Below are 69,423 nucleotides of genomic sequence, written 5' to 3'. Positions count from 1 at the left end.
TGACTTGTCCCTCCACACCCAGCATTGCCTGTGCAGAGGTGCATTCAGGGGGTGTTATTTACATACCGGCAAAGGCTCAAAGTTGGCATCCACCAGGTGATAGGTCCCTGCCCCGAAGAAAACCTGTCTCATTACCACATCAATCCCCTGCCTGGCTGAAAGTCCAAGTTTGTCCAACCACCTGCCAAAAAATGAGGCAAATATCACACATATGAAAGTGCTGACCTCAACAGTACTATGTTGCCCCTCTCAAACCAGATCAGGAAGCAGAAGTGCAAAACTTAATGAGTGATGCTGACTTCCTTAAAAGCACACAACTAATTTCAAGTCTTGCTTTGATTACATTAAAAAAATTTTCAGTCCACTTCTCGAAGTCCAAGTTGGTGGGAACAGTTGGTCCATTCCCCTGTTTCTAGGTGGTGGAAACAAGGAGTGACAGCAGATTCTCCTGAACTGGCCAAGGGTCTGAAGGCTGAGAGAAATAATCACACCAACAAGGTTGCCTGTCATTATCAGACTTTGACTTGCTGGCCCACCAGGCCATCATAAAAAGTCATCATGTCTTATAGGATGGAAAAGAACTGCCTGCACTCCCCAGGAAGCCTGAGAAAGCCACATTCCTTCTGTGGGGCAGCCTTGTTCAGCTGTCAAAATACATTATTTTCCCCACACTTGGGACACAGTACTCACATAAAACCAGCAACATAAGTGTTAGATAATCTGGGAGCTCCTCCTCCATAGGCAGAGCTCGTCTCTCCCAGCCACACCTTCTTGTCCGGCACAGTCCGACCAACAATCTGGCCAGTGTGGCATTAGGAAAGAAGAGAAAGAGACAACGGTTAATTTTTTGGCTACTGAAATAAACAAAATTTTGTGTTTTAGCCAAAGGTTTACTTAGGATGTTTACATTTAAGGGATAACACTCTGAGATGGGATGTCATAGAAATTTGGATCAAAAGAACTAGAAGTAGATTTACATCCCCCCCTGAAAAAACCCAAACTTGCCACCCATGTAAAACAGGGCAAACATCACTAAAATCCAGGTCCCATAATTCTTCTTGTGCTGAGTAGTGCTATATTCTAAGTTAAAATACTGTCAGGATCTCAAAATAAAAACAAAACTAAACAAACCAAAAAAGTATTGGGGGGATGGGATAACCATAAATTACATCCCTGAGTAATTACTATATCAATAAATGAGAATGCTGTAGGTGTGTGATGCACCTGGCATCATGTTTGCTGCATAGCAAACTGTTGGAGCTCATTTATTGTTAGTATCAATTATTTTAATTTTATTTTTTTAATATACAATGTCAGCAGAACTCAAGCTTTGAGTATCCCTCTCTACTGCTAGTAAGAAGTAGTGGATTATTTTGGATTCTCTGTTATCCCCCTGGAAACTGAACATGGGAATGATTGAACAGGACAAGGCACCTCCAGGACTTCATATATGGCTGTGGCAAAGGTGTCCAAAACTTCAGGGCTCAAGAAATCCCCCCTTGTTGCACTCTGTCCATTCACATAGTAGCTAAAAATCAGGGAAAAAACATAGACAAAATTAGGGAGTAATACCACCAGTGGTACAAAACACCACTGAAAGTATTCAGTTGATTGGTACATTTATCCACAGCATGATTTTTCTGTCCAGGGCTTTTTAATTTTTCCAAATGTGTAGGTCTGTCACTTGTATTTAAGGGACTTTAAGATATCATTACCTCAGTGGAGTCAGGGTATCACAGAAAATTCCACCAGCAGAAGTAATAGGTTTGTTTGCATCTATTTATTAAGAATAAGGAAAAGATCACCAAGAGCCAGCTTCTGTAAGTCTTCTCCTTTTGATGAGTCCGACATTCCTATGTGTCGGACTCTATCAAGCTATATATTAAAAATATCAGCTCACAGCATCTGTCCATCTGCTGGAATATTCTGGCCACTTGAAAAGAGCTGAAATAAGGGCATCCCTATGGCATGAAGGTTGCCCTCCACCATGAGCAGAAGAGCTTTTAAGTCTTGTTTGTCCAAATAAATTGGAATGGTTATTTTTGCATTTCATCCTATTATCACTCAGTCTGACCAAAAACAGCTGAAGCCTTCCAGCCACAAGAGGAAGCTAAAACCTGATAATCCTAAATGAGTAAACAACAGCCCAGGAAGGGGAAAGGACATGTTTCATGCCTTTCTAGCAGCTCAAAATACATAGAAAATTGATGTATGTATACATATATATAAAAAATGAGTATGTACAGCTTTTCTCACTGTTGTCTGACTGCTGCATGTCATGTCCTGCTTTTGACTCTGGAAAGAAAACTGCCCTCACATGGAAATGACTTTCAAACAGATGGAGTTCATGGCCCTGGGGCCAGTTTACCCCATGAGTACTTTAAACCTACCCATGTCCCCATGAGTACTTTAAACCTACCAATCAAAGTCACTGCACAGGAGCAAAAGGCCAGGTGCCAGTGCTTTTTGCACTGCGTGTGGGATCTGAGGGTGAGTTACCCACACAGGACCTGAAATGACTCAGAGAACAAAGTCTGGGGAGCAGGAGGAGCAGCTGGTAATTCTCCATGGACAGGGGTCAGCCAGACCTACAGGGCTTTTTCTTTATATCAACTAGACATAAATAGAGCAAACAAAATTATCATCTTGCACATGTTGCATTCCCTGTGACAAACCCCCACCGCTTTTGGGTCTCTGCACCAAGTAGACCCTTTGGAGGCTTCAGCATTTCTGTAATGTGCTCCCTCAATTCATCTCTTATTCTGAACACAGAAGTCTGTGGAGAGGCCCCTGAGAAACAGTCAAAAGGGGCATTTCACCCCCCTCTTTTCTGTTGAGATTGATAATTCTGTTCAAATTGACATTCTTTAAAGCAAATGACGCAGCAATCAGAGTGACAGTGGTATCCAAGTGGTACTTACTGGTGCCACGTGACAGAGTCGATCACCTTCCCTCCTGATTTCAGGAAGCTGCAACCAGAGGGAATGGTGGAGGACAGGGTTTAACAGTACCAGTCATGGCCCTCCCACTAGTGTAATGCCATGCACAGCCCACCCTTCTCCCCACAGCTGGCAGTACTGATGGTGAATGCTTGGGGGCCAGGCTTGCCATGGCTTTTAAGCAGGCTTTGGGCAGCCTGGCTTCCTCAGAAGGTTGCTGAGGGAGGATGAATTGACCTTTGTATAACATGTATGTGTTTTTTGGGCTAAAAGCCCTTGTTAGCACAACCCTAGAGCCAGTACTCAACGGGAAAATGTGTGGACCACTGGTGTACTTCCAGCAGCTGAGTTTTACCTGGCTGAGTATTCAGGCCTTGAACTCAAGCATGCAGGTAAGATTATGATTGTCATCTGTCAAGGTAAAAAAAATTGTTCGACCCCTGCCTTAAAGCCTCTTCATGCCTCCTACATATAGGGGCAGACAAATCACAATTCTCCACACCTGCCTCACCCCAGGGAGTGCTGCTGGAACCTCACACCCCTACCTTCTCAGCAGTCTCTGCGTGTGCTTTCGGGGCTGCCCAACATCAGGGCCGTAGAGCTTGGCGTGCTGATAGAGGGCATAGTTATTCAGCAGTTGGCGTAAGTGAATAAAATCTTGCCCCAGCTGGAAGCCATCAATGTGGATGCCAGATTTTTTCCTGAAGCTGTTGGGCTCTGGGGAAGATACATGTACATCAACACTCCACTCTGTTTTTAGGGCACAAAATAGGGCAGTTCCATTTACATGGGAAGCACCAGTTCCCTAAGGCTTCACCTGATATGGCATAGTGTGGGTGAGATATTTGAAGGTGAGCATCAAAAACTTGGGGGATACAGTGTGCTGCTCTCCAGGACTCTGTCCCAGCCACAGGTGACATCCTGCACCTTGTGGGGCATCGTTCACCTCATCTCAAAGCCCTTATAGGAGCAGCAAAATCCTCTCAATTTGCTCATTCATTTTGTCTTTTTGTAAAATCCCTCTGCAAATTAAGACCTTAATGTCTCTTTATAAAACATCACCTTGCCTTGATGTACCATCATCAAAAATATCCAAAGTTACTAACCCATACCCTCTGGTGGTACTTTTCTAGGTGATGGCAGCTATGGCCAACAAGCACTTACCATTCCCAAGTTCCCAGGAGATGTTGTACCTCTGGGAAGCACAGTAGTCCAGCAGTGCCTGGGCATTCGAGCTGTCCCACTGCAAGCCACCTTTCCGCAGCAAGGCGTTGAGTGCAAAGATCAGGTGAAACCCTGAGCAGTTTGCAAAGCTGTAGAGAATATCCAGTGTATTTTCTGCACAGAGGAGAAAGGAGGGGTGTTTATCTCAAGGTTAGAGCATGCTAGTTGAGCTCTGGCCAAGCAACAGTCTTTACTGCCTGTATTTATTTAGCCTGATGCTGCAGATGTGCCAAACTTTCCCAGCCAGACAGAAGAGGTCAGGGCTCACTACACATCTTGCAAGCTTTGAGAACCTCCCAACCCCTGCAGCTGAATAATATTAAATGTGGGATGGCAAACAGTAGAAAAAGAGTTCTCTGAATATTTTTCAAAGTGGGTGAAATATTTCTTTTTCAGTGGTTTCAGCTCCTAATAGCCTATGGCCCTTTTACTGTGGGGCAGAGAATTGCATCCCCCTGTTTAAGTCTTACTTGTAATGGTGGTGTTTTTGTGCTTTTTCTGGTTCTGTTCGGCAAGGATCAGCTTTTCCTGGCTGGGCCACTGGGCCAGCAGCACCTTCTCAACAGCAGCAAATGCAGGCCTTGAGCCACAAGCCTCTGTAGGGCAGAAAAAAGTTGATGGGAGTTAACTCCTCACCAGCAAACCCTTGTTCCAGTGAGCTGACAAAGCATAGGCTGCGATGCTTGAGGAGCAGATAAGCCAACCTGGCATGCAGTGGTGTGGCAGGAATCATGACCCACCTTGCTGAAGGCAGGAAAAGGGTAATGCTTCCTGCACTGGCCATCTCATGCAGGGGAAAGTGCTGACTTCCCCACACGGCTCACTGGCAGGAGTCATAAGACACATTTCCTTCAAAGCTTATGTTTTTTCTTAGCATGCAAACCAGGAACAGGCCATAACCAGAGAAGAAGGCATGAGCCAGAGTCACAGGAAGTGGCTGCTTAGCAAAGTGCTATGAGGGGAAAAGTACCACTTGACTTCAAAACTCAGCATTACTGGTCGTACAGTAATGTAGGATTTCACAATTGTGCTATGCGCCACAGGAATATACAGGGTTGGTTTTTTTTTTTCTTCATCTGAAACATCTCTTGACACTTTTGCTAAGTTCAAAGAGAAAATACCAAGCTCAAGCGGTTGACAGGAGTCCATCAGGTTTGCACTTGCCCTGTCAAAGCAGCAGGAAGGCAAGGCTGCACCCCCAGCCAAGCTCTCTGGCTTTGGGAGAGAGATTGAGCACTCTATTCTCCTCAGGTTATTTCTTCCATCTGTTTCTCAATTTTCATAATGAAGCCACAGCTTCTGAGCTGAAGTTGACCATCTCCCAGACAGTGAGGGAACTCTCAAGATTGCCACAGGAAGCAGAGGGCAGCAAAGGGAGAGTCTCAGCAGATGCCAGGGAGGATATAAGTTCCCCTACACCCTTTCTCAATTTCCCACAGCTGGCAGAGCTCTTCCCACAAACCATGGAAGTGGAAGTCCACAGACCTCCTCTCCATGGATGATAGCCATACTGAGACTGTGGAGGGCCCCCAGTGCTGCTGCTGTGCCCTTGCAGCATCCTCAGCCTGCATCAAAGACCCTCCAAAACCTAAGATGGTTTCAAGTCTAACAAGTTGGTGCCCACTTTACCTTGCTGTGCCTGAAATTCCCAGAGGATTTTTTCTTCTGAAGTTGAATCCTTGTTGGGATCAAAGATAAGAAAGTCTGTCTCAGTGCCACCAAACCTCAGGAAACCTGGGGACAGGGCCGTTGCCAGGGCACGCAGTTTGGAATTGCTGAGGAGGGAATGCCAAGAAATAGAAAACCACTATATTTATGCAGACTGTGTAGAGCATAAACATGGCAAGCACTTCGAGGAACATGCTGCAGTAGGTGACCTGAGGCTACCCAGTAGTCTCAAGGAATTCCCGATGGCTTACTGGGATCTGCATCCCAGTCCTCTGCACTGTACAAGAGGGATGCTGATGGCCAAATGAGCCAGGAGAGGGTCTAATAGGCAACAAGGGGAGAACATACGTGGGGGAACATCAGCAGGGAACCAAATCCTGGGGGCAAAGTAAGGCAAAAACTTTAAAACAATCTTGGTTTTTTTCATCCTAAACATCCTCCTTCTCTAGATTTTTTTTGGGTTTGTTAGTGCAACACTAACATAAATGTCCTGTGAGAATTTAGGCGCCAAACTGACTTTACTTCATCAGCCCCAACTTCCATCACAACTGCCAAAGCAATTGCCTTTGTACGCAAGGGAGATTAGGAGTCCCTGCTGGGACAGGTGTTAATTCTATCAAAGCAGGTGTACAAAAGAGCATAACTGTGACTTGCACACATCCCATGCAGGATGTGCAGCACTGACAACCAGCCTTCTCTGAGGGTAGCCACAAGGCTTTTGAGGGCACTGGGCATGTTAGGCACTATCTGCTCTGTGGTGACAACCAGCAGATTAGAGGCCACCATGAACTTCCTACTCCTCATGGTGGCAGGGCTGGCCTCAGGCTGAACCTCAAGGTGAGAAGGTGGGGCTGGATGTTGGAGACCTGAGCACTTTCCAGTAAAGCTGGTGACACCTTTCTCACCAGCTCAGTGAGGACAAAAATGTGCAACTAGTGGGAAAGCAGGACTGGAGGATCCACACGTTTTTTGAACACTTTCATGGATGGTGATCCCACCATCTGCTTCCCTGCGCAGCCTGTTCCAATGCATGATTAGCCTCTCGGTGAAGAAATTTTTCTTAATATCCAATCTAAAGCCCCCCTGGTACAACTTGAGGACGTTTCCTCTCGTCCAGTCAGTTGTTAGCTGGAAGAAACTGACCCACACCTCACTGCAGCCTCCTTTCCGGTACTTGCGGAGGGCGATAAGGACACCCTGAAGCCTCCATTTCTCGAGGGCAAACAACAGCAATTCCCTCCGTTTCCTTATCCTATTTTTTTTTTTTTCTGCAAGCAAAGCAGCTCCTCTAGCAGGCTTATTCCCGAGCTAAGCTTTCCCTGCATCCCCTCATGCCAGCCGCTCCTTCCCCGAGCACAAACGGGTCGGCGCGGCTCGCACCTGGGGAAGGTACCGCCTTCTGCCCTGGGAGGACGGAATTAGTGAACCCCGAAGCAGACGGGATCCAGCAGCCTCTCCCCGACCCCATTTCTAGGAGTGGGGAACTCCTCGTTCCCCTAGCTCGCTCCTCAGCGCGTTTGCCGGGATGTCCCGCCCCTCCCCTCGAAGACCCTTTCTCCTTTGCCCAGTTGGGCGAGAGGCGGCTCACCTGAGCAAGACGACATAGCGCGGGTCCCGGGCGAGGCTGGCATCCAGGGTGAGGGAGAGGAAAGCCGGGCTCACCTCCCGTCGGGGGCTGCCTCGGAGCCCCAGCCGCAGCACCGCCGCCTGGTGCCCCTCGGCCAGCGCCGGCAGCAGCGGCAGCAGGAGAGGCAGCAGCGGCAGCAGCATCCTCCGCTCCCGGCCCGCCGCGCCGACGCCGCCGGCACCACCCCCGAGGAGGGCGGGCCCGGGGCTGCAGCGCTCCGCTCAACCGTACTGGCGTGAGCAGGACCTTGCTCACCCTCTGGAAGAGCTGCAACAGCATCTTCGAGCCTCAAATCAGCAGCAAGACACCCGACGCCCGGCTTTACACAAACGCCTCAACCATTGCAAAATGAACCTGTGTTTACAGCTGGTTCCTTTCCTGCTCACACCTGCGCAGCCTTTCAGCCGCCTCCTCCAAGATCCCGCCCTGCCCGACCGGCCCTGGGCATTTCCGTGTACAAGCAGCGGGCTGGAAAATGGCTACAGAGCTGAACGCTGCCTCTGCAGGGCTGGGATGTCAGCCTGGAGCCCCGTCTGCGGCCTTCCCTGCGGGAAACCGACTCCCAGCAGCACGCAGCCCTGTCAGGCTGAAACCTGGCTGTTGCAACAGTCCATGCTGTTGGAACAAGTGTTTGTCCTAATTGCAGAGGTATGAAACTTGGAATTACTGCTACAAAAAGGTTTCAGGCAGGCTCTAGGTCTGCCCCCTAGGTGCTCCCTGCAGAATCCAGTCTGTACCGAAACTCCTTCTTTGGCTGCAGCTGGCCTTGCTAGGGAGGCCTGTCAAGAACGAGCCAGCTGCAGCCACAGAGCAGGTATGGCTTAGTGTCATGGAATGGCTTGACTTATTCCAAACCCTACACCATGGCCAGGGATGCCTCCCGTTAGACCAGGTTGCTCAAAGCCCCAGGAATGAGGTGTACACAGCTTCTTTGGGCAACCTTTGCCAGTGCATCACATCCCTCACAGTAAAGAATTTCTTCGTTACATCGAGTCTGAACTGTCCCTTGTTCAGCTTAAGGCCATTTCTCTCTTGTCCTAGCAGCCCATGCCCTTGTAAAAAGTCCTTCTCCAGCTCTCTTGTCATCCCTTCAGGTACTGGAAATTGCTCTAAGGTCACTCTGTAGCCATCTCCTCTCCAGGCTGAACAACCCCAGCTCTCTCAGCTTCTCTTCAAAGGAGAGTTGTCCCAGCCCCCAATCACCTTTGTGGCCTCCTAACAGGTCCAAATTCTTCTTGTTTTGGGGAGCCCAGGGCTGGATCCAGTACCAGAGATGGACTTGGAGTAGAGGGGGACAGTCACCTCCCCTGACCTACTGCCCACTCTCCCTTTGATGCAACCCAGAATGCAATTTGCTTCCTGGGCTGCAAGAACGTTTCTACGTTTCTATGCACACTACTGAAACATTTGCAGAGTTTTTAAACAACTACATTTTACACCACCATTATATTTCCCACCTGCACCAATCAATCCTGAAGCATCCATATTTCTTAGGAAGATTGTTTTGAAAATAGCTGTCTGCTGGAAGAGGCTGTGATCTGTTACTTTATTCAGATACAGCACTTCCCACACGCACTGAAGTTGGGGCATTAATCTGTGGCTCAAGTGCTTGCCTGCCAGGCCCTTCCTGTTCCTGCTTGCTCTACATTTTTGTACAATTACGTAACTCTCCATTGGCACTAGAAGAACTTGACCAAATTAACTCTGGTCTCGATAAGCACATCCATGGCCTTGCCAAAAAGGAAACATCAGTGACACTTCTGACTGTCTCAGTATCTTAGTCAGGGTAATGCTTCCAATCTTGTGTTGCAGCACCAATTATATGCCTATACCCCAGGAAGGGCTGGGGTGACTGTCTGCCAGAGGAATAACTCATCTATCAGCTGATGACTGGAGCACCAAACAAACTACCCAGCCCCATGGGTAAACTAAGGATATAAGAATGTAGTTCAGTGTGTGAAAAAATCATTGCTGCAAATCTAGGTAACGTTGTTACCACAGGTGCAGGAGGAAAGGTCAGGAGCTGTCAGGCAAGGTGCAGCCTGTGCACAATTTCTTTCTGTTGGAATTCCCTACTTCTGCCTTTATTTCCTCCATGTTCTTCTCTGAGAGGACGCATTTTGAGTGACTTGCTACTGTGCGGTATTTCTCACAGCAAAGGCACAAAGTGTGTATTTCAAATGGTCAAGGCTATGTTTTGGGACCAGTTGCTGTGTACAGATACCTGTACGTGAGGTCTGGCATGTGTTGTGTTTTCAGCAGCCTGCGAAACCTTGTAGCTGGAAAACAATGTATTTCAGCATTAGCTTAAGGTACTAAATGAGAAGTAGCAGCATTTGCCTGGGCATTTTTCACATGGTTTTATACACATTTTTAAATATTGCAGACTAGAGGAGCTCAGTATAGATGTATTTGGACTAATGGAAATTAGAGCTGAATTTGAGTGATGCCCTGTGAACTAGAAGGGAAGAACATAAGAACTAGGACTAGGCTTAAGGCCATTTGAGTGTTACTTGAAGCCAGCTCCAAACACGCATCCCATCCCTCTTCGTCACTTCACACAAAACCTATCCCCTACCTTGTAGACATTCAAATGCTTTGGTCTTGCAGCTCCTATCAGACAGTTCTGCTTCTCCCTGTAATGCCATTAGACACCTTGTGATGACTAGGTTTTTATAACTAGAAAGAACTAAAAATAAAACCTTCCAGTAATTTCAACTGCCTAACAGCAGCAGCAATGTGCTATTGCTAGCAGGGGCACCTCTGCTGTTCCTGGGCAAGCACCAATAACTGATATATTTATACCTGTATCTATATATATGTCTGTGCTTTACCTTGTGTATATTAAGGGAATTCAAAGGGAAGAGCTGCCTTTGCAAAAGACTAACAATTCTTGTGACACAGATGTTTGGGGAGATGAACAAAGCTGACCTGTGTCAGGATACTGCTCTGTTTCTATATAAGAAGCCTCGGGAAGATGAAATTAAGGATAAGCTGATGCCAAGAAAGCATGGAAACTGTAAAAACAGAGATGCCTATCAGAGTGGTTTTGTGAGCTATCCTTCCTCCCTGCCCCAAGCCTGCAGCCAGACCTTGTCCTGACACAGCACACAGCTCTCCCTGCTGGTTTTATTTCTGAATCCAGATGGTTATGGGAGTCTGAGATGGCACACCCTGTTTATTCAGAGATGGAAATGACGCCTCGGGTCTAGATTTTAGCAGTTTTCTTTGATATGCACACAGAGATGAAATGAAGCTTTAAAAGGAAGGACAAACTGAGACCTAGGCAGGACTAACTCCAGAACATAGGAACGCAATATGTCTCATTCACACAATGAAAATTAACAGCTAAACCTTATCCTAAGCCTGACTCTCTTATTAGTCCTTCCAGGGAGACAGTTTTCAGTAAGTTATGTGCAGGAGTTCACGGAATCATGACTCAGAGGAAGAAAGGGAATCACACAAACGCAAGAACTGGTGTATGTGGGCAAGCTGGAAACTGGAGTGAATAGAAAAAAAGACTAAGAAATATGCTCTGAGGTTTTAGGTCAGAACATTTATCTGCACCTGAACAGACTTGCATACACGATAGCTCTCATCCAATTTACTGTGTGTTATGAAGACATTGGCAGGAACATCTGACAGAGCATATTTTTATGACCTACTTAGCTTTGAAGCATCTACCATTACACGTGAGAAATATTTGCTTTCCAAAATGTCTCGAATCCATCCTCAGCATAAGTTTTCCCATAGCACATTTACCCATAACAGACATTTACCAAACTAATGCATATCCACTCCAACACCTGCATTTTATATATATATATATATATATAATCATCCCACTGAAGCACCGAGCATCATCTGGCAGTACAAAAATACCATGAGCAGCATCTGTTGTATTACCTTTTTTCTCTTCTCCCATCTCCACCCAGGGGAAAAGCCCAGATAAGAAAGCTTTATATGAAAAGTATTTAATCACACATTAATAGAAGTGGTATGAAATACAGGTACTGCTTTGCCTGATAAGCTTGATTTCAGGAAAATAAGACAAGCTACATATAGCAAAGTTTCAGTGCAAATTAGTGCAGCTTCATTTAATTTCTGATCCTCTCTAAGGTCACAGAGAAAGCCTTAAGGGAATTGCACTCATCCATTGAGGCAGAGCACAGTCTGTGTGAAGGGAACAGCAGAGACAATAATTCCCAACCTTGTTTTCTTTCCAGACCAGCTTTATGCAGATTTAAAACCACTCTCTTGTTTCAAACCAGCTTTTCCTACCATTTTCACAGGAGCTCTGGCATTTCTAGGGAATACTTGACTTTTTTCCTAAATGTGTATCTTATCAAAACCTGATCTTGCAGCAGTGCTGGGTGCTACGGTCATGTATAGTGTGAGGGTGCATTTAGCAAGTGGCAGGAATGATATTTTCCTGCTGTTCCCCTCTGCTATATAAATACATAAAATGTACACTTTAATTAGCACACAAGTACAAATATGCAAAGAATTGTGACAGATGTTACAGGCTCATTAACTATTCTGTAATAAATGCAGCAACTAATGGATTATTTCCAAACATCTGTTATTGCAGTAACTCAGTACCCAGAGTGAATAATTTTATAGTAACTTCCTGGGGTTCTTTTCCCCCATCAAATCCACACAAAACTGTACCAAACTTTGGAAAAGCACCATCAAGTACCAATAAACCTCTACGGCAGCTGTGTTTTTTATGTGGGTACTACATCTCCTGCTTAGATATGTATTCACTGTTATGCTGGAGTGAGTATCATCTGCCTTTTGAATGTAACACAAACCAATAGAGAATTTAATGTTATCTATCATTTGGTCAAAAATAGATCTTAAAAGGGCAAGGCATTAAGAGATAGACTTACATATAGCCTCAAGTCATGGCAAATATTGCTTCTGCCCTTGAGGACCAACTTCACATTTTTTCATGTTTCCAAATCCAATTCCGCCTCAGGCACTTCAATAACAGTAACAAGATTCCTCTGTGGGTACTCAGTGTACCAGTGGAAATGAATCACATTGCCTCTAAAAAGTGCTGGTTTTAAATTCCTGACCTGGTTTAATACTGAATGCAGTCAAATATTGCATTTATCCAAACCATGTAAGCCACTATGAAATATCACAAGTATGGGTTTAGAGGCATGTTTATGCCAAATAAAGATTTATAAAGAATTTATTCAATTGCTACCTATGATTTCTCTAATGCATCTCAGTTTTTCACCATAACCACTTTCTATCAAGCATTCAACATCTAACATCCTCACTGAATTTAAAAACCTGTTTATTTCTAGAACCGCAACATAATTAACCTATCAAGTCCCCAGTTTAGCTAAGGTTTATCTTACTTTTCCTTTACTGAGAAGAGACCAAATTTTACACAGAAATGCCATGTTTAGGTGTGCTGCTATACTGGCTACCATAATTCAAGACTACTTTCATGCCCTCATGAGATCCCACCTGGAACACTGCATCCGGATCTGGGGTTCTTAGCACAAGAAAGCCATGGACACTGTTGGAGCAGGTTCAGAGGTGGCCATGGAGATGCTCAGAGGGGTGGAGCACCTCTCCTATGAACATAGGCTGAGAGAGCTGGGGGTGTTCAGCACAGAGAAGGCTCCAGGTGTTACAACAAATGAGGAAGAGAGACTTTTTAGATAGTAGATAGGACAAGACTGAATGGCTTTAAACTATAAGAGATATTTAGACTGAATATTAGGAAGAAATTCCTAACTGTGAGGGTGATGAAGCACTGACTCCGGGTGCCCAAGGAAGCTGTGGATGCCCCATGCCTGGTGTTCAAGGCCAGGCTTGGTGAGGCTTTCAACAACCTCATCTAGTGGAAGTGTCCCTGCCCATGGCAGAGGGTTTGGAATGAGATGATCTTTAATGTTCCTTCCAACCCAAATCAGTCTATGGTTCTGTAATTTAACACATCAGGCTGCCCCAGCTTTCAAGTCTGTCTTAATGTGCAGGCCATTGTGAAGTACTACACATCAGCTTAGAAGTTTACCGTGTCACAACTGAGGTAGGTTCAGGCTACTGCAGGTTGTAAAATAGGTTCAAAACTACTTTAATGAAGCTTAACTTTTTGCTGGAGCAAATCAGGTTCAGATGCCTTTAAAAATCCTGACTAGGGTGACTGACACATGCCCATGGACTCTCAGAACTTGACAGGGCTTCTCAAATGTCAGGTCTTTTAGACTTGATCTTTATTTAGTCTTCACATTTAAGCAAGAAATTAAAAAAACATTTAAAAAAAGTAAACCTTCTGTTTGGAAGACTGCTTCAAAGGCATCCTGAAAGAATTATCTCAGGGAACTGCCAGAGGCTGAATATGAATTTGATATCTGCATTTTTCAAAAAGGCTTAGACTAGGCATCATTTACAATCTCTTGCACAGCTCTGGGACAACTTCTTTGTTATGAATTGCAGCTCCTTCCATTAGCTACACTTAAGAGTACAGAGAATCCTGCAAGCAGGCATTTCTGGGTAGCTCACTCAAGCGCAGGTGTCCTAAAGGGAATATCCAAAGAATATTATTTAAGTCAGCTGTGAGCATAAGCTCTCAGCACAAGTGCACACAAAGCAGTCAGTCCAATCCCCAAAGCACTCCTAGGGCTATGTGTAAAATCAGGAATGAAGATGATTCTGTCCTATTGATCAAGAAGTTCATAATCCTAACCTTCAAATGAAGTCAACTGTGGCATTCTCCGAAAAAATTCCTTCGCTCAGGGTTTTTCTCCTAGGAAGTTGAAAGGCAGCGAGAGACGCCTCAGAGAAAAGGAAAACGATTCTTATCTCATTTGCTTCTCCTGTGTTGTGCTCTTGTGGAATGTGTTTGGAGATTGTTTACCCAAAGGTGATTGCCTGATTGGACTCCAGTGTGAGTTGTTTTGACTCATTGGCCAGTTAGGGCCAAGCTGTGTCAGGACTCTGGAAAGAGTCGCGAGTTTTTACTGTTATCTTTTTGGCATTCAGTAAGTATCCTTTCTGTATTCTTTAGTATCATATAGTAGTCTTTAATATAATATAGTATCATAAAGTAATAAATTAATATCTTATCCTCTGATAAGATGGAGTCAGACGCATCATTCCTGCCTTTGTCAGGGCACCTTGTTTACAATAGTCAACTTCTGAATTCAGAACTCACTCAAAGTTGTGGTATAAAAAATACATTAAATATTTATTAAATTACAGTGGCTTTAAACAGGACAGTTAAAAACTTTAAAATATCTGAATTTTGGATTCATGACTTTTTTCCATGACAATCAGTGGGTCCCTGGGATATCCGTTGGCACTTTTAAGAGCTCTTCGACTTCTTCCTGTAAAGCCTCAGCTTTTTCACTCAGCAGCATCTACAGCAAGAAAACACAAAGAAACAAAAATCAGAAAACAAAGACAAGTATTAGCTAAAACTCTTAGACAGATTAAAACACCAATGTTTCTTTCCAAACTTGCACCTAGGTCTGTAAAAGACTGCTGCTGCTGCTCCCAGCAGCTTTGCCTCAAAGAGCCAGCATTTTTTTGTTGATTAGTTTACACCCATATAGAAAGCAGTCACACAAAAATTCATACAGCACACAGATGGTTTTCTGAATTCTGCCATCACATAATACACCAAACTTACAGAATATGAACAGTTTTGTCTGGAACTGTTAAGGAACATTTTTAACCTTAGACATTAATTTTCCATGTTAGAATAAACATTAAGTTGTGCCTGCCGAGCTGACTTCTTCCTTTATTTGAAATTTCTTACTACAGCATTTTACACCAGACATACAGGACTCCTGATATCAGCAGTTGTTTAATCCACTGCACTGAACTGTTTGTTGCTGGCATGGAGAGGAACAGGACCCCATGCAAGCACTCTAACTTCCCAGTTAGAGAAAACTCCATGAATTTAGTATCTGTGCATGAGAGTAGGGTAGATTGCTAGATCTGTCCTTGATGTAGAGAAGCAATCTGCATATAGCCCTTTCTTTTGGCTCCCATAGCAGCAAATGAAAAAAAGCAGCAAGAAGCCTACAACATTATCTAAACATGACCTTTAAAGTACACAACCCCCAAAGCTGGTATGTTTACTGCATGAGAATGTGCAAACCAAATCTTTCTAATTGACTGCCTTATTTTTACACCAACCACCCATCCTTTTATTCTGGACATTCCCTTACTTCACCAAGAGCTTGCTCTTTTAGTAGAATCAAACATGAAGCCAATACCATTGCAACAGCAGATGAATGGAGATAGGGAGAGAATACCATCCCTTGATAAAGTACTTCCTGCAGTTTTTGTTTAGACACAACTCAGTGTTTGTTACAGAACCTGCATATTCAAAATGGAAAAGACAGGAAAGAATAAAAGGGCATGACAAAAGCAACCTAAATAGGTGAAGTTAATCCTGCACCTTGTTGGTTTCCATTTCCACAGCCCTACAAATCCTATTCTTTTGTCACAATTACCACTAGAACTTCTGTAAGGTAAGTCCTGAGATACTGGCAGAACAGAGCATTTCAAGTATCAGACGAGCTGTCAAGCATTTTTGCCCAATGCTTCCCCTCTGAAAAGCAGCACCACTTGGCTGTACACAACAGATTGTTCTTAGTACAGATCAGCATTTGGATCACAAATGTCCCCTAATGCCTTTACTAGTAAACTGAATCCTTCCCTTTTAATGTCATTCAAACATCCACTTTTGACATATTGGAGTTCTGAAGATGGTTTTTATAGCTTTGTTTCTAACTCACCTTTGCAGATGAAATTATTTGTTTGGCTTGACGTCGTGACAAGTGCTCAATCATCCTCACCAAAGTTTCTGGATTTGCATTAGCCAAGTGTGCTAAAGTTTTGTACCCTGCATTGTAAAGCTGTTTTGCTCGTGCCTGAAAGTACAAAATTGTGTTAGATTATCAGAACAGAAAATAAGAATTACTGCTAAGTGCTAATCTCTGCACCAATCTCAAACATTTCATTCTGCATATCAATCAAATTCTCTTTTTCTAACAGGAATACTCACTGAGAATCTTTATAGCCCAAAAGCACAGCTTTGCCACTATGATTTACCACCCTAGCAATCTTACCCACCTCTTACGAATACATTAGCATTTATTTTCTCTGAGCCTAGATGATACCAATGCTGCAGTCTTCTCTTGTTGCTGTTTTCTGCATTCACTGTCACTGACAGGAACAACAGTCCCACATTCTTTGGAGGTGTCTGTCTTGTTTAGCTTATCAGATGAAAACCTCACTGCCACTAAATTCAATGGTTTTCTGACAAACTGATTCTACAATATGCTGGATAGGCAAGTTAAATCATTTTGCAAAGAGTAGAACCTTGGACTGAAGTCCCAAAAGACCTTTTGTTTTAATAGAAGTCTTTGATTCAGAGACTAGTTAAATTTCTTACTTAAAATACATGCAGTCCCAACACGACTTTGCATATTTCTGTAAGGATCTTCTAATTTAAATAGGTAAATTCTTATTCCTCCTTACTCCCAGGAACTGAAGAATTCTTACCACAAAAGAAACCTGGACTTTGTTGTCCACATAATTCACAGAATGACTAAGTTGGAAGAGACCTTAAAGATCATCAAGTCCAACCCATGCCCTAACACCTCAACTAAACCATGGCACTGAGTGCCACATCCAGTCTTTTCTTAAACACATCCAGGAATGGTGACTCCACCACCTTCCCAGGCAGACCATTCCAGAACTTTATCACCCTTTCTGTAAAAAACTTCTTCTTAGTATCTAACCTATATTTCTCTTGATGCAGCTTGAGACTGTGTCCTCTCGTTCTCTCAATTGCTGCCTGGAGAAAGAGACCAACCTGACTCCAGCCACCTTTCAGGAAGTTGTAGAGAGTGATAAGGTCACCTCTGAGTCTCCCTTTTCTCCAGGCTAAACACCCCCAGCTCCCCCTCAGTCATTCCTCACAGGGCTTGTGTTCCAAGCCCCTTCCCAGCCTCATTGCCCTCCTCTGGATGCACTCAAGCGAGTCAACATCCCTCCTAAACTGAGGGGCCAGAACTGGACACAGCACTCAAGGTGTGGCCTCACCAGTGCCAAGTACAGGGGAAGAATGACCTCCCTGCTCCTGCTGGGCCACACTGTTCCTGATACAGGCCAAGATGCCACTGGCCTTCAGAGTACACTGCTGGCTCATGTTCAGCTGGCTGTCAACCAGTACCCCCAAGTCCCTTTCTGCCTGGCACTGTCCAGCCACACTGTCCCCAGCCTATAAGGGTGCAGGGGGTTATTGTGGCAGGACTTCAACTTCCAACTGAGTATACAGCTAAATTATTGTCCAAACACAGTATTTTTATACTTGCTGTGGCAGAAGCCAGAAGAAAACCATAGGTCCCAGCTCCCATTTCCTAAACAGATGACTTTTCCCGCAGCCTCCAGACTGTTGTGGAATATCTGCATTATGCTGAATTCCAAGTGACAAATTACTTGGTTTTCCAGATAAACTTGAAAGGCACAGTAACATTTAGCAAACAAGTTAACTTGAAAAGTATCATCAAGCCAGGTTTACTGACCTCTAGAACCCCTGCTACCTCCATCAGAGGGATGAGTTCTGTCTTAACACAGTATGTCAAGTGCTTGGTAAGCTCTATCAGCAAGGCTTTATAAACCCAGAATTCTTCCAATTCCTGCAGAGACAAAGAGTGCTAAAAATCAGCTCCAAAGTTCTGTATTTGGGAAATAGGACTGATGACAAAACTTTACTAAGGCAAAAAGTATATATTTGTCTTTTAGATGAGGGAAGCACTATTATTTCTATAAGTCATCCTTTTAGAGACCTGCAGAGGTGTATTCAGCACTCTTCAGCTGAACAACCCAAAGCTGGGGCAGTTCTGAAGGATAAGCAATGCATTATTTCAGTTATTTCACCAACAGCACTGGCAGTGATCAATGCCCTGTACAATTTGAATATTTTCACATTCTCAGTGCATAAAGCTTGCATTTATTACCAGAAATGTCATTGTTTGACAATGTTGAACTTTGCTCAACAGAAAAAATAACATAGAACAGAAAAGGTGAAGAAACATTTTTGCACAGTAAAGGTGAAATACCACACCTGTATTCAGTTCTAAAGTAAGACAACAAAACTCCAGATTTTGCAAAACCAAACCACAAAGAATTTATTTACATTCTTTTAACACAGTACCTCACAGAAATGTAGAAGGCAGGATGCAAAGGAGGCAGCAGAACTGAGGAGATTCTGCACATATCCCCGGGACAAGTTAAATTTCTCTGAAACACTCCATATATTGTTCTCTTTCAGTAGTGAATAAAGGACAAATGTCAGGTAGAACCTGTTCACCACAGCATTGTCCACATTCTAGGAGTAAGACAAGCTAGAATTCAGAGCCAGTATCACACTGCAGATGTTCTGTTAGTACTACAAGGCAAATCTTTTCATCTCTACTCCCTTCACAGCTTTAAAACATTTCTATATTACACACAAAGACATTAAAACATTAAGAAAAACAACCAATGAGATTAAAAGAACTTTAATAATCAGAACAGCAATGAGCAACACTAGCAGAAAAATAATCTGGAATTTGCAAATAATCAAATGAAATTACTAAACTGTCATCTTAGGCATGAGAAATCGCCAACCTACCTTTCTGACAGCTTGACCAGAAGCCTTTTTTGTAATAAAGCTTTCAGGTACTCCCACAATTTCTGCTACTTTTTGCTCTGCTGCACTTAGCTGGTTGAACTAAAATAAAATTTTATAAAGAATTTTCAGATATTTAGTTCTTTTAATATCATAGAAAACACAAGTACATTGTTCACAGTGCAACAATGTTTTTCAATATCTCTGTACAATCAGTAGAGTAGTACTACAGTCACCAGTCAAAGGCAGCTCTGAGGCTTCTTTGCCTACTTGTCTGAATTATCTGTAACTGTCCATCTCTGAATGCCTAATTTTAACAGAATTAAACAGATTTTAATGCACCCCCAGTAAAAAAAAAAAGAGCAAATTTGCCATCACATTGTTACCCCACTTCATGTCCTATGTGTACAAACCCCTTGCAAATTTGGTACACAGGATTACTGAATGGCCCAATGCATATTTGCTAGCAATTTCTCACCTGTCTCAAGTATATAATCCAATCTGGACTACAAGTAGAAGTCATATCATAGGGAGTTGACAGATATAGGAGATGAAGATTGCTCTCGAGAACGAGCCCCTCCAAACCTTTTTTCAATTCTCTGTACAGAATATTGCAGTATGCTAAGTCTATTGAGCCTAGGATAAGCACACAGGGTAAGAATAAGCACAATTATAAACAGGCACACAGAGTGAAATGAAATACATTTTAACACAGAATCAGTATAGTCTTTACCTTCCACAAAAACTTGTTATGCCATCTGAACTGGAGAGAAATATCTGTAACCTGAATTACTGTTCTAACATAACATGAGTAGTGAAGCAAAGCTGAGGAAAGGCAATCGCCTATTTCCATGTATGTTCATTCTGTGTGGTTTTGGAGTGCTTGTGAAATGTCTTGGCTTTACTGAAATTCTACAATAATTTTGTAGACTGAAGGTACCCTTCAGACTCATCCTATTTCAGCTACATTCCACACCCCAAAATATTTATGATACGACAGGAAAACAGAACTTCCTGATATATTTATTTTTTTACAGTTGGTCTACATGGCATATGCTCCCTTTCTCTCTTAAGCTTTCCAACAAATCCTTTTGTTTACAATAATCTGTTCATAACAATTAATTGTAAAACAAGGTCCTGAGCCACTTTGATTACAACACTAAATGTAATATTAAAGTGATTTTTTTTAGGGGTACAGTTCTGGTTTTGTTCCCAGTGGGATCAATAGTATCACACTTCATTCACATCCCTTTCAGTCGTGTGCTACTTCATTCCTATTTTCAGTCTACATCACGTAGTAAAACTCTTTCTTGACAACTTATTTTTCATTGCAGTTTAATAATAAGGATAAAAAAATCCCTACCCTTATATGTAGCTTTACCCAAGGGTGTGATTGTCAGTGTAGACTTGGAATTGTGGTCCTTCTCAGATATTCTTCCTTTTAGGAGTCCTTTTTCTATTAGATTTTCCAGCCCATCTTTAATGATCTCTGAGAGGCTCTTCTCTTTAGACAGCAGCTGCTGCTGAACACCCAGCAATGTACAGCACATAAAATTGTCCACTTCCTCATGGGTAACTGCTATCTGCACCAGTTTGGGAAATGATTAGCATATTTAAAGTTAAAATTTCACATGTTTAATAAGACATAAGAAAAAATTACTGAATAAAGAAAGAGCTTGTGTTTCTATAGAAATACATCCCAACAAATAGAATGATAGGTTCTCGGTGGCAGATCTGATGGACTGCTCTCCATCCGTTCTATTATTCTAGCTACTGCATCATGTTAACTTGTTTCCACCGTTTCTATTTGTATTTTGAATCAAATATCAGAAATAGAAATATTAATATTCTATTGTATAATTAGACAGATATAATTTTTGCTTTTACACATAAGATAATTGTTGTGTTGGATGATTACTTATTGAGTTAAATGAGAAGATCTAATCAGATAAGGACAAAAATTTGATTAAAGCTTCTATGAACTTGCAAGCTTGAGTGTTTAAGCAGTCTGTCTTTTTCTACAGGATCTACAGGTGACATTTTCTTAGCATTTCCAAGCACTTAAGTTACTCACAGAGAAGAGTTAACTGATACCTTCAGTCCAACCAAAGATAACAACAGGCTCTGGATTCCCTTGGTCAATTCCAGCAGAAGATTGCTGTAGCAATTCTCCAAAGGACTGTGAACTAAATTCTGAACCTAAAAGGGGCAAAGAATGTATTAGGACAGAGGAATATTCATGCATTAATTTTATACTTTCAAAAAATCAAACTGACATGCATGATTCATCTTATAAAGAAAATAAGGGTAAAAATCAAAAGTTTACAGTTTCCATCTGAAAACAAGCCACATAAAGGAAGTTTAAAGGTATTGTGACATTAATCAAATACTTTAAACTTTAGGAGCTGAACAAAAATTAAGCTAGGCAGTTTGGCCCTTCCTGTTTATTCCACCATCTTAACTCAGCAATTTAAATTACCAACAGCTTTGTAAAAATTACCAAGTGTTTGTCTTTTTCTTGCACTATGAGAATACTTTCTCCAGCACTGTCAATACCAGCTCGACCTGCTCTGCCAGTCATTTGTTTATACTGGTTCTTCTTCAGGAAGTCATTGCCAACATAAGGAGCTCTGAGAATCACCCTGCAAAGACGCCTTGAATAAGTTATGCTTTATATTCAAATTACTAAAGCAGCAATAAAATGTTACAAATTCAAATTCCTTGTTCGTATGGGCCCCTTACCTCATAACTAAGAAAAAACAAATGCACCTCTTTGGACAGATGTGTAAATCAGTTGTAAAGCCTTAAACTATTTAAGGTGTATTAAATGTGCACACAGAAGTAGATTCTTAGCAAACAATCTTTGGTCACACAGAGTACAGCAGCCCTATCATCAGAACTTGCATATGAAAAGATAACGCATTTTTGTTTTAAAACATATTCCAACTCCAACTCCTTAGAAAAAGTTTATTTTACCATTTAAACACTGGTTTTAGGAGAGTATCTAAAGAAACCACTGTTCTTTTGAATAACACTACTAAAAACATTAAAACATTTTTCAATTTATTAAAACTTCCTTAATCCATTTACATAAATGCTCTTCAGGGATATACTCTGAGGTACTTCCTACTGATTCACATTTCCTACATGAATGCTGCAGTCTTGTGTCCCAAATTGAACACAACATCCTTAACATTTCCAATTTGCTGGTAAAAGCACAAACACACTTCAAATAGCAATGAGATTTCCAATTTACTAAAGAATTTTTTTTTTTTTTACAAAGCAAAAATCAATGCAAAAATTAAATATTTTGGCTACTAACCTTCTAGCTGGTAGGTTCACTCCAGCAGCTAGAGTGGCTGTGCAAGCAAGCAGACACAGGACACCTGCAGAATAAGCTTCCTCTATGCTTTTTCTTTCATCATTTGTAAGGCCGCTATGGTGATAGGCAATACCAAAAGGGATTGTTTGCTTCAAAACAGGACAGACAGTTCCATTTCCAATACTCTTTAGGTTCTTGATGAGATCTTGTTTTTCTTTCTCCTTGTGAGCTCTAAATTCTCTTGGATGAGGAAAAGCATTTCTTTAGACCTCGACTAATCATTAACCAAAAAGAAAACAAAAACCATGGGACATGCTTACTGTCTACTTCTGTTCATCATTCATTTCTCTAACATCTAAGCTGAAGAAATAGTTATTTCCAGTAACTTTGAAACAGCAATACACAGGAGGCTGATTTAGTTGCAATAGAGCCTTTCTTGTTCGGAAACACAGGAACAGAAGAGATTAAATAATGGCTGCTTTAGATTTTACAACTCAGATTTCCAAAGTGGGTATTGGAACAGAGATATTCAACTGACTACCAAAGTACATGACCAAATACCAAATGTCTGTTTTCTAAGAGAAAAATGTTTGCTAAGCTTCCAGAAACCAGTGCCAAAGGGACACAAAGTTAGATTAATTTAGTATGTTTTTCCTTCTTTTCTTTAGTGTTTTTCCTCTGGCAGTCATCTTTTTCAACTGTTTTGGCACAAAAGTAAAAACTTTAAAAAAAATTTATTTAATAGGCCTTCTGCAGTTTGCTATCACTTATGCAGTTAGCAACTTTATACAACTCCATGTTCAAAGCATTTACTTCTAATCACCAGGGAAAAACACTTGCCAACTAGATGACAATAAACCCTAAGTTGCAAGCAATTATTTCACATATAATTTAAAAAAAAAAAAAGAAACTTACTTCTTGAGGTACTTGCACACCATTGAAGCCACATTTTCACAATTCTTTTTAGTGGGACAAAAGATTAGGCAGGAATATTTAGGAATAACTTCAGTAACCAGTGCAATGATGTGGTCAGGATCTGCTTTCTCCAGATTACTAGAATACTGTAATAAGCACAGATTGACAAATATTTAAACCTAGGAATTAAGTCATAACCTAAATATTCAACATTTGTACTCAACCATTGCTTGAATACTCTTATAGGATTTAATGTGACATAATTCCAAGAAGTTGTAGGATAAGCTTTTCTCACAGTCCTCACTTGAAAGACAATTAACTTGAGGGATACATGGATATACAAATCAAATTCTTGGCTTTTTCCCTTAATACTTCATTTTCTTTTAGCAACACTTGAGGTACTGGCAGTCTACCATTAGACATATTTTCTTTTGTAAAGGTTGAAATGAATCCCTACAAGGCCGCAATAAGCTGGTAAAACCCTCGAAAGGTGTCTTCTTTCAGTTTTGTCTGAGAGTGATCAACTGTTGAGAAAATCTACCCCCGAACAAAAAACATGGAGTATCTGGAATACTCTAACATATTACTTTTCACAGGTCAAAATACTGAAGAAACCTCTGCCTTGAGGAGTCAAAAAGAAGTGCAAATCAAGTTAAGCATAAGGTATTTTAAGGCTGTTTTTTTCATTCCCAAAGCCTACCACTTCTTTCTCATGGGTACTACAACTGAATGGTCATGTTTAAGTAATTTCTCTAGTAAAAGGTCTGAAAGCAAATCAGTGCAAAATAATGCATTTCACACCAGTTCTAAGAAACTATAAGCACTTTGTTTTTACCTTGAAATTAAGGAGACGTGAAAAAGCAAAGCCATTTTCTGTTTTGCTGTCAACTGCATAAATGGTGTCTCGTATCTTTATGTATTCCTTTAATTCTACCTAGCAAGGTAGAAACCACAAAGAGAAACTTTAGTTAAATTACTCAGTTTTTTCTAAAGCTATTGCTGATGTACAGCTACAGCTTTTCTCTAAGCATCACAGGTCATATACATACTTGCACATAATCACTTGCTTTAGAATTTTTAAGAGAACTTAATTGTTTTAATTATTTGCCTTGATAAAGCATGGAATCATAATAAAGAATGCCAAGATTGTATCCCATGAACTACTTATAAACCATGCTGTCCTGACAGCATACAAGAACCAGCACTACATATTCTAGTTACACCGAATGGGCTACAGTGATTCATCACAGTAGCTGTAATTTAGGAATTGCTTAAGTTAAGAAGGAGGAAATGCCTTAGCACAGCAGTATAAAGGTTATTGCATTTGTGTATTTAGAAATGCATGGTGTTATTTACTGCATTGTTAGCAATTAGAGAGCAATAGCAGGCCTTATAGTACACTGTGCAATTTAGCACAAAAGCTGTGATAAAATTCTAAACAGATTTCTATGATTTTAAAGGCAAATATCTTCTTTACTAGCTCCTGGTATCTTGTATACAGACCGGTCTAAAATTATTACTGTAGTACTCTGCTTGCAGGAACTTCTGCAGGTCTCCAACATTATTTAACGTTGCACTCAGGCCAATGATCTGTGTCTCTTCTGTAAAATAGAAGTTGAAATTAATTTATTGTCACATTGCCAATTTTTAACGCTTCTGTTCAGTATCTAAGTCATGAGACTCCTTCTTCACCATCAGTCTTTCCAAAATGCCAAAGTAGCAGGTTTGAAGGGAAAAGCCACTACTAAAGAAACACTAACTAACCAAGAAATAATATTAAGTTACAAAATAGTAACTGAGACTTGAATGTAAAAAAAGAAGCATTTAATTGGATGCCAAAAGGGCTCTTACAAATAAATGGAAGACATTTGACAGTACTTATGGATCACAGAGGAGTATCAAAAGAGCTTCAAAAACACCCTAACATCGTTAGAGGGTCAATTAACACCTCAATGAGTAAATGCTGTTGATACACGGAGTCATACCACGTTTTTCAAAAGCAGCCAAAACAGCACAACTCCAGAAAGTGAGAGTGACTTCTCTCAGAGGCCACAACTACAAAATGTTAATGACATCAACTGCAGCTGTGACTTACTACTGGTGTAAAGAATTTTTGCCAGAGTAATTTCCAATACTGCTCCACGACTTCCCGCCCCGAGCATATGCAGCTGTGGACAGAAGGGAAAAAGAAAAGGCAAGAATGCTAATCAGTTGAGAGGATTTCTAAAACAACCTCCAAAATATATAAAGAAATACTACAGAACTGTTTTTGTTGAACTTCCTAAAGACATCTCTCATGTAAATTTGGATTGTTAAGTTCAGATGTATTACCTCACTTAAAAAGCATTTAAGAATCACAGAAAAACAGACTTATGGGCAAACGTAGACAATAAGATTTACCTTCCATTTACCTAGACCACAACTGACATAAACAGTTAACTCCTGACAGTAAACAGTCAGCGTCAACATCTTTGTATTTGCCAGTCTCAGACAATTTTAAACAAAATGTGGTTTAAGCAACACTTAAAGTAAAAACATTCTTAGCAGACAGCTACTAGAAAAAACAGAAGTTAGTGCTTCAGCTGCCCTCTGTTAAGAAGGTACAGTGCTAAAGTATGGTCAGTCAGCCTGAAGAATTCTAGGAATTAAAATCTCCATTAGACATTACACACGTTACTCAACCCTACAATCAACCCTTGATAGCGGCACTCAGCCCCACCACTGCAACAGGCAATTCTCACAGCCAAATGTTGCTTGCTATTTTTCATTTTTGTCAATGTTTCCATGGTCATTACAACCAGACACAAAGTTGCATGGCTTCACATCTACAAGTTAAGGTCTAGGCTTCATAAAGTACATTCCACAAAATTTAAATTATTTATGCTTTTTTGCAACCCATTAGAGACTTCTAAATGACAAGTAGTTATGTAGTTATGCAGGAATTCACCATCACCCACTACCGCAGTTGATTTCTCAATATAAATATCTATTACTCTGAAATAGCAATAAATGCTTCATCAAAAAAAAAAAAGCAAAACACAAAAAACAAAAAACCAACAACTTTCAAAATTATAGAATTATGGGCCAATTCAGAACACAGAAAATAAAAGTAATTTTCATGATGAATACTCCAAGCAAAACCGAGCAGGCAAAGAACTGCTCCTTCCCAAATAATTGCTTATTAGAACCCTAAAAGAACTTGCACCTGTTAAATTGGAGTACATCTAGTGGCCTACCTCATCTACCACAACCAGGCCGAGGTCATAAATTCTTTCTGTTTCAATTAAGGAGTTCACCAGAGCATGTCCTTTTTCTATAGTAGCAATATAAAGAGATTTTTTTACTCTCCTTTTGATTGGTGGAAATCTTCCTTTACTTCCTGCATATTCTTCAACCAGGAAACCCAATTCTACCCCAAAACTTGATAGACCTCTAACCTATAAAAGAAAAATCAATTAGAGAACAAATTCATGCTCATCTTGGATTGCAGATCTGCCTCAACAGCTCAACAGAAAACCAACCCACACAACAATCAGCTGCTTGAATTAGTGAAACATATTAGCTAAGACTATCTACTCCAGCTACAAAATTGAAGTGTCTACACATATTATAGTTGGGCTTCATCTATTCTCTAAAACTAACTTTCCCTTTATACCAAAATACCTTTTTATTTCAAGATCACTTCTTTAGCAAGTTGTGCAACACAGTTCTTAGGCTGCACAACTAAACAAAACATCCCAAAAAGCCATTATTTCAAAATTCAGCACCCTTTACTTCATAACTCAACATCTTCACCTCATAATTTGTGTCTGTTCCATTGCAAAATTACTGACCCTCAGAGCAGCATTTAAAAGAGGTCACTCACTTCCCACTGTATATTCACAAAAACCTTGCTAAAAACCAGGCACTGAGCAAGTAAACAAAGTGTATCAGGAAAGACTTATATCAAACAAAGCAGTACCAGAAATACTGTATCCAGACCTTTTCTTGGACAATGGCAACATATGGCAGGATCATCAGAACATCCTTCTGCCTGCAGAGTAATTCCTGGAGAATTATTATTTCAGCTACAAGAGTTTTTCCACCACCGGTTGGCAATGAGTATATCAAGTTCTTCCTTTGCTGTAGGGATTCTAACATTAAGCAATCATGCTGCCACTCTGCAAAATGAAAATGGAACTATCAGCAACCCCAGGGGAAAGTTAGTTAATATGAAAATGCCTGTGTTTCATTCAGAACAGTCTGAGCTCAGCCTTTGAGAGCTTTTCCTCAAAAAAGCACTTAAAATGTTCAGTGATGCTGTTCTAATGTATTCTGTAATCCAGATGGATACCATCCATCCATTCCATCCATCCAAACCACCAAAACAGCCACTTCCTACAACAGGACAACTACTTTCCAATGTGGTTTACATTAAGCATTACCATAAATATTTTTACAGTATAATGGGTGAAGCAGACAATACTCCACTAGCAGTTCTTTTTTTCCCCAACAGACCATTGGTTACACTACCATAAAGTGTTTCAATCCCTCGAAGTTGTCCGAATAAATCTTTAACCTTGCTAGGTAATCCATAAAAAGGGCCTATATCAAGAGAAGAAGATTCAATAGCTTTCCTAGCCACAAAAATCTCTTCAGATAAAACATCTTCTTTGAGCTGCTTAGTCTTGGAGACCTGCAGAGTCTGGGCTCTGGCATTTCCAGTCATAGCACTTTTCAGGTGATCTTTGAGACTCTCAGATTTAAATAAAACACACTTTGAGTGTGAGGAAGAGTCAGTAGGTCTGTTCCTGTGTTCAGAAGCAGCACAAAAAGACAACGGGTCTCTGATTTTGTCTGAGAAAGAATTCATACATTCATCCCTCCCTTTTGAGAGTGGAGATGTTCTAGAAGCAGAAGAAAGTTCATCCATTCTTTCAAAATACCGAAGTTGTGACAATGGCAAGTCATCTAAAATAGACTCAGTTAGTTTTTCATTGCCATCAGCTGGGTCACTGTCATGCATTTGGCGGGCACCCTCTTTGTCACTTTTAAGAACAACCACATTTTGTGAAGCAGAGAGGTTATCTTGCTCTTTCTGGTGAACTCCTGACTGAAGGTTCCCAAGTACGATCTCTCCAGCTGCTTTCACATCCATATTTTTATCCTGCAGGTATTCGTGTTCAATATCATCAACTTGAGCGATCAGTGAATCATTTCCATAAAAGCTGTCATAGTCACCGAACATATCCTCCTCACTATCGTTACTGCACTGCAAAAAAGAAACAAGAGTTATTGACACCCTGAGGCAACACCACAGAAGGCAGAATAACTTGCAGACTGCAAACATCAGAGCCAAGTCACCTAAGTCTGCCCCAACGCAACACAAAAGCATTTTGTGGGATGCCATCTGTGAGGAAAACCCAGCTTAGGTGCTGAAGAAATGCCTTGACTAAGTGAAACAGATAACCTACAAAGTAGGAGGATACGTGCACAGAGAGATGATAGAGACGATTTTGTTTAAAGCTACAGCCAAGCGGCAGCATACCCTCTCCTACAAAGTACGGCCCTTCCCGACATACACCATCCTCCCAGACAGAGCTCCCCGCCTCGCCACCAGCCCCAGAACCCCGCCATCCCCTACCGGGGGCTCCGCCGGGGGCCCCTCGCCACCAGAGCTCGGCCTCTTGCGAGCCACGGGCGAGCTGGCGGAGACGGGCTGCACCGGGACCCGGCTGCGCTTGCGCTCCGAGCTGGAGCGGCTCTTCCGCCGCACGGCGAGCCTAGGCTCTGCCATGGCCGGGGCTGCGCGGAGGCTGCAGGAGGAGGCTGCAGGAGGAGGCTGCAGGAGGAGGCTGCAGGCTGCTCTAGGACCGTCACGGCCGCGGCAGAACAGGGGGCGAGACCGCCGGGCCGCCCCACGGGCGCGCAGCCGCCATGGCAGGCGCGGGGAGCTCTGCTAGCCGCCCTCCGGGAGAAGCGCGCGGCCGGGCTGCTGCCAATCGTCTGTCCCGGCTCGGGCACACCGCGCTGCTATTGGCCAGCCGTGGGCCGACGGCAGTGACGCGCGGGCGGAAGTGGGGGGGAGCGCTGCGGGTGTCATGGCGGCGCAGGCCGTGGCGGTGCGGAGGTGCTGGCCGCGCCCGCTTCTCGGTGCGTCCTTCCCGCTCCCGCTTCTCGGTGCGTCCTTCCCGCTCCCGCTCTGTCTCGAGCTGCCGCGGGGGCTGTCGCGCCGCGCCGTCGCTAACCTTGTCGCTAACCTTGTCGCTCTTTCCCTTGCAGCGAAGCCGTGGGCGCGGCCGCGCCGCCTGCTGCATGAAGGGCAGCCTCAGCGCTCGGACCAGGTGAGGCTTCCACGACCTGTCCCGCCCTGCTGTCCTGCTGCTTCCCCTCCGCAAGATACCAGCCGTGGCTGGAAACGCTTTGATCTGGTCGTTGTGTAGCTCGGGGCTCATCAGGCCCCGAATCCATTGTGGGGACTGGCAGCGCAGAGGGAGGTCATCAAGCGCTGGAAATTAAGGCCCCACGGATCTTTATTTCAATATCTTAACAATAGCGTGTTAAACTTGATATCTCAGTAGCTCGGACGTGGAGCCAGGGACAGGACAAGGCCCAGTGGCTCTAAACTAAAAACACAAGAAGTTTCACCTCAGCATGAGGAAAAGCTTCTCTACACTGAGGGCACCAGAGCCCTGGAACAGGCTGCCCACTGAGGTCACGGACTTTCCCTCTATGGAGACATTCCTACCTCACCTGGACGTGTTCCTGTGTCACCTGCTCCAGGTGACCTTGCCTTAGCAAGGGATTGGACAGGATGATCTCTACAGGTCCCTTCCAACACTGACAATTCTGTGACTTTGTGCAAAGTGAACAATCACCTTTCGTGTCTTGTAAGAATTTGGTGCTGGGTGTATTCTGAAGCTTGAGGAGGATATTCAGAAATACCTCCCGAGGAGTCTCCTTGGGAGGTATTTCTGAATCTCTCATTAAAATGTGTGTGAGCATGTGGAAGCTTCCTCAGGCCATTTGCTTTGAAATTATTTTTTAAAAATGATTCTTGTGACTTGTCAGACAGAAGTACATTTTTACCAACTTCTGCAGATTTTGACTTCAAGTAGAGAGGTGTAAGCACTATCTTACTGAATGATTTATTAGAGTTACTAGTGTCATTGTTACTAAAATATAAAAGGCTGTTTACCTGTTAGAAGTCGGTGAAGTTGCGAGGTGCCAAGAAGTGAGAGTTCAGTGGTGCACTAAATATCTCTTCTGGTTTCAAGACAAATATTGATTAAAGGATTAAAAGTAACAAATGTTCTCTGGTTTCTTGTGAACATCTTACAGATGTTAATAATTCTCTGATTTCAGCCCATCCAAATGGAGAGCCCCTACAAAGACCCTCCAAAGAGATGTGTCTTATGTGGAATAAATGTGGACTATAAGAATGTGCAGGTGAGTTTTAAAATTGCTGTCCTTGGATGAAGGGAACTGGTTTACTGTTTTTAAATGTGTGTATAGTAATTCCAAAGTGATTTGAAAAAAACAATTTAAAAATCCATTCGTACGTGTAGGAGTTTAAAACTTATGAGTAAGAATGTGTGTAGGTCAAGGGCCAAATAATGTAGTCATGCTAAGATGCTTAATCTACTAACTATGTGTGACAACTTTGCTTGTTTAACAAATAGAGTCCTGGCTTACAGTTCAGCTGCCACAAAGCACAGAAGCATAGAAAATACTGTCTAGCTCCAAGCTGTCCTTTTTTTCTTCGGGTAGAACTGAGTTTTGAAAAAACAGATGAAAAAATGAAAATAGAGTACAAGTAGTAACATAAAGCTACAAAAAAAAGTTCTTAAACTGACTTTGATTTTTCTTAATTTTAAGTAGCTCCTTTCCCAGTTTGTTTCTCCATATACTGGCTCCATTTATGGCAGGCATATCACAGGTATGTGAAGTATTAAAATAAATCACATATGGGTAATAATAATATTTTTGTGAGTCTAAGTAACTGTGTATCAGCAATCTTTCTGAAAGTAACCAGTCCCAACTCTGTACATTTTGTAATAGTATTCCCCTGACTCAGTAGCCTGCATCAAGGAATTAAAATATCCCTTAATTGTATGCATTTTGTATTTAACAGTAAAAGCACACATGCATTTTTCTAGAAGGACTTAATCAAAGCTAGAGGGAATTGTCAGTAGCATGCCTTTCACACTCTAATGACTTGCTTAGTGTTGAAAATAATTCATCTCTTTAGGCTTGTGCAACAAGAAGCAGAAGGAAATTACAAAAGCCATTAAAAGAGCTCATGTATTTGGTAAGTATGATTTTGCTTTTGAATTTTCTAACTCAAGACTACCTTTCTACTAAGAACACCTCCATCTTTTTTTTTTTTTAACAGGATTTATGCCAGTTATGTTTAAGAACCCACAATTTCTCACAGACCCCAAGCTGTGTAACATCAAGTATCCAGAGTGATATACTGTACAGAAATAAACAATAAAAGTGTTTTTCATGTTCATGTACTTTTTTGCTGGAAATGTGGTTTGCTAGCATAATGTGTGGTTGACTGAGGGGTGAATGTCAGTCATTTTATTTTTCTTCATGATGTCTCTGAAAGTTATTGTCTGAAAGAAGATTAAAGCCATAATACAAACTGGCAGCTATATGGACCCCTCCCTCTGCTCACCAGTCTTGCTAAAGCTCAGGTGACTGTTTTTCCCCTTGCTGCGTTGTAAGATGTGGAGATGTAAACAAGCTGGTTTCCTGAGGATAAATTAGTGTATCTAAACTGTGGCAGTTCATGTGGACAGCTAATTCTGTAACATGTTCATTTGATGCTCCCTGCATCAGGAGGGTGGCACTTTCTTCACCAGCAGCTTGAAGTTTTATGACTTTGAGGCAGTATGTGACATGTTTATCTGACTGATAGCATCCTGTAGCATAGGCTTTGAACCCTGAGAGAGAGAAAACAGATGGAACTCTGGAAGGCAAAGTGAGGGAATGTTATCTTGGATGTATCTTTATACTGAACAGGATTTGTGCACTGGGAAAAAAAAACAACCTGCAAAAATGCCCTGTTATATACATCCTTGCAGTGCTAGAGATTGATACATCACTGGAATACACCAGCAGCAGCTTTTGGCATGAAGTCATCTGACAGACAGCTCAGAAAGTAGGAGAGTGTGGGTATTCCTTTGCATCTCTGTTTTTTTCAAACACATCCTCATCTGTTTCTGCGCTGCTCAGCGTTAGCTTCCTTTCCTGGTCACTGTCCTCTTGGTCTTGAAGTGGCATTTGGTGAAGCTGCAATGATCTGGACTTCTTGAATGACTTTGAAACTGATGTGGTCCCCCTGACCTTACGCTTGTTTAGATGCCTTGTTTCAGCTTCAGTGAAGTCTCTTTCCTCTACCATGAGAGTCAGTTTGTCCATGACATTAATATGATGGTCTGTGTTACAGCAGTTCTTGGATATCTGTTGGCCTTTGAAGGAAACAATGCATGTCTGAAGTCTGGAATTGGGGAAAAATGTTTGCAGTGCCTGGCAGAGGAGAACATTCTCCTTTGGCTCTGCTGGGTGTTTTTTGTCTTCTCCTGAGGAAAAAAAATCAAAGTCAGAGTGGCAGAACCTCTTGCACCTCTGCTGTTTCGGCTGCCTCAGGTTCAGAAGTGTTTTCTGCTTCTGCCACTTGAGTCAACTTGGAAGGGCAAGGCTTGCATCACATTTGGTTAACTTACCCAAACAATTTTGTTGCTTTTTCCTCTTTATTTCTTCTTTTAATTGGCCCACCTCTGCTAAGAGTTTCTCTACAGATCGTTCACTGACTTCTACTGTAATGCATATTTTCTGCAAGAAGAAGAGCGTGTTGATCAGACTAACAGTATTCGCAGTAACTGACTTTAAAATTGTTGAAAAATCCTTGAAGCTACTCATGGTTAAGTGTGACACAGAGTAGGAAAAAGCTTAAGTAATGATTTGGAGGTGGATTTGTCAGATAACTTAAACCTTGTGTTGAACAAGGTGCAAGATGTTTTATTTCATCCCATCTAGGCAAAGGAGATCTAAAAAACTACAGATAGTACTCCTTCAAAATAATCCTCCTGTGAGAATTTATTCATGGACTTGAAGATTAAACATTGTTCTTTAATCAAATGGGAACTTAAATCCTCAGCTTTGAGACTGTAGTGTGCAGCACAGTAAGTAGAATTTGCTGACCTTTTAGTTTGCCCATGTTTTGGACATGGCTTTGTTTTCTCATGCAGTGCAAAATGTTGTAGCCCTTGGCTGCCTTGGTTTTGTAGAACTGATGAAGGTAGGCAGACCTGCCTGGCTTACCTTCAGTTCCTCCTGCAAGGTGGCGTACATCTCATTTATCTTGTGAACCTCTTGTAGGGACCCATCTTCATGGAAGAATTCTGACCTGTGACCAGGAGTAGAACAGCGTAATTGCAAGCTAGTGATCCCAGTGCTTACTTAGTAGGAGCTTTAGTGAGTAAAGAAGCATTTTGAGCTTGAATGGAGGATGCCTGTGTTGAGACAGACAGCTCCTGGCAAAATATGGGATTAATTTCCTAGTATGCTGGAATGGTAAGCAATTGTAGAAAACATGTCAACAAGTGAAACAAGGTATGGGTATAAAATTTGCAAAAGCACTTAAATGCTTTTATAAAAAAGTAAGTGTAGTTATGGTAGTAGGAAGCTACAGCTGTCAGTAAATATGACATGTATTGTACCTGTGTTGTCTCATGGCTCTCACAAAACCAGAGGATACACAGGAACCGGACACTGTTCTGTAACCTTGCTGTTCTGCCATGCCCAAGTTGGTAACCACCAAAGGGACTTTCTGGAAAAGTCTTGAAACACATAAGAAAAAACATGAAAACATGATCTATTAATATCCAAAGATGTTTCATTGAAAGTTAAATGGTTTTGGCCATTCAGGATCCGAGGAAGGGTTACATTATGGTTAATCCTTGCTAAATGTATTACATCATGTACAGAGGAGGCAAACTCCAAGAGCAACCAGAAGTTGAGCAATGCCCATAATTTCCCCTCTTTCTGACTACAATACACACTAATTCAACATTTGGTTGCTAAGCCTAGCCTGTGAGCAGAGTATCTCTGAAGATAAAGTTAACACCAATTTAAATATTTTGATGAACACGTGTGTGGTTGAGGTCCTGTACACAAAACAATTTGATCAGGTGTAGCTTATGTGTGTAAATGAACTGACAGTGTCTGCTTGGTGATGCTGGCACTATAGATAAAAAGGGCAATCCCGGAATAGAATTCCAAAGTAAACCTTCAACTGGGCTGTGGAAACATAAGGAACAATCTTATTAAAAGTTTAAGTTTCAAAGGTAAAATATACAGTGTTACTGATTCAATTGCAACAAAGTAGAGAAAGTTTCAAGTTTTAGCACATGCTGTAGACATTACCCTTCCTGAGGCCGATGCAGAGCATGTTCCAATCTGTAAGTAGAACAACTTTCTGTCATCACACTAGAGGTTAAAAGGAGGAATACAAGCCCCTGATTTGATAGGTGTGACTGGAGGTTTTTATGAAGAACTCTTTCCCGGAATGTCATGGTCTGGTCTGTGTTACGTCTGAATTTGTACCATCCTATTACACTCTGCAGGCAGAAGAAAATGCACAGTTACTGTTGAATCATGATGTCCCTGTGTGTCACTGAAGCAAGTTTCATCCAGTGCAAAGTCGTGTCTGAATTGTTTGCTAGTAGGTGCATAGTCAAGCAATTAGTTAACTTGAAACCTTTAAAACTTCTAAGCCTAATTCCCATCTTCTTTCCTTCAAAACCATGTGTTGAATTGGTCTGTTTCTTAGCCTGCGTTCAAGCTGAAACTGCAAGCTTTCTTCTGTTTTGTTGTTTCTTTTCAGCTTCTACTTTCCCCTTGTAAAACTTTGTTCTGTGAAAAAAGTTTAGGTGTTTTTTATGTAGCGGTCCTTAACCACTTGTGAGCTGACCTCAACTGATCTTAAAGTGGAAATCAGTGCAATTCCTTTGGGATCCTTAAGTGTTCACTTGAGAAATTAATAATTCAAAATAAAGTAGTGACACATACGTAGGCAAATCCTAGTCAAAGATAAGCTAAAGTGTTTTTTTTATGGAGGAAAAGGACGTAACTGCCTTGACCAGCAGCAATGAGGGAGTATAAAAGGTTTAAAATGAGAAAAGAAAAAACCTTGATGCAAGAGGTATCCAGAACAGCCTCCAAAATTTGAGTGAGCTCCTCAGTATGGTTTAGATTTAAGAATAAAATACCTTCTTACAGCCTGACAGTATTTTCTTCAGGGCAAGTTCATTCAGTTCTCCTGCAGAATTATAAAAGCTATAGGAAAATTAAGACAATTAGAGAAATTAGACTGGAAAAATAACTTGAGCATGCTGAAAATCATATAGCTTTCTTTTAAAAAAATTAAATTAATACTATTAAGGGTGAGGCATTAGAATGTATGGAATGCTTTTTTTTCAGTGTGTTGACATTGTTGTGTAGTTTATATGGCATCATAGGTCACCAGAAGGGGCAATATGCCTTATCTCTATTTCTATATGAATAGACAAACATAAAAAAAAAAAAAAAAAGACATAAAGAACCAAAATAGGAATAGCTTAAGGCATTTTGCATCTGTCATTCCAAGAGGAATGGCTACTATAGTTACAGCTGGGTGATTTTCTTAGACAATGTGAGTTTAACACTTGAGGAGTTCAGGTTAGGGTTAATTTTTAACTTTTCAAGATCTGTTTCCTTGAGATTCTTACCTGAACAACTGGTAGCATGGAATATGCTTCTGTATGTCTGGAAAGAGAAAGTAACATTACTCTGGGTTCATCAACTCAAGATGTATATTCCCCTGCATGCTATGATCAGCATGAAACTGATAGAGGGACCAAAAAATAATTTTATATAATTTCTTAAAATTGAATGCATTAACATAAAATTAAATAAGGTGAAGAAAGAAAATATTTTAAAAATATGTTCTAATTACTTTTGTCAAATGTAAAGGGACCCACTTATATAAACTGTATTTTTTGTATACTTTTTTACTACGTCAACTGAAAAATCAAAGCTGGGTACTTTGTATTTTTCTCCTTCTGCAGAGTGAAGGAGAAATATGTAGTATGAAGGATTTCACTTGAGTTACTCAATGCACATCCACTCCAATCACATCAAGATGATAACAAAAAATACATCTGGCATCTGATTAGTGAAATTATTAAAGAGCTTGCAGCCTTCACACACATAATTTTAATGCTCCAAATGAGGTAATAGCTGCTAATACATTACAGTTCACATCACTGATAGACAAAGCTTTTCCAAGGCAACTGTAGTCCAGGAGAGTTTGTGATGTAGCCCAGACAAGGGTCTAAACCCTAAGTTATGTTTAATGTAACAAGATATTTGGCAAAGAGTAGCCATCCAAGGAAATAGGAACTATTACTTCTTTTAAATTACTCTGTTTTCTGCAGTAAAATTGTAATCTTTTTTAGTAGTTAAAATGTTACAAAATAACCCTTCCATGTGTTTTCGGTTGTTTGGTTGTTTTGTTTTTTTTTTTTTTTAATATCAGCAAAGCCTGTGGGATCTTGGAGCTTTGATCTTGCCATAGACTGCTGTCCCTCAAAACTGAAACCTGTCATTTACTGCCCAAAACCAAGCAGGCTATGAAAAATGTGGACACACTAACCAATTGTATAAACAACTTCAACATCATCCATTTGTGAGTCTGTGATGCTGTTCTTGGCTTCACCTTTCACATCTCCAAGGAGAAAACCTTCCTTTAGAGGGGAAGAGGGGAAAAAAAAATCACATTAACAGTAGCATTGAACAGACACTCTTGCTGTTGGTGCTGGTGTGGCCTCACCCCCTCTCCTGTGTGCAGTTTTAGGTGCCACAATGTAAGAAAAATACAAAGCTATTAAAAAATGTAAAAAAATGCAAAGATAGTGGAGGGTCCAGAGTGGAAGCCACAGCAGGAGTGGCTGGGGTCACGTAGTCTGTTCAGCCTGGAAGAGAGTGGGGGGAGACCTCATTGCATTCTACAGCTGCCTCAAGAGGAGAAATGGAGTTTCAGACACTTATCTCTTCCGTCTGCCGGCTGCGACAGGACCCAAGGGAACGGTATGAAGCTGAGTTGGGGGAGGTTTAGGTTGGGTATCAGAAAAAGGCTTTTCTCCCAGAAGGTGTGTGAGCAGTGGAGCAGGCTCCCCAGGGAAATGATCACAGCACCAAAGCCTGGCAGAGTTCAAGAGGCGTTTGGACAGCACTCTCACAGGCATGTGGTGGGATCCTTGGAGTGTCCTGTGCGGGGCCAAAAGTTAGACTACACGATCCTTGTAGGTCCCTTCCAACTCAGCATATTCTATCACGATTTTCTTTAATACCAAGTGTGAGTGCTGTCTTCAGGAGAGGAAAAATACTGTCAAAACGAACTTTTTCTATTTTTTTTTCTTCTAACAGAGTGTGTTCTGGCTCATTTTTCAATACTAGCCCGCATTTAGGAGAAAATCCTCAGCAAGGCAGTGCTCTGTCTTGGTCGCTTTGCGGTGGGTCCCGTGTTCACCGAGCCCGAGCAGTCCGCGGCCGTGCGGTGCTGCCCGCCGACGGTGGGGCCGGGCGACCCGGCCGGAGCTGCGCTGGGCCCGGGGCGGACCGGGCGCTGCAGCCGCCGCTCGCCTCGTTGGAACACGGAACGCCCGCGTTTTTCCGCCGCTCGCACACAAAGAGACTGCCGGGCGCTCTCCCAGCAGGGCCGGGCGGGGGAGGCCCGGCGGCAGCGCGGTGGGGGCGGCCCGCCCCTCCCTCCTCTCCCACCGACCCGGACCGGCCCTCCCCCGGCACCCACCGTGTCTGAGTCGGTGCTGAGGTGCTGGAAGGTGAGGGCGCCGAACACGAAGCCCGAGAGCAGGGCCGAGGTGCTCTCGCCCTCCATGCCAGTAATGGCGGGACGGGCCGCGGGCGGGCGGGAGCCCCCAGCGGCCGCCGGCGGCAGCGCCGCAGCCGGGCCGGGCCCCTGCCCGCCGCATCCCGATCCGCAGGGAGCGCGGCCCCGCGGCGGGGCCCGGGATCGCTCGGCTGCGAAAAACGTTCTCAAGAGAAGATGTTCTCTGGTGTTTGATCTTCGTCTGCTTTCAAGTCAACAAGAAGGGAGGTTTAATGCCAAGGCTGTGCCTTTCGAAACAGGACGTACAGCTGTCACCCTGATTTTCTAAGACTTTGCTAAGCCTTCTGATGTTTGCATTCTTGTAACAAACTTTCTCACACACAATTCTGTAAACAACTTATGTTTTGCATTCTTTCATGGAGGAGGAGAGAATTGATGGACTCTTGGTCTGTCCAGTGTCATTGGAGAGGTGGCACTGTCACCCTCCAATCCACTGTCACTTTTGGAAAACTATAAATGTTAGAGTCAGAAAATAAAAGTCCCTCTTTTTGTTCACCTGGAGAACAGCAGTGTCCTTGTCGTCTTTTCGTGTCGTATTATGACATACAGCTGTAAGAATGTCTATACACTGCGCCCTTTGAGAATGCGGGGAGAGTCTTCTGAGTTAACGACCTAACAAAATGTGATAAGGAGGTAATAAAATGATAATGCAAAATAATGATCTGACAGCAGTAAATTGTACCACTTCTTCCTCATATGTAGACTGTTTGCAAGAATGCATGTTTTGTATTTTTTGAGTTGTCACATTTTACTTATTTTTAATACTTGTACTAATATTTTTTTCCCATTATAGCAGGTGTTCCTGATATATCAGCCAGAAGAAAATCCTAGAAAACAATTTCAGGAAGAGAGAGCTACAAGTGACAACATTCTTTGAAATGTGACCAGAGATCTGGTCTAAAGGCCGCAGGGGTTTTACTCCTTTACTTCAGGAGAACAAGTGTTTGACTTCATCACTCATCAGGGCTATAGGTAAGCACAATCTTAGCCTTAGACGTTAACTTTCTGACTTTTGAAATAGGATGTATGGACCTGTGGTCTTTCAAGAGGTATTTCCATGCTTTTTAGGTCTCACACATATTTTTTTAGGTTGCGTGTAAAATTAATATATTCAGTGCAGTTTCTTTTCCCCCTAATTTTTTTTTTGCAAGATTTAGAAGGAGTTCTGACATATTTATATTTAAATAAATTTCTTAAAGTATTATTTGAAATATATGTGAATGATGCTAGTATTTAGAAGGGAAAATTGTTGTGATTCTTAACTATTGTTACAGTAGAGAGAGTGAGACCAGGTAAGACTTTCATTTCTCAACACAGTCATAAATGATCTAGTTCTCTGAATAAGGGGATGACAAGTCTCTGGATAGTAAAGAATGGTGGGCAAGGTTGATGGGGAAGAGATAGGATGCATTTCTTGCCACGCAGACCATGTGATATTAAACAAACGGGTAACAAGTACAACACATCTAAAGGGATATATTACAACAAATTATTCCATTATGGAATTCCGTCATATGTTGCTGTGGTAGAGGCAACAAGAACAGATGATATGACAAGCTTCTATAGCTGTTTGGGGAGAAAACATTGAAAGTAGACACAAAATGCTCACTCAGTTCAGGAATTATCCCAAAGGACACTGTGTTGTGCTTGCCATCACTCCTAAGCCAGAGCTGGGAGAAAATTGTTTGCATTTAATCAGTGCAATAAGTGCTAGGCATTGACAAATTAATTTATTGCATTCAGTGTCAATGATACAAACCATATACAAGATTTATATGTACTATATATATAGGTGTTGACAGCCATGCAATGCCTACACATCTGTGGGCATTTATAAATTGCTGAGGCAAGCAAATGTAATCAGAACAGTAGTGGATTTCCCTGTTTTGAGATACAAAGACTCAAGCCTGTTGTAAGCAATAGGATACAACAAATTACTTTCTGTAATTCTTGAATTTATCTTGTATGGAAACAATAATGCTTCTGTAGTCAGAGCTAAATGTGTTACAGTCATCCTAAAGAGCGATACAGTAGTTACAGATACTTCTTCAGTGTTTTCATAAGTTGTCTGTTGGTGGCCAAAGATAAAGCATAACTAGCGCAATCTTACTGTGGTCAGATATAAACAGGCCTCTGTTTGGTGGCATGGATGGAATCTATAGAGACCTAAAGAGTAGCAGACATAGCTCAGAGTGAGAATGCAGAGGAGCACATATTTGCACTTCAATGCAAGAAGACAGTGTGTTTTCCTTTACTAAATATTGCACCTGACACTGCTTCCTATGCAATAGGTGACCTCTAAGGTTATTCTGGCCTTTTGGAGAATTTTCCACATGTAAAGCATGAACCTCAGTCTTGATAAATATCAAAACAAAAGTAGCAGAGATTATTTCATCCTTGAGTAGCAATCAGGTAAGGAGTTTGATAAATGAGGGGTTGAAACATTGAGAAGACATAAGCAAAACTAATAAAGGCTTTTTGTTGTTGTTATAGATGGTTAAAGTTTAGTTGAAAAAAAAGAGATGTTTTTAGTAGTTTTCATTCTGGGTACACTCAGCAGAATAACTGGGGTGTAGAATGTTCTGATCAGTCCTGTTTGAACACTTTCTTATCCTGAAAAACATGATCCTGGTATCCTTGGATGTTAAGTGATGCTGGTAAATCAGCCCATGTTTGCTGTCTGATTCTATGTCATCGACTTACAAGGCTTTTCTAAATAGGTCAGTATGCTTTGTAGCATGGCAAAACTCACAGAGAAATACCAGGGAGCCCTACAACTGGTGTCAGAAGAATAATTTTAGCAATAATACCATCTTCCCATTGCCTTCCCATCCTGGCAATGTCAGAATGTACTTCTGTATACTGGCTGCCAACAGCTTTGGACAATGTTGCTACTCCAAAAGGTAAAAATTATACCCTGCATATTTCCTAAAAAAAGGAGCAAGTGATAGAAGGTTGACCTTGATTGACAGTCATGATCATTGTCATTTGCCTCAGGTAGAAATACCTCTTTGTTAATCCTTATGGAGTGTGTTACTTCAGCATCTGAAGCACCACCTGGCAGAAGCTGATGTGCCAGTGCTGCTTTGGAGCAGGATCTGCTGGGGACATGTGATGTTTGGGTAGTCTGATAAGAAAGGCGTTACAAGAAAGGTAGGCTGAAAACTCTTCCCTGACATCCCTTTGGAGTCACTGGAATGGTTAGTGTTCGACAGGAAGGAAGCATACTTGGAAAGAATGGTTGCCAAAATTTCTATGACTGTGTGATTCCTTCTTTTTGAAGACCATGGCAAGTGTTATTTCCAGGCTGTGAAAGCTATCACTTCCCACTGCACTTTTTAATCTGTTCACAGTGTACTTGAACCTGCTTAAAAGCTGACTGCTGTGCAGGAAAGGGCTGTTTATACCTGATTTAACCCTTCCATGTGAGGCACTACAAATAGACACAGGTCAGTGCTGTGTTTGCTTCTTCTTGCACTGGAAAAATAAATGGGTCGTAATTCCAGTTCCCTCCGACAACTGGCAGTTAGGCAATAGGCAATGTTTTGCAATATGAAATTAGTAGAATGACCTCAAGGGATCTAGAACCTGGAGTAGGCAGCTAATGCCCATTCTATCTCCTTGTCATTTCCCTAGGAGACCAGGAATTGTTTCAAGTGAATTTGTTATGCTTGTGGGTGTCAATTTGAGATTCATTACATTAAAGGGAGCTTTGCTCTTGGTTTCCTCCTGTGTCACCCACATTGCTTTGTTCTAAGTTGGGTTCCATTCTTCCAAATGGACAGAGAGTTTTGCATGTTTTCTGGTGGCTTTTCCTAACATATGGGGTACTTCATCATAAAAAAGTGCTTGTTGTTATTTGGTATAAATTCATCACCTGTTATTTACTGGACCGTACAAATCAGTGCTACATTCTGTTGCTGCATGTTTATTTGCATGACTTGCAATACTTTCTCTCTTCTGGATAAAGCCTCTCTCACAGCTTCTAAACTGATGTGGTTGCAGCAGGCTAGCTCTTGGTAAAGGGACAAAAGGGGCAGAAGAATGACATGCAGAATCTCTGTTTAGTGAGTGGATAGCAGAACTAATTCTGAAAGAAATTATTTTGCTGAGGAAATTTACGTAGTCACATTACAAACTGTAGTTACTCAGTTTAGTGTTGGATGCATATCTATTCATATTGGAATTTGACAAAAATGACATTTCATGGCTCTTCTGAAATAATAACAACAACATCATCATCAATTATTGTGATGGGGTGCAAAAAGCTATGCCAAATTTCTGACCAAAAATAGGAAACTATGTTATGAATTGCCTGAAGAAATAAAGAATTTCTTTTCTTCTTCACATCATGAACAATTTCCTTGCCTTCATTCAGGGCAGAGATGAAATTCAAATCCATCTTCACTTCTATAGCAGTCTGAAGTTTTTTTGAGTTAAGACATACAGTGCTTAGACCATCATGTCTCAGTTATTTTTATGCTTATGGTCTCAAGAGCAGAAGGATGCTTTAGAAACTTCAGCACCCATTTTTGGCAGAAATTTAACAAAATTAAACTGGTTGGTCATGATTGGACAAGTTCTAGTACTCAGATTTATTCCTTAGTGGGTTTTGGGACAATTTTCCATTGAATTACAATTTTTATTCCATACTGTTACTAGGTAGGCATGCAGAATCTGCTTGATTTTGGTGTCATTCCCAATCTGAGTTGTTGAGGTGCAGGTTTTTTGTTTGTGTGTTTGCTTATTTTTCTCTCCAAACCACGTGACATCAATGGTAACAGAGTAGTAAGGACTTTGAAATGGTTTTCATTATTTCAGGAGGGACAAAGTGGATAAAGCATAGAATAATTGTAAGAAGAGCCTTGGCCATATGGATCTCATAGTACCTTTGGGCTGGATAGAGAGAGATTTGGCACCCCAATAGAGAGGCAAATAGAAACTCTTCAGTTCTTTCTTTATATGGTTTCACAGAATGAAAACCAACTCTACCTTATCCAGGAGAGGAAACGTCTTCCTCCCACCCAGGCTAGGCAAGTCTGTCTTTCCCTCTATGCTTTTAAGAAATTATCTGTCTCGTGTGTGCCGAGACTTGCTGCTGAGGCATCCCACCAAGTGGGTCGCCACATCTTCCTGTTCCTTGCAATACTTCATTTTGCCCCCCTTTTCTGCCCCAAATCAGGTCCCAGAAATTACCTCCACCCTCCCGCCCACGGGGTTTTTAGCACTTAGGCTCAGTGCATGCCGATCCCCTGTGCCGAGGCTGATGGCAGCTGTTCACAGGTGCTGCCAGGTGGATCAATGCCCTCTCCTCCAGCTCTCCACAGGCCCCGCTAGGGAATGTGTGTTAGGTGGGCAAGCCACTTGAGGAAGAGACCAGAAAGGAGAAGAAGGAATAGCAGCTAAAGAGAAATGGGTGACCGAAGCTGTTTTACAATGGAGCATTGTTCCTAAAGGAGCCTGTTGGCAGGGCAGGTAAGAAATAGTGGTTAATGGTGTACCTGGCAGCAGCAGGGTGGAGAGTGAGAGGCTTAACGTTGTCACTGAGAGAAAGAGCATTGTGAAGGCAGAAACACTTAAGAAACAAACCAGTGAGGTTTTGTAGAGGATACAGAAGGCTCAGAAGGCGGCCAAAAAGGGGAGAGAAAGGTGAGGAAACTAAATAAGGAAAAGATGCAAAAGAGAAGTTATATTGCTGGAAAAGATTGCAATGTCATTTGAAAGACCTGAGGGATGTCATGCAGCAGCTAATCTGAAGGTACAGAAGCTGCTCGACTCTACGATGTGGTACAAGAAGCACGCCACGGATTCACACGGGCTTGTGAGAGTCAGGAGTCTGTGTGCTGTGCCTGGGTGTGTGGTGTAAATTAGAGGTGGTGCAGCCCCCTCTGACATCTCTGCTTCTCTTACTGCCTGGACAGTGTTGGATGCACATTTTACACAGGATCTTTGCAGCTGCTTCCATTTATAAGGAATCTAAGTTGCTTCACAACACAATAAGCTGCTTCACAACACAAACCAAGCAATGGTGCTTGGGGATGGGAATATTTTAAAAGGACAGCCCAGCTTCAGACAAACACACCAATGTATTGGCAAAGGGAAATATTTGTGGACCAGCATGTCACTGTCTTGGAAGTTGTGCCCTAAATACTCCTTCCACCAAGGCTGGTTAATTTGCTTTGTGGGAAGGCTGTAAATGAGAAACTGGTGGGCTCCCCTGAGGTTCTAGGGTTATTCACTTTTATATCATCTGTGATGATATATGGTGCAAAAAGGCAGGAGAAGGGTGGCTGTAAGGGGTTGAGCTGGGTATTTTCTAAAAAATACAGAATTAAATTATTGAAATTTGATAGGCTAGAAGGCGAAACAGGATTATCTATTGCATTTCAATTCTGTAGTTGAATATGTGTGAAGATAGATGGCTTGTTACTTCACCACAGTGTATTTTGTAACCCTGTAATACAGGCTTTTTTGGCGAATTTCTGATAGAGATGGAGTGGAGGGAGCAGGTTTATTGTCTTGTCAGTCCTTGCCTGCTGAAACTTGCATCTTCATTTCAAATGTATTATTAAAAAATAAAATGAAATAGAAAAAGCCTGACTTGCACCTCAAGCTTCTCTTTCATTCATTTGTTCAAATACCAAAACAAGGCAGTTATCTCACCAGGAAATAGAAAATCTGAATGAATAAGTCACAGATTTGTGCAAACATCAGTTGGAGAAATGCTTCATGTGTATCAATAAGAGAAGATTTTAGGCAGTCTGAAAAACACACCCAGCTAGTTCTGTACTGTAATTTATTGGCAGGACACCTTGTGAAAACCAGTTGTCACATTGACAAGGTTCCTTATTGGCAGCATCTAATTATCTAATGTATATTATTACTTACCATGTTTTTTCTTTCTTCTCCCCTGGTGAGAAAATGCTTATCAATTACAAGGAAGTGGGTGGAGTTAGGGCGGGACAAAGGGTAGAAATTACTTTATCATTGAGAGTGTCAGTAGTCAGTAGTGTCAGTCTTCAGTGAGCAACAGCCTTCTCCTAGAGACAGCTTTGGCTCTTAGAATGTGTAATTTTTCTTTGCCTTTGTCTCTTGAAGCTTGCTAGATTCTCCACTACAGATGAGCATATATTCTCAGAAAGGCAGCTGGTTGGCATTTTGGAGGGGCAAACATGGAAGAAAATAGAGAAGGTCATGGCCTTGCAGAAGGCAAGATTTTGTCTATATGGATGATTTTGTTTGTGGCATTAGTTTTGTTGCCTTCTATATTTCGAGTGTCACTGGGGATTTCTCATTTCTATGTGAAAATTGTGATTAAAATGTTAGAGGTAAGTTGAGAAGTGGGTTCAAAAGGTATGTGTTTGCTACAGGACATATTTAATAAAAAATAAAAATCTGTGCATTTGATAGAAATGTCATAAAAGTCAGCAGAAAACAAAATCCAATAACTTGTATGTGTTATTTGCAGCTTTATTTTATATGATAGTCTTTTGAGGGGTATCTTTAATGATATGTAGTTATGTGCTGGCTTATCATCTGCTACTGGTTTGAGGTTTTTTGGGGCTAAAGTAGAGATTACATGGTATTTTCTTCTAGTTCATGCTTGTTAGAATGCTTCATGCAAGTAGAATACTCATGACAAGTCAAGTATAAAGAAAAAGATCTATTAGTTTGTGGGAGTTGTTAATTAATAAAAACGTGTCTTTTAGATATATATAAGTTTCAGTGGTTTTATTTGGATTGTTTTAATTGCATGGAATTAATATTCCAGGTAAGAACACTGACTCTGTGTGTTTACTTCACCCAGTTATAAATCTGGGGGATCCAGTAGTTACAAGTTCTGCTATACAAGACTTAAAGGAATCTGTGTGCAGCCTTCTAAAAGTGTAATTTTTCTAGAGATAAACAGATAATGGCTAAGATTCTGATCCTGCTTCTATCAATAAAAGATTTCTGGGGCTTTTTGTAAGCCAGAATCCCATTTAGTTTGGCTTTTGATATCCATTATTAGCCAGAAGAAGTTGCTATGAATTCATCATATTGAACAGTAAAGCATTTCCATTTTCCAGTAGATTGACTTTGTGCTTTTGGCATAAACCTGCTTTCTGTGAATATACTTTCTACTTGTGGCAGAAAACATGTTACTATTATTTTTGCTTTTATTATTAAGCCCTTGGAGTAATCTGTTTTGCAGTAGAATATGTCTGTAACAGTGTGAAACAGTTAATATCACGACCATCTTACCTTGCTAATTCTGTCTTTTATCCTTCTTATGTCTCTTTTGTTTGTTGTTGTTTGGGGGTTTGTTTGTTTGTTTTAATACTGATTAGGAGCTCTTAAGCAGTATCTGTCTTCAGCTGTATGAACATCATTTAGCATAGTGCAGATGACTGCAAAATTTAGGGGTTACTTATTTTTTTTCTGATACTGATGTCAGCAGTGGCTATATGTAATACTGGCCTTTATATGTGAAATATTTTTTAATCAGACAGTGGTATGCTAATGAAATTCTTATCCTTACCGTAATTAAGAGCTACTCTTATATCAAACCTCTCTTTAGACAACTTCACTGCTGCAGTTGGTGGGCATCAAAATAATTTCTGGTTTGTTTTTTTTCTTCCCTGTGCATTTCCCAACTCCAAAGATGTTTGACCCACTCAGTGTGTGTTTTGTGTAGGAAGGCACTTCTCTTTGGTAAAGCACTTGAAGTATTTTTCTCTCCCCAGTTTTTGTAACAGGTTATGAGTGATAATTCCGGGCTCACAATGTGGAGGATCAAGGTACTGAAAAATAAAAAAGTTAATTGTTATGTGATCAGCTATAGCGTTTTGTGTCTAGTTCCCTGTTGCCACAGCGGCTAATAATGGGAACAGCACAACTCCATGCACTGCTATTTAGGCTGGCTCATTTTGTTCTTTGTTCAAAGTTGTTCCCTAATTGTCCTGTGGGCAAAAAAGGAGTTTCCGCTGTTTTCATCTTACAATTAATTCAAATGGTTTTCTTTGAAGTACTGTTAAATGCTTCTCATTGTGCCACAAAAGTAGTTAAGAGCTATCTTGGTGGAAAATGGGAGGGAGAAAGAATGGAGGGGGTGTTAGGTCCCCTTTGCTTGTAATGTGGCCCCCTAGGCTTTTTAGAAGAAAGGGTAGGACTGGAAAACTCTGGGTTAAAGCTTGTGCATGGAATTGCTGGGCCTATTCTTGGAGTCCTGGGGCTTTTTCACCAGAATACAGCCAAAATTGCTGCTTGGGATAAGTCAGCTTTAAGGCAGGCTTGTTTGAGATATGAAAAACCTGACATTGAAACCCTGGAGAGGTGATGACAGGTTTCTAGCTGTGATGTTGTGTTCTTGCGATATTGCTAATGGGATAATGCACAGAGACCATCTGTGGTTCCTGTTGTCCTCTGGAATGGTGAAACCGGATGCCTTCCCAGAGAGCTGAGCTGGAAATGCTGAAGATGCTTAGTCACGTATTAGCACACTACTGACTATATTTCAGGAATATCACTGCTTGAGGAAGTGCCAAACAACTGGGTGATGCTTCAGCAAAAATCCAACCTTAAGCACTATGGCTGGTCACTCCCTTGGTTGCATTTGTCTTAGTCTGTTACATAGGCCAGCAAAATTAATAGAAAACTTCTCACCCGAGGAGTTTCTTTATATCTGTTTCAGTTGAGCATGTTTTATTTTCCTCCATGTTTGGCAACTTGAGAAAATTAGAAGAGTGGAGACTGAAATCAAGGACTTCAAAGTAAAAAAAAAAATAATTTTTTTTAAGATTTGTTTTCAAAGAAAGTGTATCTTTAGACCTTACTTAATTTGTTGGGAGCAAAAAAGGTGTTTCAGAATAAAACTCAAGTTTTCAGATCTATCACTAAGCAATGAGTAATGGTGGCATATGATGAGATAAGTCACTTTGATTTCTTGACTTCACTGAAGTGTTATAGCACTGTGAGTGGTGATTGGAATAAACGGGAAAGATGTAATCATGCATGGAAATAGTTTTTACCTTCTGCTGCTTTTCCATCAAGGAATCTAGATACTTGTTATTTTAGAAAGAAAAGAAATAATTTTATAAAGGCAAGATTCAAGGTTTGAAAATTTGAGGTGACTGTTTTTGTTTGCAGGTGCTTTTTGTGGTTGGGTTTTTGTTTGGCTTTTTTGTTGTTTTTGGTTTTGGGTTGGTTTTTTTTTTTTTTTTTGAGGACATATGGATAATATAATAGCAAAAGACCTCCAATACAGTAATTTCTCAATTGCATATATCTTAGCCCATAATTCTTCTTATTTTTACCCTTAAATTATTCTTCAAGTATTTCTGGAAATTATAAAGGTGAACGTGGTTTGGGTTTTGTTAGGGTTATTCTTTCACATATGCTTCTAAACTTTTATTTGTAAATAATGTCTTTTCTCTGAGCTTTGTCCATCCTGGGGTTTGTTGGAGATGAGGATAGTAGCAAAGCTGTTCCAGGAATGTTACTGCAGTGATTGCAAAAGAAGATGCATTTGCTAGGATAAAATCTATGCCATGTTCTCAGAGCCCTGTGAAGAGTCAAAGAAACAAATTAAGCAGCTGTAGCTCTATTTGCCAAGAAATGTTGTGGAGTTCTACAAGATCTGAACTTCTGTATGAAACTGGAGCATTGTTGCTTCTACAGAAAAAGAAATCAGCCAGCTAAAAATTGTGAGTAGTTTTTGCATGGAGAGGTCACTTGTATATGCAGGTAGCTAGTATGCTGTGAACTCCCACTGGAGTATGGTAGATGTTGCAGACACTTCAGCTGGTGAAAAATTGCACTGCTGTGCTTTTAAATACGTGATTATCCTTAGCTGGCCTCTCCATCAAAACCCAAACAAATTATATCTGTGCTTTTATCCCAAACAAACCCTTCTCAACCCATTTCATCACTCCTCATGGAGCAGCCAGGATTTGTGAGTCCTTTTCACAGCCTAAGGGTGGACAGTCACATCTTCTCAGACACTGAGTGTAACACTCACACCATTTGATCGGTGTTCGTGTTTGTGATGGGCAAGGGGAAATAATGCCAGGCAGAAACCACTGTTGTGTGAAGAGGTCACAACTGCTTGACCTCAGATGGTAATTTTAGTTCATGCTGAAAACCTACCAACCTTCTCTTTGCCACTGTAGTGGAAGACTTTACATGAAGGAATTGCCCCAAAGCCTTTGCCACAGATGAGGAAAATATTGAGAAAAGTTCATGTAATGAGTGATTAGAAAAACCTTTCATGGGAATATGGGAGGAGAGGTAGTAAAATATGGGAAGAGAAGCAAAACTGAATTACTTAGTATGGAAAGATGGAGTATTGAGCTGTACTCAATACAAAAGCAAAAAGAGAGGAAAAATCCTGCAAAATATGAGATTTCAGGAAATGAACAGTCCACATTTTATTTCATGTCATGTCCTGTGAAGACAGTAATTAACATAAAGAATTATTGGGCACCGTCATTTTGTTTACAATGTAATTACAAGAAGCTCAAACAAATGACTGTTGGACTGTTGGAGTTAAGCTGTCAAGTATTCAGTATTCCAGATGGGATCAACCGTTGGGTGTTTGGACTTGTGTCCTCATCACTTCAGACATGGGAGTGAGGGAAAACGCAACATCTGAGTTCTCGTTCAGTCAGCAGATGTAGGAATGAAGTTGCTACATTTAATACTTAAATTCTGTGTTAGTTGCAACATCTGTGGAGGTTTTTTTGTAAGGTATTTAAAACATCCTTTCATTACTGTTTTGCAACAAAGACCAGCGTGACAGCTCTGTCTCAATACTGTGCAATGCAAAGGCGATCACAAAGCCTTATTTCATTTTGGAAAACAAATTATACATACAGATGCCACCAAAGGCAGAACAACACAGTAGCCACTGCAGAGTTAGTTAGTCCAGAGTTTGACCCAGACAGATGGCTTTGACCCTTGTCAATTCAATGGCTGGATTGAAAGCCTAAGACTTGGGTGACTCTACAGCTGTATTTTCTCCTCACTGCTTGTTCTTCAAGCCATGAGTTAGGAGAATTTCATGTCCCATGATGGTTTGTGGAAATCTATTGCTTTTTTTTTTTTTTTTGCTCACATACTCTGCCCAAAGCTTTCCCAGGGTAAAGCTCAGTTCTTGTAGTAGAAGAGAAAATGGAAAACTGCTCCTTAAGCACCTGGTCTGTGACAGTCCAGACTTTGTAGATGCCTGTCTCAGCCATCCCAGCCAGCTCTTTTTCAAGCTAATGAGCCCTGTGTAACTGTTCAGCCTTTGAAAGCTCTTCTTCATCTTTCTGGGACACTGCCTTTGTAGCCTTGACTATTTAGTTTAAGTCTGCCACTTTTGCCTCACTCTTTTTCTGTGCTAGGAGGCAAGATTTTATAATTTACTGGTAAGCTTTATACATTTTTGTGGGTTTTGACTTGTCTTGCTTATTTATATTAGTTAACGTATATTTTTGGAGTCAGCTTGGTTAGTGACTGTCACCCTTTTTCTATCTGGGAATCAAAAGCCAGCCTCCTGGAGATATTCCAGATCCTTCAGGGCAGTATGAGCAAGCTCATTTCAGGCAGTCCTGGCCAGCTGACAGGTGCTTTTTATGTAGGAGGACAATGATAGGCAAGATAAGTGTGGTAGACAGGAAACGGGAAAGCAGAGACTAAGGCAGAAGGCTTTATTTGTCAGTCTCAAATATTTTATGTTTTATACTTTTTTCCTCCCTCATGCCATGCAACTATCCTAAAGGATGTTGGGGAAGGGATGAGGACCAGCAGTATTTTGTAAAGAGGTTAAATTTGCCATGTCTGCCTTACTCTCTTTTGCAACATTCCTGTACCTGTTCTGTATGTTCTTTCATTTCTTAGTGTGTGGGCTGCTGTTTTCATGACATCCCCTGGCTCTGCCATTCTGAATGACTCTCCATGTGTTGCAAAAGATTGAGAGATGATGTACCTGTTGACCTTTTCAGGAGGATAATTGGGAAGTATAGACAAGATGATGCTGTGGTGCAGGGTTTTTAATTTCTTTTTTGGGGAGGTTGTTTGCTTTATGGCTTTATTAAAGAAGGTTTTAAATTATTAAAGAAGGTGGAGTTTAAAATACTACATCAAAGCCTATTCTGACTTCACTTTTTTCTTTTCTTTTATGATGGCTGGTAAAAAAAAACAAACTATCAGCTATGAGTAACTAAAATATCCTAGTTATGTCAAGGCAAAGTGTCCATTTTGTTACGGACTTGGAAACTTTGATAGCTACAGAAAGAGCATGCAAAACTTAAGGGTGGCAAAAAGCTGGTTGGTATTTGCACATGAGACATGTTGTAATGTAGTGAAGACTGTTTGAGATCAGCTTTGTGGTGTCTGCACATGTCAGCTGGAGGGAAATACAGTATTTAGCAAGAGTTTATATGAAGCAGATGGATTATTCTCATCTATTGTAGATGGGAACCCTTAATAGCAGGTGAAGGCATAAATTGAGTGGGTCACTGAGCCTTTAATAATGAGCAGAGCCTACACTCAAGCGTCCTATGCCTTTTGTTAGAGCAGGTACCTTGACATAAATACAGCCAGATTTTAGAACTCATGGGAGCTACTATTTATATGTCTATGTATGTATGATGAAAACATTCAAAACCAGGAAAACTTCAAAAATCAGCCATATTTTATGTTTGATTTTGCTAATGGAGAGTTTTATGATGCTCTACACAAGGAGAAGAACCGGTTTAGCTCAAAAAAATTTAGTACAGGCAAGGGTAAAAGCTTGTTACCACAGCTGCTACCTTCTGAAATATTGTTGATACAAAATGTTGCCAGCTCTGTTTTCTGTCAACAGAGACCACTTGAATGCCCTCAAAATGAGTTAATCTCTTTTATTCTTTAAAATCAATTTTTAGCTCTATTTTTCTGGCATATCTCTAATGTCAGTGATATTATTTTGTGTAGTCCTATTGCCTGAAGCTAAGTGAAGAAGAGAGAGTTTTGGACACATTGGATCCTACAGAGTCTCATAGGTAGCTCAGTAATTTGTTGGACCCCCAGGAAAAAAACAACTCCAGAACAAAAAATAACTCCTGTGTCCTGATAAGAAGTTTAAGCCAAACAATTTTCCCTGGAAATGGCAAAAGGTAGTCTATGTAACAAATTAAACAGGAGGTCTGCAGGGCACCCTTCAGGCTGAATTTGAAAAATGAAAATCTAGACCTGGCAGGGGTGAAAGAGGCTCAGACAATTCACCTGAGGTAATTGCAGAATGTCTGGAAATGATGAAATGAAAACCATCAACATCTACTTTTCTTGTTTTGGGAACAGTGGACCACCCTGCAGATTGAGGAGGGAGTGAAAAAGCAGAGGGCGATGGCACTTGAAAATTTAATCTCCACTGGTAAGATCTCTGGATGAAGGGGACACAGCACTATTTATTGTGTACAAAGGCAGCTATTTAACAGTAAGAAAGGCAGCTATTTCTAAGTAAGAAAGCAGTTTGATGAGCAAATATCCATTGAAGCTAAAAACCTACATAAGCATGTTATAAAAAATATAATCTCTGAGTTTTGTGAATAAAAGGAATTAGAGACTAGTGAGGGTATAGAAAGACATTGCTGATAAGCATTTGGGAAGCATCCCTGTTTTCATAAGTGTTTTTTGTTTTCTGGCTCCATCAGCTCTCTCTTTACAGGATTGGGATAAATTAGTGTTCTTTGTGCTTGACGTGGCTCTGCATAGTTATCTTTTGCTTCTTGTAACTCCTAGTATGCAAAAAAATCCAGGCTCTGGATAAGAGTTACAGCATCCCATGGATCACAGATACAATTTGCACTCTTTTCTAGACATGAGGATAAAATCCAAATGTTTTTTTCCCCAACTATTTTTCCTTCCTTCTTTGACCGAAGAGTTAAGCTCTCATCGTTATCCTGTTATTTGTAGTGCCATTTTTAGTGATTAGTCATGTAGGCTGCTTGATTTGTCAGCTAATAATTTTCTGGTCTGATGATTTCCTGGGAGTTGAAGGTTTTACTGAAGTGCAGATGGAGGAAAGTTTTGTGATTCTGATCAGGGGGAGGTAGGTTGATCAAGATAAATGAAGTGTGTTTTTATAATGTGTATTTAATGTCATCCAATACACCCCATCACAAAAAAAGAAAAAAAAAAAAGAGGTGGTGGGGGTGGGGCAAACAAAAAAGCCAAGTGTCAAGTGTTATCTGGTATGAACCAAGAGAATTTTAATCACTGTAACCAGCCAGATAAGAATCTGGTCAGAGTGACCTCAGCAGATATCTGAGACTTGCTGCATGGCTGTACGATGGGGTGTGATTTTACAAATAGCAGAGCAAGAATGTGTTGTCTTTCTTCCTGCACAATGTGTCTGTGTAATGCTTTGTATGTCTGGGCGGGGGGGAAATCCAGGCACTTTCAAGTTTTTTGGTAGGGAAGTGACTCTTAACAGAGAATGGATGGGGGGAGATAGAAGGTTCCAAGAAAAAAAATTGCTAAGGAAGTTGTTTTTACAGCTGGGAAACAATAAAGTTAATCAACATCAGCAAGAACGATCGTACAAACTCTGCCTGAATTTGAGTCAAGGCACCAGGAGGGATCTGCTGTCTCGGCAGTGTATAGGTGACACTTCTAGATGTGAGTGCCTATGTTATTTGGTAAACAATAATGAAGTCGGTGTTGTACTCAAGGTTTTATTTGCAGCTTGATCAGAATCCTTTTCTACTTCCTCAGCAACTTAGGGGTGTATATGGCATAGGATTAGAGAAGTAACTTGTGGAATGGACTGTCAGTACATAGATGAGGCATAGCAATGCATTATCATACTTGAGTAGGAGAGCTGTTTCTAAAAGGCATATGTATTTCTTGATATTCTCTTTGGAATTCATGTTGTTCATTTCACTATGTGGAAGGAAGGCTCATTTCCTCATGCAGGGATCATCCAGAGAGATGAGACTCCCATGGAAAAGGAGGTTGTTGGCTGGTGCCAAGGATGTTTCAGCCTTGCTGATGTCATGTACTTCTCCAAGAAGGGCTGTGAGGCAGTTGCAGAAGATGAAGTCACTCGACGGTTCTCCTCTGAGGAGCTACTGTCCTGGAATCTCCTCAGCAGAACCAATGCCAACCTGCACCATGTCAGCTGGAAACTGGCTGCTGTGTGGATCACTGGCATCCTAATTCGGTATTGCCTCCTGCTGCCTTTCCGGTGAGCCAGACGGGGTTTGCTGGGATCGTATTTCATGGTACTTTTTACAAAATTTGTGAAATAATATCCTATTGGCTAGTGAAGGAAAGAGAACATGGCATGACCTTTCCAAGAAGCCATCTAAACTCAAATATCCCTACAAAAAAAAAAAAAAAGTAAATTTCTCATGTTCCATATGTTTTATTAGTAATTGATTTGCTTTTAAAATTCAGCAAAGCTGGATTAAGAGGTTTGTGTGCTGTAGCTAGTAGTTTCTTGCTAGTTAGATGTTATTAATGCTTGAAGGAAGCATTGTGAAGTGGATCAAGGAGCCAAATAAGAATACCTTCTTGCTTACTCCTCCAGTTTTGCTTCTTGACATTTAATTAAGATTGTTTTACTTTGTAGCATCTGCTTGTCTGTTTTCAGTATCCTGTTGCTGGTGTTGGCCACTACTGTAGTAGGACGGTTTCCAAATGGCAGGTAGGTGTTTGCTGAGAGCTCTTTCAATTTCTTCTGTATTTCTTTAAGGATTTGAACTAGTAGTTGGAACACTCTGCTGAGGTCCAGAGGATTGATGTGGACTATCATGGGGTGACTTTTTCTCTCCTGTAAAATTATAGATTGTTGTGAGAGAAAGTTATGGCAATGGCATCTGAAAGCAGACATGCAGAGTGAGCCTTGGTATAGTCTTCGTAATTACAGCAATTTGGGATAACTCAGAGAGTCTACATTGCATGTGTGACTCCATAGAACTCGAAATGTATCTATGGCTTCATTTCTTTTAGAGTTAAAGGCTGGCTGAGCAACCAGGTCCAGATGATATGTGCCACTTTAGGTGTCCGATGTCTGAGTGGCCTTGTTCATTTCCATAACAGGTGAGTCTTGCCACCTTGCCCTTTATTAGTCTGGAATTTGATTTTTGCAATTTTTAACATCTCAAGTTTTGGAGCAGGATTCTTATTCCATTACTGCCTGGATACTTGTTGATGGTACAACTTGATCCTAAAAGCTGTTTGGATCATCCAGACTCTGTCAGGCTTGTAGTCTGGAGAATAAACATTAGCTAATTACTTTTATGGTTGTCATTGCAGGGAAAACAAACCACAGGAAGGAGGCATCTGTGTAGCCAACCACACATCTCCATTGGATGTCCTAATCCTGGCCAGTGATGGATGCTATTCCTTGGTATGAACAAGACAGTTGGTAAATATCAGTAATGTTGAGATTTCCACAGATGTAGCATTGGGTAAGAGGATGAACTTCCTCATAGAACAGTTGTGATTTGACAGCATTCAAACTCACATTCTGAACTGCAGAAAACTAGATGCAGGCAGGCATGTGCACATTTGTGACCAAGGGGATTGGTATAATTTGTCAATAAGCTTAGAAATGGTTGCAGCTGTGTTTAGAATTTAATCATTTAAGAGTGTGTGTGTGTGTGTGTGTGTGTTTGCTTTGTAAGAAGTTTCTTTTTGGCTTGCAGGTTGGCCAGGTACATGGAGGGCTTATGGGACTTATTCAAAAATCCTGCATGCAAACCTCTCAGCATGTCTTGTTTGAACGCTCAGAAATGAAAGACCGTCACCTGGTGAGGAAAAAGTAAGGTAGTGAGGTGTTTGCTTCATTGTCTGGTGAGGTGTGGTAATTTGTCATCAGTATTGACACTGTCTTTTTTGTTGTTGTTGTTGTTGGGTTTTTTGTTTTGTTTTGGTGGGGTTTTTTTTGATGTATGGTGTTTTGATTTTGTCCTTTAATGCTGGCCGAAGAGGAGCTCCATGCTTTTGAGTTGTAGGAAAGACAGTTGTCTTGGAAAATGACCGATTTTAGTCTCAGTAATCTGCTTAGTGGTTGATATTTGTGGTTGAAAGTGTTGCAGCAAATGCAGTAAGGTAGTGGCCTGTCACTTAACTAAATGTGGAGAATCATTAGATACATGTAAAACTGATGCTGGGAACCTAGAAAGCATGAAAACTAGAAATTTGGAATATATTTCAGTCTGAAGAAAAGTTTGACTGCATTCATGGCTGGAATCTGGGAAGTTATTTTCACATGCTTCAAGTACCACCATTCTCTGGTAAAAATGGAACTTCATACAGCTTTGTAGAAAATCTACTTTTTAAATTATCAAGAGATATGAGATAAAGGCCTGAAACCAAAACATATTCCAGATGAGGCAACTGACTGGGCAAAAGGCAATTGGGCAGGGGTTTTTCTTGTCCTATATGAGAGGTAATGAATGTTTAGATTCTTGGACAAAATAAATATGAATTATACACTGAAATTTTATTTTCTCCCCACAGAATTAGAGAGCACATCGCAGATAAGGCCAAGTTACCCATTTTAATTTTCCCAGAAGGTAAAAAGCAACTGTATTTATTTTTTTACTCTTCTCACTTCTTGCCATGGAGTGAAGTTTATTATAGAAGTTTATTATATCCAGTCTTTAGAAGTCAGGTGTTTGTTTTTAGTTTGTAGAATTAATTAGCTCTTGTGAGATATTAATGGTCAGGTTCTAGTATTTTACAACAGTTTTATGACAGTTTATTTGCTTTAGCATATAACAGAATGAAGACATACAAGGCTCTGGGATTATGTTCCAGAACCAAAGCTTACTTTCTCCTTTAACAACTAAGTCTCCTTAAGACAGTTTAGGATTAATTTCCTGATACTTTTCTCAGAGTGGATTAAGCCCTTCATCTATTTTAATTCTCACCAGGCACCTGCATTAACAACACATCGGTAATGATGTTTAAGAAGGGAAGCTTTGAGGTAGGAGGAACCATCCATCCAGTAGCAATCAAGGTACTGTAACTGCAGTTTTCCAAACATGGAAGAATTGGCTGCAAACACTTCTCACGTCAGGGAAGCTGTTTATGTGTAAGCCTTGAAAAGGGATATGTTTGGTGTGCATAAAGTACTGAATAAGCCCTGAGAGACAGAAACTTGTGGTTTTAAGCAGTATGGGAAACATGTCGTTTCTGTTGTGGCTCTTACATGCTCTGAGGATAAGGGCAGTTTTCTTGGCTCTTTCAAGTCTTTCTGAGTAGCTTTAGCCAGGTCACTCTAGATCTGGAAATATTGGTTACTTTTTCTGGCACTATAATGTTGCCTGATCTTATGGAAGTTCTTAAAACTGGTGTGAGCATTGTCAAGGAAACCTTTGTAGTCAGCATATATAGATGACAAGTTTTTATATTTTGAGTAAATCTTTTGCTATATTTTGAGTAAATCTTTTGCTATAGTAAATCTTTCAGGTCTGTCACAGTTTGATGTCAGGCATTGCTTGTATATGCTAACTGTTAGAAACTTGTAATGAATGTTGGAACTTTACTCTGAATTTACTGCTGCTTTCAGGAGGTGTGATTAGATTTGCCCATTATTTAATAAGTTGAATTGTGACTTTGTGGCCAAAAAAAAAAAAAAAAAAAGCCATTTATGAAATTTAAACCAAGGCAGCTTATTCTTCTTGTCTTCCAGTATGACCCTCACTTTGGAGATGCCTTCTGGAACAGCACAAAGCATTCCATGATGACCTATGCTTTTAATGTGTTGACCAGCTGGGCTATTGTCTGCAATGTGTGGTACCTGCCACCGATGGTCAAAAAGGTTCTTACACTTTTGTATGTTTTGAAAGTGCTTGTGAAATGTTGTCTGGAAGGAGGTCTGCATTACTACACAAGGTGTTCTGAATCATTATTGATAACTTAATGGAAAAAGGCCAGGAAGCAACACTACAGTCTTGGATTTATCTAGGATGCATCCCTTGCTCTGGCCAGACCTGGGACTTCAGGCTGTGTGTTGTTTGAGGTTGTCCCAGAAACCAGAGAGCCTCCCATGTTTGGCACCAAATAGTGGCAAACCAGGATCAGCTGGAACTGCTCACATTTGTCTTGTGGGTCAGGCCCACAAGGCTACTGCCTGCTGTTTGACAAAACTTATCTTTTTAAGTGAGGCACAGAGAAAATGTCTATGTAGTAAAGCAATTAATTAATATATTTTTTTTCAGGAAGAAGAAGATGCTGTTCACTTTGCTGACAGAGTCAAGGCTGTCATTGCTGCTCAGGCAGGAATGTCTGTGCTTCCTTGGTAAGAAGCAACACCTCTGGAGTTGTTTTTAAAGGTGCTCTGTATTCTGAAATATTAGCATGGAATCCTTTAAAACCTGCTTTGTTTACACTGTAGTCCACCACCCTTACTGACTCTGTTTCAGAAAATGTTCTTTTATTACTTGAACAATTACATTAGAATGATTAGAATAATATAGTAGATAGAAACAGAGCTGACAGGTGGATCTAGACAGCAGGCAGTATTAGGTGAAAATGAATTACTTGCCTGTTAAATCCTGGGTTAAAAGAAGGGCACTGTGGTGTTGTAAGTCTTGGCAGTATAAATCACTTAACATTGTCTTACAGATGTCAACATTAAGAGTGGAAACTGCTTTGACTACATAGTCTAAATATAGTAATGTTTTCCTGCCTTGACCCTGAAGTGAGTTTAAGGCTGTTTCTTTTCTGTATCTTTCAGGGATGGGGGACTGAAAAGGAAAAAAGTCAAAGAGTCTTTCAAGGAAGAGCAACAGAAAAAATATTGCCAGATAGTAATAGAAAATGCGTCTGTGGGAAATGGAAAAGCTTGTTAAATGCTATTTATTTTATCCCATTTTTCCATGACTTATCTCTACCAGAAAATAGACTGGCACTATATTAAACCCAACATGTTTTCCTTCTGTTCCTGTAAGATATTTTGCATGTGACACAGGGAAACAATAAAGAAATATCCTTATTTAAAGCAAAGTACTATAATTTTATAAATAGGAAAACATAAAATATGCTAATAAAATTCTCCCTGATGCTGAGAAGAATCTGCAATAAAATTAATTATGTTCATTAAAATACGACTTTAAAATATTTGCTATACCTTGAGGACTTAAATGTTTACTTATAATACATCACCGCTGTAGTGCTAGACTCTCTCAGCGACTCAGACTAGCAATACTGCTGTGAGTCACAGTAACCATGTTGCTCTAGAGAGATCTCCTGATGTCAGAAGACATGAAACATTTCACCAAAATATGTCTTCTGAATTGCATGTTAGAGAGGAAGTGTTGTATGTCAGAGGGGAAAAGCAGATGCTGACTTTCTCCTCCATGTCACAAGACCAGGGATGGCATTGTAGAACATTTTCTGCTATGACAAAGAGCACAACTGTGTCCAGGGCATCATGTCCCTTGTGTCTGGGTGTGTGAAGCTGAGGTAGATTAATCACAGCCAAGGACAGTGTCATAGAAAATATCCTGTGTTTTTAAATCATATCTTGTGGTTTTGTTAGATCCCTTTTTGAGTCTGTTTGTATGCATTACACAAATTAAAGAAAGCCTATGATGTGACATCCACTGTCCCCTGCTGCTGTTATTTCTGGATAGCTGCTTGCTTGTGTTACATTGGATGTGAAGGCTGAGGATTTGGCCTCTGACAAGCCCATCCTCCCGGAGCAGAGCAAATGCACTTAAGGAGTATGCAGTGTGAATATTTCTGTCTCCTATAGCATTTATTGGTATAAAATATTTGCTCTCCTGGTAAGTAGCTCTCCTATCAAAGGATCACACTTCTTTAACTTATCTGATCTGAATCTCCCTAATGAAACAAATAGCTGCTGTTTTGGCCAAGGTGCTCTTAAGACAGACCTTGGTAAGAACAATTAATAATGTTTACATGACAGCAGCCCATTGGCTGAAGTCTCAGAAAAGACAGAGGATCAGTCTTGATGAGCACAAATACATCCTACAGAGGGACAGATGCACAGATACAACTCTACCCAGCCCTAGAGAGTCTAGAAAAACAATATCCCATGGCGGGGCAAACAGAAGTGATAATTGCCCTGGGGCTGCATGGCACAGAGGTAGCACAGAACTGAGCTCTCCTCTTCTCTGACCAGGCCTGGCACTGCTACAGGTGTGTGAATTTCTTTGGTGGATCAGTCAGTCTAAGTTGGTGTCATGGGTAAGCAGTCGGAGAATCTGCCCTTTTGCATGGCTTTTAGCTACGCAGGCTAAAAGGAAAGCCATCAGGCAGTAAGGAAAATTGCCTCAGGCTCTCCTGATTTGGAACAGGTCTTCTTACTCCCAACTGTAGTAAGATGTGCTTCCATGGCTGTTTAAGCTGTTGATTTAGTTTCTAGGTATAAAAATGTGAAGAAATGTGATTGAAAATCCTGATAACTCTCAAATGTTTTTGGTGTGCCAGAGTTTAAAACTGGGAGATTGTCTTTCTGTGTGACTGATTTCTGAGAGTTGCTAACAGAGACTGCAGTAAGAGAAGTGTTGAGAGCATTCTTCCCGCACCATTGTATACTTTCTTCGTTCTCAGAGGAAAAATGGGAGACTGAATAGGCAAAAAGAGAGGCCAGACACAGGAAAATATGGGGAAATAAAAAACAACTTCTGGAAGAGAAATTTTCTGCTTCTGTAAGAAATTAGGAGATTGTGCCTTTGTTTCCTGTCCTACAATGCTTCTCCAGCTTATCAAGAGGAGCCTTGGAATGTGTGATCCTCATTATGGTTATGACTCCAAGTTGTGTGAAAATAAAGCTCAGACCTCTTGAATGTATGAGTATTATGTGTCATTTGTGAGAGGATGGTGAGATTGTCAGTATTTTCTCAGTCATTTTTAGCTGTCTTAGCAAAGCAAGCTGAAAACTCTGTGAAGTGGGTACTTGCGTATAGAATGGGGAAATATAAACCAAGTGATGAACTCACGAACTTGTCAATTACAAATGGAGTGTACTTTGTTACCTGCTGGTAAAAATCTGACTTGAAATAGAGACTACTTTGTCTTGCCCTGCTTTAAAAAAGTTTTTCTGATTTTTGGTGTTATTTTCTCTACTTACTTTCCACCTCCTCCTTTCTTTTCTCTTGAAATGCAAATGACATACAGAATATATCAGCAGAGGCCTTGGTAATTGCTTTTACCTGAAATTGTATATTGCCCTTAGACTGCCAGGTTTATGGAGGAATTGATTATTATCCAGAAGGTCTCCACAGATGAGTGTTTTCCTCCACTAGGAGGGCAAAGTGACAGTAAAAAAAAAACATGCTCTTATGACAACAACATGAGTGGGAAGCTGACAAACAGCTTATTTTTCACAATCCAGGATCTTGCACTTGTGTTACTCCTCCTCTTTACTTACTTTGCACTGGTCTTGCAGGAAGCAGGTTTCTAAACTATTAGAGTGTAGGAATGTGCTCCCTGTTGACAGAGTGAACAAATTATCCTTTGTCTCCTTAAAAAGGAAAAAAGCCCAGAAGTTTCTCTCCTCCATTTGGTAAAAAGACACCTCATAGGACCTTGGGGACTTCACCTCATACCTAAGGATACCCAATTGGACAGAAGCAAAAGGTCCTGTTTAAGCAATTCACTAGAAAAAGAAGAAAGCAAAGGGAGTGATTGCTTTTGTGAGCTGTTTTTACCAGGAGCAAGAGCCTCTTGTCCTGGCTCGGTTTTTCCTCTGTAAAGGGCTTTGTTATTTTGCCTTTTATTAAAACTTTTCTTTTCCCAACACTACTTCAGAAGCCATCCTGCTGATTTTATGCCATCTGAGGTAGCTGGGCTATCTTGGGTGTGATGTTTCTCTGAGACCTCATAAAACCTGGCTTGAGGAGATGTTATATAATTAGAGCTCCTCTTTTCCTCTTTTTTACCATGTACCTTTGCAGGATCAAATGCAGCATGATCTTGTGCTCATTTGTGAGAAATGATAGGCCAAAATGGAAGCAAGTGGAGTATTTGGGTGGACCAGGCAATTAATGCCCAAGACAAAACCGCTCAAAGAAAAAAAAACCAAAAAAACCCCAAACTGTCAGTGTAAGTAATGTTTTTGCTTGTTATACTTTTTAATGTCTTTATTATCTGACAGCTGTGCAAACAATATAGACAAGGTGTATCATCATCCTGGACAAGCCTGTGAATGCAGTCTTCCTCCAGAGCACAAATTTCCTCTATTGTTTACCATTTAATATATTTGCCCTTAACCAAGGAGCCTTGTTCTTTTAATTGACTGAATGACCTAATCTCCAAATTAAATATGATATAGCTAATAAGTGCAGGGAAGACCTACATTCTATGTAGCCTTGCTTTTGAATTTGGTGCTGCTAGCTGGTACCTCTGTATGAAGCATGTGAGGGATGCTAACTGTTGCTGTGGCACTAATACATCAGGAAACTGAAACAAACCACAGTGGTCCAGGGTGCATCCATCCTAAACTTGAGGTGCCAAAGGAAATGAGCCACGAGTTGAAAATAAATGTAGATTGGAATGAGTGAAAAAAAAAACTCCCTCCTGCTATGTGGATGGGGCAGAGAACAAAAATAGCTGCTGCTCCTAATTCTTGAAGATATCATTGTTTTAACAGCTGGGTGGATGGAAAACCAGATATATTTTAAAAGTTGTCCTTTGGTGAAACTTGGGCAGTGTGCTCATTTTTATGATGATGTTTCCCTGTAATGTACCTGCAAAACTGATTGGTGTAGCTCAAATCGTTTATTCCCTTGGCTCCAAATGTCTTTTTCTACTGCTGTCTTATATTTGGGAACGTTTAAATTCTCATCTCGGACTTTTCCCGTCTGGCGGGCTGTTCAAGGTGCGTGGCTGAGCGTTATTTGAGATATGCAACGGGGGCCATCTGGTGGCGTCCAGTCATTGGCAACAACAAACTGCCTCTCACAGCCTGCTCTCCCATTTCCAGGAAACCACGAAAACGTAGAAATAACGTTGCATGCTCCAAACACTGCATTTTTGAACACTGATCGTGGTTTACTACCCGCAAAACTTGTGCTTGCTTGAAGTTTCAGCAGCCTTTGCTGTGTGGGGTTTCTCCAGGTCATCGCTTCCCTGTCACAAACCAAAATCAGAACTGCTTCTGTCCTTTAGTTCATTCAAAATCAGGTAGGGGTCTAACCCCTGAGCTTTTTTTTTTTTCTTTCTTGTATTCTTGTATTTTAACACTCCGTAGGTGTGACAAACCTGGGATGTTCCTGGAGGCAGTACAACATTTGCATTTGCTGGGATTAGTTTCTTCAGCACCTTCATGCTGTTTGATCTTGATTTGGGGATGGGAATGCTTTCGGAATATGTTTTCAGGATAACGAAGATGTTCGGAACTTGTTTTCTACCAACATGCATTCCCTTGAGCTGTAGTGAGAACTACAAACTGTTAAGTGCCAAATTTAATAACACAGCGTTTCACTCAAACTCTTCCGTGTGCAGCTTGCCATGAACAAAACCAAAAAAAGCAGCCTGGGCAGCTCCTCACTCTAAGGAACAAATTTTGGTTACACATGCAGTCTGAGGCCTAATTTCCAGGAGGATCCAATGGAGGTTGGTCACATGTGTCACAGATAAGGTTTCTGGGGTGTATGGCCTCTTTGTGGGATTTGCTTTTGGAAATATTTCTTCTGAGGTGTTGTACAGACTCTTTTGAGCAGGTTTCCCAGCTGTGGCACAGATTGTGGAGATGACCTGTGAGGAGTTCACAGGTTCATTTGCTGTTTAAAAAGGAGGCTTGGAAGTTAGAGGACATCCAGCATACAGAGGCCTTCCTGGTTCTTTGTTTTTTTATTGTTTCATTGCACAGACAGGCAGCACCTTAGCTCTGTAGCCATTTCTCCTCTCCCCTCCTCCTCTATTTATTATTCTATTTAAGGATGGCTCCTCAATTAGTATACCAGACTCCTCTGTGAGCAGAGTTCATTGTGATCAATTGTCATCAAGGCTCATGTTTAGTACATCCAATCAATGCTATTCTATGTAATGGCTGTGGTATTGACTGATTTCTAATTTTACAGTATGTTGAGTCCTGTTGAACTCTTTTAATATGATAATTGCTTTACTAATCAGTAGTCATGATTTGTGTGCAATTGTGGATTATTGATATCAATATTGATATGTTGATGTCCCCTACTATTTCTATTTGACAGTATGAAAGATGCGTGTGATGACAGACGTGTAATATCTAAACTGTGGCTATTAAGCAGAGTAATATTGGGAAAAGTGCTATATCCTTGCATATCAAACTTTTAAAAATGAGGTTATTAAATAATTTAAGAAGGGATGTTTCTTTTTATAAGAGATAGTTATTAATAACTATCTTTTAAGTTTATACAAACATCTGTTAAACAGCCTTTTTTGCAAGCATTCATTAGTTCATACATTAAATACTGCATTTTTCAATTATATAATGTGGGGTCTCGTGCCCCGGATTGGGGTGACCCTGATAGATGGAAAAGTCTCTCCTCCAACCCGTGCCTTCAAAGAAAGACTCAGGAGTCCTCTGTTGTCTGTTCTCAAGGTTGTTTATTGTTGGTTATCTAAAAGATTTTCTCCCTGAACTGCTGTGGCCCGTTCAGCAGGTCAGACAAAGGCACACTGCCCTCCCAGGGGGCTGGTGCCATCTTTTATATCATACATTATGCGTTAGATGTTTATACTTTTTCCCCAATGCCTACTATCTATATTGAATGGTGACTTTCTACTCTAAACCAATCTGTGAGTGCCAACATCACCAAAGATATGGAGGCTAGGAAGGAGAAAGAAAGAGGACAGGGCACACCCAAGTCCCTCCATCTTAAAACTCCTGACCCCCATGTACAAAACCTGGACCCCTGTGTACAAGGCTTAAAACCCCCCTGTACAGCACTCAAAAATCCTTCCTTTCACTTCGTGACTACTTCTACTACAATACCTAAACTTGTGTGTGTGGCTTGTAATTCTTCATACAGAGTTGGTAATTTGCTCCACGGGCTAAGATCAAAACCCCACGTGTGTCTTTGGCTGCATGCCAGGGTCTCAGAGCCCCCTTGCCAGTGGCTCTGGCCATCCAGGGCACCCAGAGGAGTGTCCTGGGTTCCCACAATATAATAGATGGTTTTTTTCCTAAAATGCTCATTGTATGTGGCTATGGACAGCCTCCTTTTCTCATATAATTTCTGACTTTTAATAAGATGTATGTACATGCATTCAATTAAATAATAATTGAAGCTTGTTACACTTCAAATAACCACTCTGTCCAGTGTTTAATTAATATAATTTTCTGAAATCCACCTACAAGGGATTAGAAGGATAGAGATTGATACAAAAATTACATTCTTGTTAGATTTGAGCTGAGGCTGATTTTTATCCAGATGCTGTCTTAAGTCATTTGGGCTTTTAAGTTATTCTTTGCATGTTGCATTGTCTGTGTGCCACAAGGATCCAGTGGGTGGATCAAGCTCAAGGATTATACTGCGCAGCAGCACTAGGAAGTGGCACCCCTGTATGTGTGTCTGAGCTGCCATGAGGACTACAGCTTTATTAATGCTCCTTTGGGAAGTGCAAGCTTTAATATCACTCAAGAAAAAAAAAAAAAAACCAAACAAGAAAGCAAACAAACCAAGATGTAAAGGTAAATTAATTTACTGGCTATCAGCATGTTTTGTCTTTACTTAAAATCCTGCTGTGAGTGGAAATAAGTTTCTTTTTAAGTGGTTAATTTTATTGTCCTGGAAGTTTCAGTCATTAAGGAGGTCATGGAGCTCTGGAATAATACTTCCGTGTTTTTTCATTCACTGTTTCCTCTCTCCCAGTGCAGTAGAAATCAAGGCTGCCAGGTCATGGTCAACAGCCAAAGGAGGTGCCATCCTTGTGGCCTGCTCCTTGTATTGGTGTCACAAATTCTAGCATGTCTGCTGGGTCGGTTGGTTATAATTGAGTTGGATTGATTAATTCCTAGGAACCTAAATTTCTAAACTATGGAAATTAGATTGTTTGAGGTGGGACATGCCTGGGTGCTGTGTTCATGAAGCACACAGTGCTTGTAAGCCCTTGCTGTTGCTGGAGACAACACACAAGGCTGCAGCTCCATCAGTGCACTTTGCCAGGCTCAAAGGCTATGTGGAAGCCAAACTACTTCTATTTATTTTCAGTGTAATAAGAATTAGAAGTCCATGACAGCAGACAGTAAAATTCCACTTAGGATACAAAATGAAGCTGGAAACATCTGACTCCTTGTTTAAAATGTATCAATTTTTACAGTGAGTTACAGCAAATACAGTAGTAGAGAGAAAGCATGCCTTGCCTGCAGCCAGAAGACAGACGAGAGAGTGCAGAATTCCCCTGAGTGGTTTGCTGGCTACCTGCCATTCCTCTACAGCACAAGATAAAAACGAGCACTAGGATAACCACCCTGACCCTATTTACTTGCAATGAAACACTGATATTTACAGGAGATGAAACTGTTTGATATTCTGAAGCTGCCCATCTCCAGTGACAAGAGACAAATGAAATGCTACTTTTTATTAGATCTGACCTACCAGAAGCCAGCGACACATGCAATAACTTAGCAAAGGGAGACTGGGACTGTCTCATGAGGTACAGGCTCTCTTCCCAGGATGGTTAGCAAGATTTCCCCTATCCTGGAAACCAAGTTTGTAGCCATGTTCCGTACCACCAAAACTTGAGAGGTGCTGATAATTAGGGGGGATAAAATAAGTGTGGCCAAACAAGCAAACAAACAAACAAACAAAAAACAACAAAAAATCAGAAAAGCATAGAGGTAAGACTGATCCTTTTCCTCTGTCTTTGATTCAATCCAACCCCCATTAAAAGCATTGTTAGATCACAGAGACATGTTTATTTGGACAATAAACATTCTTTTGCAACAGACATAAAAATACACTATTGCTAGTATTAATAGGACAAAAATTAAGAATCTCAGAAACTTCTCACAAAGTTAAAATAAAAAAAACAACAAAAATTTTTGCATCCATTTGGAGCACCTGATTTAGGTGAACTTGAAGCATATCACTTCAACCACAACCTTCTTGGTATGCACTGTACTTGGTGAAATAAACTGAAAAATAAGGATTTATGAAAATTGCAACACTGGTATATTCTCATGGGATGTTTCTTTTTGAGAAATACTCCATTAGAAACATGACTAACTGGAGCCTTTCTACATGAAATAGGCTTTGAAAAAATTAAAGCATGGACAATTTTTAAAACTGGCACTTTTTCTGTATCTTCAATGTATACTGAAAGTATGGTCTTAGTGCTTGAACAAAAAAAAATAAAATCCTCCTCTCTTAGGAAAACAGGCTCACTGGTAAAAATGAGGCAGAGAAATTTTATGCCCTCACAGATTACAGTGCAACCAAATAAAATGTAATGATGTAATAATTTTGAAACTAAATTGTCAGTAGATAGGTGATCAGCAGTTTATAACAGCTTTATCTTTAAAAGGCAAAGGCCACTCAGTAAAGAGAGCAAGTAGGTTTGTTGGTTTCTTAAAATAAGCCAACAGTTTTTGCATTTAACAGCCAACTATTCTTCGATGGAAGTGCAAGATGTGTGCAAAGGCCAAACTTCAGGCACGACAGGACTTTGGTAGCAGCTCTGTCACTAGGAGGCTGTTGGATGAGCAGGCGTGTTTCCTTCCTGCTGTCCCAGGTGGAGAAAGTGGTTTTTCAAGCAACTCAATAACAGAATTGATTTTTTTTTCTTCCTATTTATCATTAATTGCTTTGTGAATTATTCATGCAAGCATGGAGGGGAAGCCTGGATGCAATAAATAAGAGTATGTGTTTATGTGCGAGTCTTGCCTCTGTCTTGGTCTGTTCAGCTCACACAGGATGGCTGCCTGTGCCTAAAACTGCCTCCTGTCATGATACATTTTCACAGTGCTTTTCCCCACTGTTGCATAGTGAGAGCAGGGGTCATCCCAGCCACCTTCCTCTGCTCTTAAAACACAAATGTTGGTAGAGATTGCTCCCTTCCTACTCATTGTTTATGGAGCCTGAGGACAGTGCCAGCAGGTCCAATAGCCAGGCAATTGCAGCAAAAAAAAGCATTGCCTTAATTCCATGTGATGAATATTACAAGGAGAGGTCTCCAGAATCTTCTTTTGTTTCTCCAGATACACTGATGGATTCCAGCTTTCTGAGACTTAGGAATTTGCCACATGCCATCAAATTTGACATACAGTGTGCCATTTCACTGAAGCAGAGGTTAACAAGCACGTAGACTAAGTAAAATTATTTTCAGTTTTCAAGGTTTGTTTTCTCAACAAACCCATAAGGCAACACTTTGCCTTGCACAGGATTATCTGTATTGCAATTCCTGCTTCAGATGGCAGTATTAAATGCCATTAGTTGCTGTCTAAATGAAATGTCAGGGAGATGCAAAATTGTATGACCCATTACTGTGAATGCTGTACTGTTTTCCTCAGGATCTAGACAGCATCTACTGTTGCTGCTTGGGCTACATCTGTCCTTTGGATGAAGCATTTTGTTCCTTAATAAATGCTGGGCTACATCTGTCCTTTGGATGAAGCATTTTGTTTCTTAACGCCAGATGAAAACAAACTAGCCAAGCCTTTAGCCTCTGCCATTTGCACCCCAGATGAAAATTCACAAGAAAGTACTAAAAAAAACCTGTATCACTTTCTGCTTGGGAAGCAACAGACAAAACACAAAATTAAAATATCTTACCCACGTGTGTGTTATAAATATCAGCCAGTCTGGAAAGTAATATTCTTTTGATTTGCTTCTGTGCTGGGCTTTGGGCACTTTTAGTTTACTTGAATCCACACATCTTTGTAATGTTTAAAAAGCACTTGTTGTGCAGATAGTAAGAACTCTTTATTACCCTGTGTATGGCACTGATAGGTTATGGTCTTGATCCTTACTGGGCCTTTTGGGCATGCTCATACCTAAACACTTAGAAGAATGAAGACGCTGAAGTGCTGTTTGGCAATGTCAGATCTAGCTGGACAATTGTGGTTGTTGTGTCTAGAGGCTTCATCAGGGATCATCCTGCTTCTGCCTCAGAGAAATTATTTAACCAGATGAGGCAAAGAGTAGGAGAAGAGACACCAGAGATAGAAAGCAATGCCCTTGTCCACATGACTGTCCTGGAAATAGTTCTTTAGGCCTT

The 69,423-nt window shown here is 40.9% G+C and overlaps 5 protein-coding genes across 11 annotated transcripts in view; 2 read left to right on the top strand and 3 right to left on the bottom strand.

The window, feature by feature from the left end:
- The window catches only part of HPSE (heparanase), an 11,919-nt gene extending 4,167 nt beyond the window's left edge, over window positions 1–7,752 (bottom strand). Inside the window, 10 exon segments of the mRNA XM_038136426.1 lie at window positions 67–181; window positions 691–797; window positions 1,435–1,528; window positions 2,922–2,969; window positions 3,485–3,656; window positions 4,104–4,277; window positions 4,634–4,759; window positions 5,793–5,938; window positions 7,420–7,680; window positions 7,682–7,752. Coding sequence (XP_037992354.1) covers window positions 67–181; window positions 691–797; window positions 1,435–1,528; window positions 2,922–2,969; window positions 3,485–3,656; window positions 4,104–4,277; window positions 4,634–4,759; window positions 5,793–5,938; window positions 7,420–7,680; window positions 7,682–7,737 — 1,299 coding nt within the window. The 5' untranslated portion in view covers window positions 7,738–7,752.
- A 6,895-nt stretch (window positions 7,753–14,647) lies between these two features.
- On the bottom strand, window positions 14,648–29,280 carry HELQ (helicase, POLQ like). 2 transcript variants are annotated; one of them, XR_005256832.1, is made up of 19 exons: window positions 28,972–29,170; window positions 27,861–28,599; window positions 27,330–27,508; window positions 26,585–26,785; window positions 25,444–25,516; window positions 24,852–24,949; window positions 24,184–24,282; window positions 23,349–23,494; window positions 22,434–22,673; window positions 21,612–21,753; window positions 21,206–21,310; window positions 20,475–20,694; window positions 19,590–19,747; window positions 19,115–19,213; window positions 18,656–18,829; window positions 18,024–18,137; window positions 16,230–16,364; window positions 15,705–15,807; window positions 14,648–14,840 (listed from the first exon to the last, which is right to left on the bottom strand). XR_005256832.1 is itself a non-coding variant. In XM_038136036.1 (18 exons), the coding sequence occupies exons 1-18, from the start codon at window positions 29,122–29,124 to the stop codon at window positions 14,754–14,756; spliced, it is 3,162 nt and encodes a 1,053-aa protein (XP_037991964.1). In that variant the 5' UTR covers window positions 29,125–29,280; the 3' UTR covers window positions 14,648–14,753. The 2 variants fall into 2 exon arrangements, 1 of the variants encoding a protein (XP_037991964.1); XM_038136036.1 differs by lacking the exon at window positions 15,705–15,807 and having other exon boundaries at window positions 28,972–29,280.
- Window positions 29,281–29,387: 107 nt separating this feature from the next.
- Window positions 29,388–31,846, top strand: MRPS18C (mitochondrial ribosomal protein S18C). Its single transcript, XM_038136042.1, has 6 exons — window positions 29,388–29,480; window positions 29,610–29,671; window positions 30,693–30,776; window positions 31,209–31,266; window positions 31,579–31,638; window positions 31,723–31,846. Exons 1-6 carry the CDS (start codon window positions 29,429–29,431, stop codon window positions 31,797–31,799), a joined length of 393 nt encoding a protein of 130 aa, XP_037991970.1. The 5' UTR covers window positions 29,388–29,428; the 3' UTR covers window positions 31,800–31,846.
- A 151-nt stretch (window positions 31,847–31,997) lies between these two features.
- Window positions 31,998–38,401, bottom strand: ABRAXAS1 (abraxas 1, BRCA1 A complex subunit). Of its 5 annotated transcripts, XM_038136038.1 has the most exons (9): window positions 38,191–38,331; window positions 37,033–37,123; window positions 36,107–36,143; window positions 35,609–35,675; window positions 34,764–34,957; window positions 34,058–34,177; window positions 33,660–33,744; window positions 33,062–33,170; window positions 31,998–32,917 (listed from the first exon to the last, which is right to left on the bottom strand). In XM_038136038.1, the coding sequence occupies exons 1-9, from the start codon at window positions 38,275–38,277 to the stop codon at window positions 32,490–32,492; spliced, it is 1,218 nt and encodes a 405-aa protein (XP_037991966.1). In that variant the 5' UTR covers window positions 38,278–38,331; the 3' UTR covers window positions 31,998–32,489. The 5 variants fall into 5 exon arrangements, with proteins under 5 accessions (XP_037991966.1, XP_037991965.1, XP_037991967.1 ...); XM_038136037.1 differs by lacking the exon at window positions 37,033–37,123 and having other exon boundaries at window positions 38,191–38,401; XM_038136039.1 differs by lacking the exon at window positions 35,609–35,675 and having other exon boundaries at window positions 38,191–38,241.
- Window positions 38,402–39,054: 653 nt separating this feature from the next.
- Window positions 39,055–59,848, top strand: LOC119700862 (glycerol-3-phosphate acyltransferase 3-like). Of its 2 annotated transcripts, none has more exons than XM_038136544.1 (12): window positions 39,055–39,261; window positions 52,594–52,666; window positions 54,211–54,481; window positions 54,869–54,943; window positions 55,249–55,338; window positions 55,555–55,648; window positions 55,947–56,062; window positions 56,764–56,819; window positions 57,180–57,265; window positions 57,941–58,069; window positions 58,470–58,549; window positions 58,988–59,848. In XM_038136544.1, exons 2-12 carry the CDS (start codon window positions 52,639–52,641, stop codon window positions 59,100–59,102), a joined length of 1,140 nt encoding a protein of 379 aa, XP_037992472.1. In that variant the 5' UTR covers window positions 39,055–39,261; window positions 52,594–52,638; the 3' UTR covers window positions 59,103–59,848. The 2 variants fall into 2 exon arrangements, with proteins under 2 accessions (XP_037992472.1, XP_037992471.1); XM_038136543.1 differs by lacking the exon at window positions 39,055–39,261 and adding an exon at window positions 45,307–45,617.
- Window positions 59,849–69,423: the final 9,575 nt, after the last annotated feature.

This window comes from Motacilla alba, chromosome 4 (assembly GCF_015832195.1).
Source record: "Motacilla alba alba isolate MOTALB_02 chromosome 4, Motacilla_alba_V1.0_pri, whole genome shotgun sequence".
Lineage (NCBI taxonomy): Eukaryota > Metazoa > Chordata > Aves > Passeriformes > Motacillidae > Motacilla > Motacilla alba.
Note: the sequence above shows the minus strand (reverse complement) of the source record. Positions and strands in the feature narration are given on the sequence as shown.

Excerpts from the sequence above, each read along its gene's own strand:
- MRPS18C (XM_038136042.1), top strand. The coding sequence starts at position 29,429 with ATGGCGGCGCAGGCCGTGGCGGTGCGGAGGTGCTGGCCGCGCCCGCTT. Across the intron at positions 30,777-31,208 it reads TGGACTATAAGAATGTGCAG|CTCCTTTCCCAGTTTGTTTC; the intron begins GTGAGTTTTAAA and ends AATTTTAAGTAG. Across the intron at positions 31,639-31,722 it reads TAAAAGAGCTCATGTATTTG|GATTTATGCCAGTTATGTTT; the intron begins GTAAGTATGATT and ends TTTTTTTAACAG.
- ABRAXAS1 (XM_038136037.1), bottom strand. The coding sequence starts at position 38,371 with ATGCGGCGGGCAGGGGCCCGGCCCGGCTGCGGCGCTGCCGCCGGCGGC. Across the intron at positions 33,745-34,057 it reads AGAGCCATGAGACAACACAG|GTCAGAATTCTTCCATGAAG; the intron begins GTACAATACATG and ends TCCTGGTCACAG. Across the intron at positions 32,918-33,061 it reads AAAGCAACAAAATTGTTTGG|GAGAAGACAAAAAACACCCA; the intron begins GTAAGTTAACCA and ends TTTTTTCCTCAG.
- HELQ (XM_038136036.1), bottom strand. The coding sequence starts at position 29,124 with ATGGCAGAGCCTAGGCTCGCCGTGCGGCGGAAGAGCCGCTCCAGCTCG. Across the intron at positions 26,786-27,329 it reads TTGCCATTGTCCAAGAAAAG|GTTAGAGGTCTATCAAGTTT; the intron begins GTCTGGATACAG and ends TTTCTTTTATAG. Across the intron at positions 22,674-23,348 it reads GTGTGCAAGTACCTCAAGAA|AGAATTTAGAGCTCACAAGG; the intron begins GTAAGTTTCTTT and ends TCCTCATCCAAG.
- LOC119700862 (XM_038136543.1), top strand. The coding sequence starts at position 45,462 with ATGGAAGAAAATAGAGAAGGTCATGGCCTTGCAGAAGGCAAGATTTTG. Across the intron at positions 52,667-54,210 it reads TGAAAATTTAATCTCCACTG|GGATCATCCAGAGAGATGAG; the intron begins GTAAGATCTCTG and ends TTCCTCATGCAG. Across the intron at positions 56,820-57,179 it reads CATTTTAATTTTCCCAGAAG|GCACCTGCATTAACAACACA; the intron begins GTAAAAAGCAAC and ends AATTCTCACCAG.